Source organism: Anabas testudineus, chromosome 21 (assembly GCF_900324465.2).
Source record: "Anabas testudineus chromosome 21, fAnaTes1.2, whole genome shotgun sequence".
Lineage (NCBI taxonomy): Eukaryota > Metazoa > Chordata > Actinopteri > Anabantiformes > Anabantidae > Anabas > Anabas testudineus.
Window position 1 is genome coordinate 19461516 of NC_046629.1, and position 72089 is coordinate 19533604.

Sequence of the window (72089 nt, forward strand, 5' to 3'; positions counted from 1 at the left end):
GTTCTTTAATTGTTCATGAATGCAACATAAGCACCAATTTAGTTGTGTGGGTGGGTCTTGCTTGGAGTCTAAAGTCTTAATAACATGACTGCCCTTAAAAAAAGCAACATATCCTATTTTTGGCTGGGATTGTCTAGGGTCACTAAGCCATGACCTGGAGCTCATATTTGGGTCATTTACTCCCCTTTCCCAATAACATTTGGTCCAAATTGCCTACTGTTTTTTTTTTTTTTTCAATCAAACTCACTATAAATCATTTATGGAGTGATCTCCTTTGTTTTAAATGGATCCCTGAAGGTGCAGGAAGTAAGCATTATCAGTATCATTTTGACTGAAATGCATCCCATCAAAAAAATTGCTGTGACACACATACACCATTAAGTAACAACAATAGTGATCATCACCAGGTGGTTGAAGAGGTAGAGCAGTCATCTACTAATCATGGGATCGATGGTTCGAATCCTGGCTCCTACTGTCATATGGCAATATACTGAACCCCAACTTACCCCTGGTGAGTCAGGACAGCTGCATAGCAAGCACCTGTGTGAGTGTGTGTGCTTGTGTGTGTGATGGGTGAATGAGATGCAGTGTAAAAGCGCTTTGAGTACCAGTTAGGCAGAAAAGCGTTATGTGCAGTGCAGACCATTTACCATTTTGGTGACATTTTCAGATGGTTTCACCTGAGTTTACTCCTGCACTGCATTATTTTTCAAACACGCATTATAGAAATATCTGGAAGTTGACTCATAGCAACTGGACTTCCTTCTTGGTCAGTAGCAGACTGAAGAAGCTACTTGGATGAGTAGTGAAAATGTTCGACCCAACAGGAAGGATGTCCAGTTGAAATAACTTCCAGATAACTTCACCTTGACGACTGAGAATCTTCACTGACATTAAAGAAATATAAAAAGCTGCTCTCTCTCTCATTTGACCTTAACCCCAACCACCCAGGAGCAAAAAACAAACTCTTTCATTTACACATTCACTGCCTCTCCATCTCTGATCCGGCTTTCTTCTTCCCCACTGGAGCAGCACTGAAACTCTTCTTCTCCCTAGCTCCTTAAGACATTTTCAATTTTTCATCAAAGCGGACTTTAAGCACCTCTTCTTTCCATGACACAAATGAAAAACAACACATCTCAGACTCTTTAATGCCAATTCTTGTCTCCTTAGGCACAGAGTTCCTGGATTATTAAAATAAAACACAACCCCCAGTTACAGAAAAGCAATGCTTTGGCTTTGAGCTAAGGAATAAGAAAGAGCATGAGGAAAGGCAAACAGGGCAGAGACGTGCACTCCATTTTTGGCTTTAATTCTGAGGAAATATATTGTTCTGCTTACATTCAGTGTGACAATACAGGCTCCTGGATGTAAGCACAGTTAGCTACTGAACACAAAAGCTCTTTTCATCTGAGTATGAAAGTGACTTCTCTGACAGCCGATATCAGTTTACAACTAAATGTATCCTTGATCTAGAACTGAAGGAGCACACAGCACAATTCCATGAGGACAAATTAATTCTTTCTCCTAAAATTAGAATCAGACTGTGCAAGCTGCAGGTAATTAGATGGAATCAAATGATGAAAATAAAAATCCTCTTCAGATTGGAGGACTTTCTTTGTCATATTTGAAATGGTTGACCTTTATTTAAGTTGATGCACTGAGCTTTTGCGTTATGTGTTTTAAATATAGTAATAGCAGTTTATTTAGAGCACAGAACTCCGGGGAGAATTATCTCAATGGCCTCATTTTGCCGGACTGGGATGGCAATCTGTTCATGCACGATTGTGTCATTGTCAAGTTGTGGTTCCTTTTTTTTCTCCCTTGTTTTGTCTGTTGAGTGGTTATCTGATGTTCTTGTCGCTATATTTACAACCTCAGATAAAAGTATAAATTTAACCCCTGACAGAGCATGAAGGCAGCATTTAAAATGGACACAGGAATCGTTAAACATAGGTCAACCAAGGACAAGAACTGAAATGAGTGTGAAGCTCTGCTCTGAGAGCATCAAATGAGATAGCGTGTTCAGTTAAAACTACCACTAGTTAACAAGAAATGTGGAGAACTAGTCAATAGTGGCACAAATTACAAGTAGAAGCCCACAAATTGTAATCAACTTCGGGCACTTATAAGGCCAGAATCTACCATTTGCAAGTGCAAACTGCAGTAGTCTTGAAAAAAGTGGGGTCAACACTGTAAATACTGACTCTTTGTATAAATTTGATTTATTCACCTAGAAATATCTGTGGAACTTTTAAGATGCTTACAATGGATCTTAAATTTACAACAGAAGCATGTGGAAAAAGAAATATATGTGATGCAAAAATTTGAAGCATGTTTTCTTAGTGAACAGATAGTGAGGTTATCTTCCTGGCTACTGTGATACTATAGCACTAACAGGTTTTTCATTTGTTACACTGGGCCCCTACATAATTCCATAAGGCATTTACAAATAATCAGAAATGGTCACATTACCAACAATTTAAAGTATACTTTTGAAATGTTAAATATAGCACCTTTACATATTATTATGTTTCTTTTCTCTCTGCACTTAAATCTTAAAAAAAAAAAAAAACTTGCACCAACACCTCATGAAATGGAAACAGGTCATCCTAGAGCGCTTTAAGGTTCTTTTCGTCAGCTTAGATATTTTGTCTGTACCTTAAGTCATTTTGGACTCTCATGTGGTGAGAGTATGCAAGTATTCTAATGAGACTACAGTATGGTCATGTGTGTTTGCCAAAATACAAATACAAAAATGTATGAATTTGATATAATAGATACACCCAACAATGTTTTTAATCTTTGACATTTCTGCATGGCTAGATTTAGATTAATTCTGGTTAGTTGTGTTGTACAAGCCAGATAATGCACACTGTGTATGGAAACAAAAGGTTAATGAAAGCATATCATCATGTTTTGCTGTGAACTACGTGCAGTACTGGTCCAATATGTCGCGTTTGACCAAGCAAAGTACCATGACAGAGTAAAGTCAGCCTACGGACTGTGCCCGAAGACTGCCGGAAACTACCGAGACCCGCGATGACTGATGGGAAACTAAAAACTCGACAAACCGCCATCTTTCTTTATGGCGAGTTAGTAGGGCAAAATAACAAGTACTTTCGAATTATTATTTCTCCAAAACAGAACTACTTGGAGTAATTTCATGATATTAATTGCAAAGAACAAGAGGAGAACCTGAAAAGCAACTCCAGAAAGTGTGCACACATTAGATATAGGACAGCAGTTTAGTCAGCGCTCGACTAGTGGAGGTGGTCAACATGGGCCGCTCTCGGAGCCGCAGCTCGTCCCGGTCTAAACACTCCAAAAGTAGCAAGCACAGTAAGAAACGAAGCCGGTCTCGGTCGCGGTCCAGAGACAGGGAGAGGTCCAAGAAGCGGTCAAAGTCCCGAGAGTCGAAAAGGAACCGACGCAGAGAATCTCGTTCCCGTTCTCGGTCCACCACAGCCTCGTCCCGCAGAGAAAGAGCAGCCTCGCCGCCCGAGCGCATCGACATCTTCGGCAGGACGTTGAGCAAGAGAAATACCCTGGATGAGAAGCAGAGGAAGGAGGAGGAGGAGAGAAAGGCAGAAATGGAAAGGCAAAGGAAGATGTGAGTATAACGTAATAAACAGCTTGATGCCCCCAATAGAACTGCCACGAGCTATGTGCTAAGGTACTTGTTAGGCTAGGCTAGCTGCAGTCAGTTGAATTTGTCACATTAGCTCTTTGTGCTAGCAAGCTAATGCTATCAAGCTAGCCACCAAAGCATGCTAACATCAGCTGGTCTGTACAGGGGCCTGATTCTACATAACCTGACCCTTAAATCACACATATGTTGTTTTACAATTGAAAATAGTAATAAAAAAAAACATGTCACTCAAGAAGGGTTTAGTGGTTAGAAAATAATTTCATTAATGTTTAGCTGGTTTTATAGGTGTAAGTTGTATATTAAGAAACTGTACAGTTAGTTACAGCCCCAGAATAAGTTAGATTATTGGAAGAGAAATTTATGTACTGTAATACATATATTTCCAGGCTGCAATATACTTGCACGTGCAGTATAGTAAAAGGTATAGGTGAATGTGCAAATCATATTGGATCAGCTGCTACAGCAGTGTCATAGGTGCTCCAGGAGGTGTTAATATAACTGCAACACAGTCACCAATATGCATCTTGAAACACTTCACAGGTTGCCACAGATAATGTTCAATGGCTGTTTATTGACATTGAGGCTACTATTGGGAAGGTGTTTCTCGTAGCCATTGGCAAGCAGATACATCTAGCCTCCTTAGTGAATCTTTTTTGTTGTTGTTTTTACTGCTTAATAGCCATGGGCTCACCTAACCACTCAAACACGTAAATATCAAGAATCAGACACTTGGTAGATAGGAAAACAGTGGGGATTTGACTGGGAAATGTTCTGACTGGCTGATAGCCAGAACACAAGTTGAATTGTGTGTTTACAGTTGTGTATTTTGCTCTTTACCAGCTAGCTCAAAAGTTTTCATTTGTAAATAGAATTGGATGAGACCAACCTCCCTCATTGTGGAGACAGGAGATAATTGTATATTAGTCAGGAGTTAGCTAATTAGCTGGTTTTCAGAAGCAGGACTCTTCCACTTTGAGCATTATTAACACACGTTATAACCCATAACCAGTAACACAAATCTTTATTTGTACAGTAATGTTATTGTAATGTAACCTTATATAAAATGTGATTAAATCCACCAGCCCTCAGTTTGCAGTTGCCACATCTAAACAGAGAAGAGGAAAGTAGAAACATGTCTGCATTTAACAGATTGATCAAAAGCAAGAACACACATGCAGCAGTGAAACACCCCTGAATAGAAAAGTATGTGTTACAAAAGAACTCCTGACAGCTTAATAGTAAGCATAAAAAAGCAGTTTTCAAGCATGACCACACATTGAACCAATCAGTTTATCTTGAGGACAAATCTGGCCTGGATGCTTCTGCTACATAAGGTCTAATGGTTGGGAGTGACCACAATGACCAGCAACATTATGGCCCTGTGGTTGGCTGTGCTGCAGTGGTGCAGTGAAAATACATATGATGACGACTCTGTTTAAACAGTCTCTACTAGACTTCTAGACTTACAGAAACTGACACAAATCACAGTTTATGTGACTTGAGGATGATGTGACATAGTTTTTAGAATAGTCACTGTTAGCAGTAACTGATTTCCTACTTTATTCTTGTTCTATTTATGTGTTTCATGTGTCTTTTTTTTTTTTTTTTTGCTCCAGCCGACAGCAGGAGATCGAAGAGAAGCTGATAGAGGAGGAGACGGCGCGTCGAGTGGAGGAGCTGGTGGCCAAACGGGTAGAGGAGGAGCTGGAGAAGAGGAAGGATGAGATAGAGCGTGAGGTGCTGCGGCGCGTCGAGGAGGCCAAGCGCATCATGGAGCGGCAGCTGCTGGAGGAGCTGGAGCGGCAGCGGCAGGCTGAGTTGGCGGCGCAGAAGGCAAGAGAGGTAACGCTCGGTCGTTTGGAACGCAGCCCCTTCCTACCCTCCATAGTTCCACATTCCCTATTTCCCTGTCCCAGTCTCCTTTCCAGTCATTTCTACGGGACATATGGGGACAGTGGATGTGGAGGGACCCCCAACCCTTACTTGTGTTCTTTTCATAATGTAACCCAGCCATGGTACAAGTTTCATTGCAGGGAGGGTAAATGCAGAGCAGGAAAACAATATATTTATTGTGTTTATGTTTATGACAGCAAATACAGCCATGGTAGTGTAAGAGTTCAGACTAGGGATATACTTCCTGTAGTTGTTTATCTACCTAACTGTAAAAATTATTAAGTATCAGTATGACTGTTACATTTCATGCCATTTCACATATAACAGACGTGTTGATGTGATGTTATTTATGCACACAGTAACATCAACTGCTCATGCAATTGCCATGCCTTAACATATACATGTCTCACAACACCTATAGAGTGTTAGGTTTTATGAGGAACTACTGTAGGAACTAATGTAGGTATGTGAATGTGGCCACTGTCCATTTTGGTGTCCAAACTTGCCTGTGAGAGTTTTGCCATGGCACGGTTACACAAATGGACTGACTTTCATTCTTTTTCTTCTATGTTTCCCCCTGGTTCAGTTTGATCTTTTACTTTCATATTTGTCAGTATCTATATTAATGTCTGTAATAAAGAGCTCCTTATTTTTGTTTAGATGACACAGTTGGCTTTATAGTCACTGTCTCTCTGTCCCACACAGGCCATTTTAGAAACTTAAATTGTGCAGATGCATAAAACAGTGACAATTAACTATAGTCATAGTTTTTATACATACAGGCTTTAGTTTGAGGTCTAATAAGAATCTCAGTTCTGGATCAGCCCGTAGAAAACAGTTTTTAAAAGCAGCCCAGAGGGTGACATATGTCTGACAAGCCCTGTTCCCCCACCTTACCAGTCATAATTAAGAAAAGAGGGTTAGTTTACACTACAGCAAGAGTGTATTGTGAATGAAAGGCACATCTAAAGCCTAGTGACCCTGTGTTGCACAGGGAGCAGCCAGTGTCCTGGCACTAATAGGTTGAGAAATGTAGTGTGCCTCCTTAACATACTTCCTGGACTTATTTGGTCACTTCTCTCCTGCTTTATGTTCTGTGGCTGCCACTGCACTCTTTTTTAGTTGTAGACACTGCTATCAACAGGACCACTAGCTTTAGGAAGACTGTTCTCTAACCAGAAAGTTAAGGTTAGCGTCCAACTTACTATTAGATGCCTTTAATGTAATCAATAAGGGAGCATATGATTGGAGATCTCCTGTTACTCTGATTAAAGTTTTCTTTGCAGAACTGTTAATCACAATTTGTCCCGTACAGGTTTTTGTTTACAAGCCCTTAACTTGTCTTTATTGCTTGTTCTGAGAATCTTCGGTTAGACACCATCTGCTCTGGGATACATTTGATGGACAACTACATTTCCTGTGTCCTGTACCTCAAGGTTAACTATCTTTGGTGTCACCTTTATCTGTTATAATGTATACAATATTTTCTCCCAGGAAAAGCTAAAGCCAAATGTACTGTGTTTTGTACTCATGACTCTTTTCCTATAGGACTGCTGCTAAGATTTATATTGTTAATTGTCAATACATTTATGTTGTTTTTATTTTGGAAACACGACTCACCACCTTCCTAACTAGCATTTGACCCGAGCTGGCTTGCAGCCTTTCAGCTCACAACGCCACTCGTGTCCTGTACTGTAAGTGTACCGTGGTGCGGGTCCTCCTCAATCACACACACACACACACACACACACACACACAAACACAGCCACTTTGTGTTGTACTCTTTCTTCACTCTGTTGTGTCAGTGGGGACTGAGCCACTGTAAAGACAAGAAAAACACACACACACAAAAACCAATGTGAGCTGTGGCTGCAGGCGCAGGCTAAGCAGTACAGAGATCAGACTTATAAAGAGGAATGCCGCGGGCGCCGTATGGCCGAGTCCCCCTATACCTACCTACCCACCCACCCACCCACCCCAGGAGCGCTTCTCTGTCTCTGCAGGGGCCACACATTCCGGACGAGACAGTAAATATTCAACCGTTTAATGCCGAATGCTTTCACCAGTTGTGTAGGTACACAGGCAAGGAAAATGCGTAGGTATACATGCATTGGTGAGCCAAAACTATTCCCTACTTTATATGTATCCTTTGTTTTCCTCTTGCATATAATGATGTTAAAAACACAGCAGTTGTATTTTCTTCTAGATTGTACTGTTTGTCCTTTTTTTATCTGTCTTCTCTTTATGAGTGTGATGAATGCCCCCCCCACCTTTTTGAATCCTTGTTTAAAATATAAACGTCTCTCACAATAATGCAGTGAGTGCCTTAGGTGTGGCTTAGCTTTGAATTTTCCTAGCAGGGTGTTTACGGCAGTAGAGGGAGGGACAAAAAAAATAGCGGGTTCATATTTTCCGCCCACAGTTTCTTTATGGTTTTTGCACCTCTATGTATTTTTAAAACAATTGACTGCAAAGAATGTCACAGTGTGGTCATGAGCGAGAGGCTGAACAAACTTCTGTGGTGGAATGAGTTAGCTGTGTGCGTGTGTGCGCGCGTGAGAGCGAGCTGGTGGTGACTGAGTGTGTGACATTTAGAGGGCAAGCGTGTGTATGTATGGACATAAAGATCCTTGTGGCTGTAGCCTGCTCTAACACTGCACCGTGTCACCCCTGTAGGAGGAAGAAAAATCGAAACGGGAGGAGCTGGAAAAAATCCTGGAGGAGAATAACCGCAAGATCGCCGAAGCTCAGGCCAAGCTGGTACGCCCTGCTCTGTCAGCAGACAGGCTGCTGCTGCTCCCGCTGCCGCCATTTGCCTCTTTTAGGATCCGTTTCACCCTTTCCTGTCACATGCACAACCTTCAGTTAAAATGTTTTTGCACACTGCTTTGATCACATACTAAAACGACTTTACACTATTCTTCCGCTTTCAACACCAAACCCCTGCAATTCAGTTGTTTAACATCATAACACACAGTCTTGACCATGTGATGGTTTGTGTTCTTGATTTAATACATGATTCGTATCGTCTCCAAGAACTTTGTATTTGTTAAATATCAATGTCCTGATCATATCCAGCGATGCTTAGTATTGCTCTTGACTTATCAGAAACAGAAACAACACACATCACATTTCAGTCCTCTGTCAGTAGAGAAAACACAAGAACATTTCAGGGCCTTGGACCACAAAAATTACTAAATAATGTAATGATCTTTTGGCTACAGCAGTCTAATTTGGAAAGTGTGTTTGATTCAGACTCGTAGTAAAGAGCTTTATACACACACTAAGGAAAAAGCCATATGTGGACTCTTGGTTTGGAGATTGTCTCCTGCCCCCCTCTAACCTCACAGTTTGTGTTGTCTTATGTGACAGGCTGAAGAACAGTTGCGTATTGTGGAGGAGCAGAGAAAGATTCACGAGGAGCGCATGAAGCTGGAGCAGGACCGTCAGAAGCAGCAGAAGGAGGAGCAGAAAATTATCCTGGGCAAGGGCAAGTCCAGGCCCAAGCTCTCCTTCTCACTCAAAGCCACCGAATGAGACTGCTCCCTGCCCACGTCCATTCCCTGCCTTTATCCCTATCCAGGTCTGCCTCGTCATCAGCCCTACTCCTCCTCCTCCTCTGTGGGACACTCGCTTCATTTTGGAAGTGCTGAAGGAACGCTGAGGATAGTTGACTCACTGGCCCACCCCAAACCCTGCCTCATGAAGTCCCTCGCCCCTTCCCCACCTTGAAGAGGAGGCGGCTCTTCTCCCTCGAAGGACCTGACTGCTCCCTGCACCCTTTCTCCTTCTCCACCACACAGATGACTCTTGTTTGCTTTTTTTGTTTGTTTTGGTTTTACTTTGATTTTTAGGGAACTTGAACTTTTGATGTAGAATGCAAAAAGATGTCCCCCCACCCCCCACCTGGTAAAGTCTTAACTTTGATGAAACAGAAAGCAACTGTTTACTGTTACATGTCCTACCAGTCCCTGACGTAGAGGAGCGTGTGTGACTTTGTCTCGTTCATCTTACTGTAAAAGCCCATGTGCAGCCTGGGAGTCGGAGCATGGTCCTCATGTCTCCACCTCTTTAATATTAAGGTCAAGTGGCTGATGTACAGCTCAGTCCGTAAAAGCACAATTAACTTCCCGTCCAACTGACAGGTTTGTGTCTTCCACCACGCTTTGATCATTTCAACTGATGGCGTTTTGTTTTGTTTTTTGCTGCAGCTCTGACACATAAAGGTTTTTTTTTTTCCTCATTCCTGAGAGGAAACAAAAAGCTTGTGCTCGATTTGATGTCACTGCAGTCCAGGTGAACTCTGCATCGACTCCCAAGCTGCTCATGACTGAACAACAAACCTTTAACAGGATATGTGTCTCCTCTGTAATGGGGGGTGGTGGCGGCCTGTGGGTAACAGAGGAGAGAGAGAGAACATTTCCTGTATGATGTAATGTTATTAACCTAGCTGTGACTGTGATTCCTGCCCCCCGCCCCCAAGTTAAGATTGTGTAACGGAATTCATCAAGATTACAAAACCTAACGTTACAGTAATGGTAAATACTTGAGCTGTTTTTATTTTGTTTGTATTTTTTTTTTTTTTTTAAATCTAACTCTTGGAAAATGGTGACTTGCACGAGAACACACCATCCCTCAGCTCATGTTGTTGTAGTAAATGAACTTGGCAAACGTGCCTCGCTTGGTAAGTCTTGATTCGTAGTGGATGTGGACAAGTTCAGGTAAGATCAGGTTTTAGGTCTGTGTGAGTGTGTGTGTGTGTGTGTGTGAGCGAGTGAGTGAGCGAATGAGTGAGAGAAGGACTGAGAGCCTGACCTCAGGTGGGTATGGTTATGGAATTTTGGAATTTGTCATTTAAACCCCCCCCCCCCCCTACCAATTGTCAAGGGACTGAACACTTCAATAAATCCATTGAACATTGAACCATTAATTGCCTCCACTGTGTTTTACTGCACCACTCCACTTGTTCACTAAGGATTAAGTTTAGCAGTGGCAGAGGAGAGTTCAAAGAGCTGCTGAGTGACACGTGTTACTGGTGTTACTGGTATTTCAGGCTCAGGTTGTGGCCCTGTATGACAGGAGCAAGTACAGGTTAATAACAGCGTCCAGCTAGTTGAGGCTCCTGCAGCCGCAGCTTGGTTTCCAGCTCCGGTCCCGATCCGTTCACCGAATTAAAGCCGATGACAAACTACCTCAGCAAATGAGCTCCAGCATTTTTCAGCAGTGCGGGCCCCACAGCAGCAGCTCTCCCCCAGCTAATGAGTCCCGCTGTAACTGTTTCAGAGCGCCTCAGTGTAACGTTTGATGACTGTGCTGAAATATTCACCAGACACATTACAGCGACTCTTCGGAGTCCCGCTCCCGGGCACCGCCTTCACCGAGCTCGGTGTGGATCAGCGGCTCAGCCGCGGCCTGCGTGCTCCGCTGCCCGGGTATCCGAGCTCCGATGCTGGGTTTAAAACTGCCACCGAGTAGAGTAGGTAAAAATGTGGAGACTTGGATCAGAAACCAGGTTTAAATAGAGAGTTTGTTACAAAATAAATAGAGGTACAAGGAAAAATATAAATGTAAATTACTAAATGAAAAGGAAAAAGTTATGTTGTCACTGATGTCCTCTGTTCTTCTTCTTCTTCTTCTTCTTCTTCTTCTTCTTCTTCTTCTTCTTCTTCTTATTATTATTATTATTATTATTACATAGGTTACTATTTACGTACATTCACAGTGCACCAGGCTACTTTGAATTTTGTGCTTGAACGATCTCCATTTAATGTTACTTCTGCTTTTAGTCCACTGCATTTATCTGACAGCTTCAGTTGCTTTTTCTGCGGATATATTTCACAATGAACAATAAAATGAAGTAACACATTATATTATATATTGTATTCTCTAATGGGTGAAACAGCTGATAGTGGATAAAGTGGTTTAAAATCTGCTCCACATTTACCAGCTTCTGTTTGTTCTAGTAAAGAATAAAAAGTGTACAACAATCATCTGTGTTGCTGTGGGGCATTTTCTTTACCATAAGATCAGCATTAAATTTAATACTGTTTAAAAAACGTTGTTTTCACATTGGAGTTTGCATTTAAAATCAACATTAGAGCATATGCTGCGCATTTCAGCTTGAGTAACGAATGTTTAATGCCAGAAATCACACTTTAACTCAGACTATCCTCTGGTTAATAGTAATTATGTTAATAGAGGAGAGTCCTCTTTTCATTTTCACTTTCTCAGCTCTGTCTAAACTGCTTCCTGCTTGTGTCCAAGGCTCAAAGATTCACAGGTAAGTGTGTGTGAGTGTGTGTGTGTATTTCCCAGTTTTTCTATGAGCCGGGCTGATCATCAGGCGGAAAGCTCCGCACGGGCTGACAGAGCTGTTGGAGCCGTGCAGAAGCAGGGAGGACCAAACATTACAATAAAAAAAACTGTGCACTGTGATCCACACATTTTCACTTCGAGTTCTTCTCAAAGTTGTGGGGCTGTTTTTAAAACGGAAACATCTGCGTTTTTTTATTCTACAGATCGTGTGGAGACAAACTTTGATCCTGATCGCTCTGGAAATGTCTTCTACATGTTCCAGGTGCTTATAGAAATATTCCAAACATTTCTCTCCGGTGGAAAAACCGAAACATTTAGAGAAAGCTCGACAGGAACCCGTGTCCAGAGCCGCACATGTGGCTCTCCATAATCTGATACACTGGTTTGTCTGAACCTTGATTTAAATGAATCGTACATACGCACGGCCGCAATAAACATCTCGTGCGCGGCCACAGCCTGTGCCACCTCCATGTGTGTGTTTATTCCAGGCCGGGGAAGGAGAGAGGAGGCTCCGAGGATCTTCAATTATCTAGCCGGTGTTAAATCAGCCTGATTATCAGCAAAGCAAACAGCCGCAATCCACACAACAGCCGAGCGCCTCCAGGAGAGAAGTACCTGATCAAATTAAGTCGTTAGGGAGTGTCACAGCTTCACACGTTACAATCAGCTGTGACTTGACTCATGTGTGAGTGTGTGTGTGTGCTCGTCAAATTAGAGGCCTTCCACTAAAATATTCACCCTTTGAACATGGTGTGAATGTGTACCCTTCCTATTAGGCGTTAAAGGAACTTCAGACGTGCTTAAAAATAATGTTATATCAGCTAAGAGAACAGTCAATCAGCACAGAACCAGGACCAGGAATATCAGCTGGAATAACTGAAATAAAACCAATAAATCTTCTTTTTAAAATTTATATTACTAAACCAATATGAATAACTTAAAAACTCTACCTGTGGAAGGAAAGCGCAGATAGTATTAAATATATTCTTTGGATATTTTCAGTTTTATTATCTGTTAATTCTTAGACTCCTTTTTTTAGATTATTTATTTGAGTTCAGTTTGGTGTTAATTTAAATTGTTTTAATTATTTTTAAAACCAGTTCCACTGTGTCACTTTTCAAACCCGGCTGTCCGTGAGGCACATTTTCCGCTAGTGGGCGCTCTTGCCTTTCGAAAGAAGTGGATCTGCCCTGGCGCACTGGATAGAGACCCATGCTGCCTAGTGGCTCGGCACAGTGCTGTGGGTGAGTATCTTTCTCTTTGTTTGAAACATGCACCTGTAAACACGCGACAAGGGGACGTTGCTCTATTTATTTATTATTATTTGTTTATTTATTTTTTAAGCATCAGATAAACATGTGCATGAAGTTTGGTGTGTGTTGTGCTGTCTCACAGTAGGATGATTGTCACTGTTAATTAGGTTTAATGCACATTTATCATGATTTTATGGGTTAGGTTATAGTCTGATCCATCCACCTGTCTGTCTGTGAACACATCTCCACTGTAACTCCCCCCCGTTTTGTCCGCCACCAGTCTCCACGCTGAACCAGTTGCCCTCCTTGACTGACAGCAGAGCTCCAATCGACTTCAACGGAAGACCAATGAGCGACCGCGCGGGGCGGGGCCTGAGCAAAACCAGCTCCACCAAATATTCCTAGTCGCGCTCCTTCACAGTTACTCTCAATCCAGGTTTCGGAGCAGCGCGCTGTGGCATCATCCCTGTCCGCGGGCGTTTCGGGACGGATCTGCAGGATTGAGCCGCAGCGCTCGTTTTTCGGGGGCCTCTAGTATGAGAACTTCCATTCCCGCTCCTTTGATTTCTTTCATTTTCATGTTTGATCATTTTCTTCATTTTGACCATCCGACCTCGCTGTTTCGCCCTTCTCATTTTTCTGCTGTTGCCACCCACAGTTTGTTGCTCACCACCACCACCACCAGCTGAAAGGAGAATATCTTTCCATTCCACCACCAGCCATCACTGTCCTTTTCTCTGCTGCTGCTGCTGCTCTGGATTTCTGCATGCACTGCTGGACTATTACGCAGAGGGATTTATATTTGTATTGATCTCCACTCTCCACCCGGTCCACAGCGGACACCACCACTTTTTCTCTCTGAGGGATGTATTACAACGGGTTCAAGTGTGCGCTCTGAACAGGGGAGAATATTTAACGCACTGTCTGTTGTATGAACTACTGCCGTGCGCCTTGGGTTTTTGGAGCAGATCTTTCACCTGGAGATGCTCTGATCGGGGTTTGTGCGCTTCACCACTGGATCGGGATATAAGGTGAACGAATTGCCACGGTCAGCCATTTGTGGAGCGCTGATCCTGTTAGATTTGTCTTTTTTGTGGACATACTGTTTGGCTGTTTTGAGACGGATTCGCCCATCGAGAGGCTCACAGGCTAACAATGGGGGACTCTATGCGGAGATATTATTTTGGAGTTTTGCTTATTGCCTTCAAAGTGGACGTGTGCCGGGCGCTCATCCTGGAGTCCATCTACTGGAACACAACAAATACCAAGTAAGTGGAGCACAAGCCGCGTTGACTTACTGTCCTCCCTCCTATCCTGCACTCTCCCGTGAGGAGACGCTTTAACGCCAGACTCCGTTGACAAATCAGGCAATTTTACGTTGGCGTTCTCAGTTTTATACGCGTAAAAAGGATAGTTAATGTAAGATAGGCCAGCACTTTGCCGCACAATAAATAGAACAAAGAGTGTTATTGTCACACTGCCTTTCCACGTCAGTACGCCGCGGCTACTGCGTATGGAAAGTGCGATTTTAGTTTAAACACATACGGTCAGCGTGGTCGTGTGTATGTTGAGCCTCGGAGATAACATTAAGCTTTGGTAACGATCCAGAATCAATCACCCGCCATGTGGCTTAACTTAAACACTTTTAGAACGGAGTTTGGTTTATTACTCTGGCGTATCGGCAGTTAAACACACAAGATATCACGCCTGCACTCTATATCCACTGTGTTCACCCACAGAAAGATGATTGGGGGGAATAAATTAGTCCTTGTGCTGAACTTGTCGAGAGCTACCGACGGAGTCTCGTCACCGCTGGGGAATATTTACGCGCAACGGGCAGCGAGGGCTCGTTCGGCCGCGCGTTACGGTGCCACTCAGCAGCCACACAAAAGGAAGCAGCTCAGTACTTTGACTTATTCCTATGTTATTTTTTTTATGTGTAATGTCCTTCGTCCGGTCTAAGGTTAGATTAATTTTGAAGGTAACTTTCCGCTTCAATTCCTCTGTCAGTAATAAAGGAGGTTATTAAAATTCATCTTTTCACTGGAACAGGTCAGAGAGTGTTTAATAAAAAGCAATAGAAGCGGCGTCGCTCTCATTAGCAGGCCCGTTTATTGCCTGGCGCTGCACAGCTACATAAATGTAATGTTCTTTGTTTAAATTCCCTAAAATCAAGGTAAAGTGTGTGAGAAGAAACAACGGAGAAATGAATCCGAGATGTGCTTTTAAAAAAAAGGAATGAGACGAGGCGTAGGCTTCGTGGAGCTGATGGGACGCTGCGCCGCGCCGCGCCGGGCCTCTCGGCGCTCTGGTGCGCTCTGCCTCGGCTCTGTGCGCAAATAATGAAACGATTAGGGGAATAATGCGGCAACATTTAGAACCAATTCTGGTGGAAATGTGATCAGTGAGACGAAAACTTCTAATAGAGCGTCGTCCTTCTCCAACTCGCAGCTCTCCAGCAGTTTCACTGCGTTGACGCCAGTGGAGCTTGGTGCGTTTTGTATTTGGAATTCTAAACTGTGTCATACAGTGGTGTGTGTGTGTGTGTGTGTGCTGTTTTTGTGTTTGTTTGTTTATTGTAATAGTACATCAGCTGCCACCTTCTCTGAGGCGATCAACAAACACAGGCCTCTTACCGTTCCTGTCATCCACAGATCATCTCCACTCTCCTTTATCCTACTGAGTCTGCTGAATATTCATACAGACCCACAAACGCGGTTAAACTAGTTTCTTCACATTTTAAAAGGTGTCTTTCTTCTCCTCCTGGCCTCAGCCCGGCGGGGGGCGCCCCTCTTTGTGGCCGATTCGTCACTGCCAAACTCCCAACTCGCTCCATGATTCAGTTTTTGGCTTAGGTGCCATGCCAGAAAAAATGACTCTCAGCCAGAATTGACGTCCGCGGGAGCGCGCAGAGCCTGTTAAAGACGTAACGCCCAGGTTATCTACGATTACAGCTGCTTATTTCGGTATCAAGCCTCCCTGCTGATACCAGCCAACATGTTTTTACTGAAAGGTCTTTCAAGTCTCAGTTTATGAAAAGTAGTAAGTAAATGTGAGGCATCATTTTACTGGTTAAACTGGTCTTAGAGGAGTGGATGGTTTATAGAGCAGAGCACAGAGCAGCAACAGTCAACGACTCATTAGAAAGACTGCAAGATGTAGAAGTGTCCTCTATATATGTAGTTATATGTAAGCCACATCAGTAATGTATTGTCAAGCAGATTAAAGCACAATATAAAGAGTATTAACCTTTACAAACTGAAATATGCAACAATGCATCAGCCTGAGTTCTGGTGTCATGACCTATAGATTTAAACACAACACAGGTTCAGGGCGGCTTGGAAGCATTTTACACGTCTTTTGACTGTTATTACTGTTAATTAGAATTGAACAAACCTTGGTTTTTACAAAGGCATGCCCTCGCTATTAGCACGTGGATATATGTAGTGTATAGTTGCACTTTATGGCCGTTGGATACTGAAATAAGCAGCAATAGTCGTAGATACACTGGACGATACGTCTTTACCAGGATGTGCGCGCTCCCGCCGTTGGCAATCAGTTCCTGGGTGACAGTCACTTTTTGGCAAGACAAGAAAGCCCGAAGCGCCTCTGTGTCTCCCCCTCTAGACCGTCCTGATGTGCCCCCCTCATGTGTTTCAGTAACAGGTGTCTGTAGAAACCGGTCCCAGTTTGTGGTGGGTCTACCGGTGCGCCCTCGGGCCTGGTTTGTAGACAGGATTCTCTGCGTCGTGAGTGGAACTGAGCCTCGGCGTCTCCGCGCTGCGCCCTCGGCCCTCTAGCTCTCCTCGGCCCTTGACTGCCGCGGCCACCAGTGGACTCGCCGTGCCAACTTTGAACTAGTTTTAAGACAGAGAAACATGTCAATAGGCTGCTGGTTGATGGCCGACTGTGGCCTCCAGCACAGGATTGTAAATGTTGTTTAGTGTTGACCGCGTTGACCATTTGGCGCTAAAAAAAAAAAGAACCACAAATAGTTGGAGCAGGAGATATTTGATTGAATGTGAAGTGCAGTGCAGTGGTGGACATCACAATTGAATCATGCACAGAATACATATTTTAAAATATCCCGACATGCACACATTCTTCGGTTCTATATACCAACAGGTCATTTTGTACTTTTTAAAATAACTTAACCATATTTTTGGAGTTGCAGTTCATGCAAATTAGTCTGTCATTTCAGTTGGCGCGTCACTTCTCATTTAGAAAAGAAGAAGAACTAAACAAAGTGCTGTCCATCCGACTTCTGGACAAGTAGGCAACAGGCCTCCGGGGCTCCCACAAAGGCATCGGGCATTCCGCGGAATTAAGTGCGCCTGTGCGCATTCTTTGCCTTCTGAGTGGGTGAGGAGTGCAGGGCCGTGCTATCATTACAGTGTTCCCACACACCTTTTTCTTTTTTGGTAAATACCCCCTTTGGCAGAACAGTAGCATCTTGCAGTTTCATCAAGTATTCCTGCTAAATCGTATTGATTTGTTTTATTATTCACAGCCAGAGAGGAGGTGTTGATGGGGAGGAAGAAACAAGTGATTAGAATTTCTAAACTTCCAGACATAAAGATGGAAAATGTTGTTTTTCACATTCTGATAGATAACTTTCCTGTGAGTGTGGGCTGGAAAATAAACACCCAAACTTCTTTTTTTTTTTTTAGCTTGTTGAAAGTCATTGCATGTTTGTGCATCATTTATTCCTCCTCTGTAACAGAGTCCTCCCTCCCTTCCCCCCCAAAAGCCAGAATATCTTTATTCAGGAGGTCAGCAATATGCTCGGCAGACCAAGTTGTCCCTGCCTCTGCGTCTCTCTTTTAGTTTGTGTTTGAATGAATGTTAGAAATGTGAAGTATCGGGGGCTTAGTTTAATGCCTGTTGTGTGTGTGTGTCTTTCTCTCTCTTTCGTGTGTGTGCATCTATCCCTCCACGGGGGCCCACGGCTGTCTCGATTAAACCTCATTGTTGTTTGCGCTTTTACTACTTTACTGCCCTCATGCATGAACCTCCAAAGCGAGAGAGAGAGAGAGAGAGAGAGAACGAGAATGACCCCTCAGCTTTGTTCTCCTCATCAACAACCTCCCCAGCACATGCACACACACATGCACACACACACACACACACACACCTCCTTCTCCTAGTAATCCATTTTGTAGCTGGGAGGGAGAAACAAAAGAGAGGCCTGCTTTACATGGTTTATGTAAAAAGGAGCGCTCCCTCTCCTCCACTGCAGTTCATTAACAGATTACATAGAAGCCCCAAAGGCCCTTTGTGACCAGGCATTGATGGGTGGGGTGGTGGGGTCCTCGTGGGTCTTTTTATGAACGTGTGCGTGCATAGAGATGCAGGTCCATCACAAATGAGTGACAGGGCCTCATGCTTGAACGTGGTTAACGACACCCTCCTGCTTAGTTAAAAAAACAACAAAAAGAAGCCACTTTTCCTCTTCAGCTGCCATCTTGCCATTCTCACCCTACATGAGGCTGTAGAGGTGGCATTTTTAATAATTACTTCTAAGAGAGGGGCTGATGATTAGGATTGTATAATAAAATAATGTGGAGAGAAATGAAACAGAGAGGGAGAGAAGAAAGAGTCGGAGGGGCCCCTTGGGGCCAGGAGGGTAATTACGTCTAGGCCTGCTCAGATCCCATAGGCTTGGATTAGTGGATGAAAGGTGGGGCCGAAGGCACGGAGCACTGAGAGAGCCAGGAAGAGGACAGAGGGAGGATAGGGTGACAGTCAGCGTGCAGACCTCCGACCAGCTCGGGAGACGGAGGGCGAAAGCCGGGGCGCCGCTAAGAATCGTGGGTGGAATAACCCTCACTGTGCCCAGCTCAGCCCTCTTTGTCTGCAGCTATAATGAATCCTTGCCTTGCAGCTGAGATTCAGAGTGTAACAGTTGCTCTTGATCTGCAGTAAATATTCACCCTCCCCTTGCTTCACTTTGTTTTCTCATAACTTTAAGGCCACAGGAAGAGAATGGTAGGGAGCGAGGGGAGGAGATGACAACAGGACGGCCACTGTGGCTCTGTTCTGTCACACACACAAATCCAGCAATCCAGTGATTTTAATAAGAAGTCTGGAAAAGATAGGGATAAGGATGCAGGGGTTAAGTGGTGGGAAAAAGAGAGAAGAAGAAATAGCAGGGAGGATTAGGGTATCTCAGCTGTTTTGTTGTTGTTGTTTTTTTTTTTTTCTTTTACTGGCGACAGATGCACTAGTTATAACCCCAGGAAGAAGGTCCACACTCCTACTCCTTGTTGTTTTTTCCTTTGCTCCATTTGCCCCCGACATTTCCTTTCTCCTCCCCAAACCCCTTTTCACACACACATTAAAAAGCACACCAAACTGAAAGGTGAACAAAGGTGGTGGTTTGAATATATATAAGAAGAACAGATGTCAAATTGACTTTCACATCTCAATCAGCAGAATCAGAATCAGCAGAGTTTGTCACCTAATTTCCCTTTGACTTAGTTTGACAAGTACTGTCAATATAAAATATTAGTGTGTATTTAAAAAAAAGTGTGTGCTGCTTTGAGTGCGCTCCGTTTTTAACTTCTTTAAATTTGTGTATTATTGACTTTTACTATATTTCATTGTTGTAATTACCTATCTGCTTTTGTTTGTACCGTGACTTGAGTGTCATGAAAGGCACCCATAAATAAAATGTAATATTATCATTAATAATACTATAATTAATATCCGTACCTCTGTGCCGACACAATGAAAAGTGAGCAGGCGCGGACATCCACTGGCAGAAGCCGTTGCTGTGAAATCCCATGTGAGACAAGCTTTTTGTTAGCTTTAAAATTGCATGTCTGATTTTGCCGTTTCATTATGAAAACTTTCTTAGTATTAGAAAAGGCATTTCTTTTTTTTCCCTTTCCCGATCTAGCTGACAGGAACACAGAGATTGTGAGGAAAGAGTTCAGGCACCCGTGGCTGTTCTCACCTTCCCACCGAACGGCCTGACAGTGTGGTGGTTAGAGATGAGAGAAATGAGGCCCGGCTGATAGAGGCGACAGCTCCAGCACTTGGTGTGTGTGTGTTTGCAGGAGAAGAGGGGGCAGATAGACGGATAAACACTAAGGAGAGAAGGAGGAAGAGGAGTGCTGCCGTATTGCTGTTTGTCTACCTTGTGCTCTCGTCACCTCCTTTTGATTATACATTCAGCAGGGTGACACTTTTCAACAAGCATAGCCCTCAGCTTAGGCAGGGACAGAAGGTGTGTGACACGACATGAAACTTCGGAAAAAACCCAAATGTTACAGTCAACCAGTGCTTGCAATGACTTTAATTTCATTTTTCAGATTTTTTCATCATTGATAAATTGTTGAGTCATTAAAATACACTTTGGTACCTTTTTTGTCTAACAAAACAAGAGAAGCTAACGTTTGCTTGAAAAAAGACTTAGACTGTAGTAAAAGTATAACTAATACAGTACAACTAATATTATGTTCGGCAGCATTTTTACTCTAAATTAAAATGCAGCTGCTAACTTATTGACGTTTGTAGATTTCACTTAAAAAGCCAAAACGTTGCACATTATTTAAAATCAGCCAGATGCAGCTTTTGTTTTCACATCATCTACACACCATAACACATATTTTATTACATCATATAGTTCCACATCATTAACACACACTGATTGAGTTTTTTGTCCTTTTCATTCAGTATATTGTAAGTGTACTATGTAATGTGTGTATTACACTTTTCTCGGTGTGTAAAATGACGCTAACTAAATTAATGTAATTCAATATTTATACAGGTTAACACATTTAACAGCGTGCTATCCTGCATTTCTTTCCATTAGGCTTCACAGCTATTGTTTCCAGTGCTGTTCATCTGTTTTTAATATCTACTTTCATGAACTCGGTGTGATACAGCACTCTCAGCTCTGGAGGTCAGCAATATTTATGGTGGTGGGGCCTTAACTAAGAAAGTTTGGCGTGGGGGTTGAGAAGAGTTTACGAGGAGGGCTGGAAAAGAGAATGGGTGAAGGGCCAAGTGTGCCTTCGAGGAAGGTGAGGGGGGAGTTAAATAAATTTACAATCAGGAGATAACAGGTCAAGCTTGCATCCCTCCAACCCCCAACCCCTCCTTTGTTCCTGTCCGGGCTCCTCATCCCAGGTGTGCGGGCTACCTGGTGTTTAGTTCTGCTGTCTGCCCAGGTGTCTGCTATTTGACACACGTATCAACCCCATCGCAAAACACAGCCGGGGGGGTGGGGGGATGGGGGGGGGAGACGAGCAGGAGGGAGATGCATAACAAATGAACGAGTCCAACTTGTGAGTGTCTCTGTATTCATTGTTTCCTCTGTCCTTTTGTGTTGGAAACAATCCTCAATAGCTCAGGTTTGCCCTGAATCAGCCTTTTGGCAGCTTCACTTTCTTTAAACCCCCCTTTTTTGCATTGATTGAATTGAATTTCTTTCATTATACAACATTATACAACATTATAGACCAGTTGGCTACAATCCAAGCATGTAATAGCATGTAATAGAGGACGGTGTGTGTACGTCCCCCTGGCTGAGGCAGATCTCACTTTTATAGTAAAGACAATGGAAGAACAGGATATGCTCATTACCATAGCAAAGCTCACACACCCAGAGTGTTTGTGTTAGAGGACATATGAGCATGACATCTCCTTCAGCTCTCCCTGTGCATTACCTTCGGAGCAGAGCATGATGCTGTGGCTGAGAGCATAAAAGCTGAAGCAAACAATAATTCACCTGTTGTGTGGCTTTGTAAGGAAATGAGAAGAAAGTTTGGGCCTGTGTGTGTAAAAACCCTACATCTCTACACATTTATACTGTATATTTATTCCTCAACCTTAACCCCGTCTGAGCTGTGTAAATTTGATGCTATTATTTTAACGATATTAACGTCAGGTGAGCTCTTAGCTCTTTATTTTGGATCGTTCTAGCTCACAACATTTCTTTCTTCTTTGTGTGGTAGAGAATAAATAAATACAAAATATTAATTAGGTTGAGAAATGTTTGAAGTTTACATTTTAACTCTCAAAGCCAGCTCAATTCAGGATATGTTCAGCCCACATTAGCAGAAAAGTAGACAGCAGAGGCTAAGGGCTATTTTAGCTCTTAAATTTCGTACATTTATATTTATTGTAATGTTATGTCATCTTATGTCTCATCTTCAACTCCAAAATTGAGCAGGAAATAAACTATAATATACACGCCCATGAATGCTGATGCACATGGATCCAAGTGTGATGCACAAAGGAGTGGGCTGCTGTTCACCTCTCTGTGTTGTCATTATGGCAGCACAGCATTGAAGCCCTTCTAGGTCCTCCTCTGTAATGGCCCCCACGATCTACGCTACACACAGACCTTCACTTTACTTCACGCACTCGCATATACATTTTTTCATTTAAGCACATGCTTGTTTTTACCCTTGTATAAACACCCATGACCACTTTGATACATGCATGAGTGCGTCCAGTGTACAGCTCCACAGTATTTGTGTAGAAGTGACGCCCCCAGGGCTTTTCTAAGGACCCTGTCCTCTCTGTTGCTCTCTGTCGCTCTCCCTCTTGATCTCTGTGCTCCACTTCTCTCCCCTCATACACACACACAAATTATGCCAGATGGCGCTGCAATGCTTAGACGTACCATACCCTTCCCTTCTCTCTCTCCCTGTGTCCGTCGCTGGACACACTGTACCACCACTGAGTGTGTTACCAGAGGGCAGAAAAAAGATTTGCTCGGCCTAGTTAGCTGCTGTGTGCACGCACGTGTTTGTGTGCGTATACGAGTTGCATCTGCACACGTCAGAGACAAAGAAGGTGGTGCAGGCTGTTGAAAAGGGAATGTACCTGTACATTAGAAAGTCAGAATGTGTGTGTGTGTGTGTGTGTGATGAGAGAGAGAGGAGCTATACTGTACATGTATTTCTTCATTTCTATTTAATTTAGCAGCCTTTGTTAATCATGAATCAGCGCGGCCCTGCCATCAGTCCCCTGTGGGTAAAGCTCCTCTGCTGCCCTGCAGTGTCTGTCTTTGTAGTCAGAAAAAAAAAAAAAAAACTAAAAGAAAGAACACAACGCTAACAGTAGTGCATTGGCAGATATTAATCTTTTATTTTTTTTATAATATGTCATTAATCAAGCAAACACATCTTCACATCTCAGTATATCTAACTGATATAACACTAAATCTAATATATTTATTTGTTTAAACTCCTGGCTAATTGATTACCTGAACATGAAATTGACAGTTTAATCAACATGCAAAGAACTGTACCAGAACTAATGAATTTCTAAAATACATTTTGTATCTGGTGTTCACTGTAAGGTTGCACCTATAAATTACAATTAATCAGCCGATGTTTTTTATTTATTTAATCAGTTAATTGTTTCATTTGAGAAATGTCACATTTGAGAAATCCTCTCTATGAGAGGAACTATTTAATGTGTCTATGTGTGCTTGAAGAATTATATTGATTAATTGACTAATCAACCCACTGTTTCAGCTCTGGCCCATTAGGATAGAAATCCATCAGCACCCACTAGTCACACACAGTTTCACCAGAGAATATAATCAACACTAGATGTTTCCATTGTTTTCATTAGTAATCAGTATTTGCAGAACATTCCTGTGTGTTTGCTCATAGCAGTATTCACAGTATGCCGTAAAAAGCCTCCTGGGCGTTCATGGTTAACAGTTTAAATTCAGGCGTATTCAGGCGTGGGGCAAATTCATTTAGCAGATAAATCGGTTTCACCTCTAGCTTATTCTCTAACTGCAAATGCGTGTGTTTGGGAGTGTGTGCAATCACAGGAATGTTGCAGGGCCTCTCAGAACTTGGAAACTAAATGGCAACATTATTTTACTTTTGGGAATCATTTAGGGAAATTCAACTACACTCCCAAACCAAGCCCTCCAGGCACCCTGGCTATGTATGCGTGTGTGTGTGTGCGTGTCTGTGTTGCTGTTCATGCTGTTTGTGAATTTGCCTCGTCAACCTGGGCTTTTTTATGGGTTTTTAATTTTCTGTTTTGTATGCCAGCACTGTTCTGCCATTTCCCTCGCACTCTGCAGGCTCCTCATCTATCCAGTTAATTATTCGCTCTTTCAATCGCTGCCACAATGCTGGAGAAGGCGCTATGATTTTATCTTCAGATATTGCGATCACTTTGCACCACACACACATAGCAAATTCTGCCATTATCCTTCATCATCTAAAATTAATGGACACAATCCGTAATTACCACATTAATAATTAAGCAGACTTCTATTTTTCTGCAAGATATGGAGAGGCTCAATGGCAAACACTCCACTCCACAATGTATAATGAATGACTTATCATCAGTTTTTCTGCTGCTAACTCGTTTCCTCCTTCCCTGTTTCTACTTTCAGATTCGTGCCAGGCCAAGGCGTGGTATTATACCCCCAGATCGGGGATAAGTTGGACATTGTGTGTCCTCGTGTGGATGGTGGGGTGACTGATGGCGTGGAGTATTACAAAGTGTACATGGTGTCCAGGGAGCAGCTGGAGACCTGCACCATCACCAAGGCCGACACGCCGCTCCTCAACTGTGTCAAGCCCGACCAGGACGTTAAGTTCACCCTCAAGTTTCAGGAGTTCAGCCCCAATCTGTGGGGCCTAGAGTTCTTCAGGGGGAAAGACTACTATATCATCTGTGAGTAATTGTCCATCCCCTCCCTAAAGGGGTAATAAATTAGGTGGTGTGTAATTTATAGCCAGCATCGACGAACCAGCTGTTTGCTTGCATTTCAGAGCCTTCTTTGTTGTGTGCTTGTGTGCTCTTCATATTCTAGTCAATAATTGAGCATACAGAGCAGAGATGAACTGTTTTACTTTCACACTTCCACATACTGCAGCTACAGTGGAGTTTCTTCTAACATGCTAAAATTAGTTTGAGTGTCATTCTTTCTAAACTGTTCGTTTTCATACTTTGAAGTCAGTGTTGCTCTGTGCATACCTAACTTACAGTTCATACCCCTTCCTGAAGGTCATTGATGATGCTGTGGGAAATGTAGTAAACACAGTCCAGTGGATGAAGTTGAGGTTAATAGGTTAATAGGATATATAGTACATCACAGACTGGGAGTATCCAAAAGGTTGATCGGATGTAAGCACTTGATGAAGAGCTGAGAGAAGTGACTGAGCAACATCCAGCGCTGGTATTGTAAGACCAACCATTCAAAGTTGTAGGAAAACTTTGTGATGAAGGGTTCTGATGTTGAAAGTCAGAATGCGTTGACATAAACCTGAAGATTTTATACTAACTACTTAGTTCAAACTCTAAAGCTGCAAGACTCTTTTGCAGATTGTACTCCTCAGAATCTCTCCTTATCATTCTGAAGTGATTTACCATCCACCCCCATGGTGCACACATGTCACTCCTCTTTGCTGATTGCCTGTGATGTACTAACTCCACCATGGGAGGAAGTTCTGATGCGGTTTTAGCGACGACCCCCTAGTTTGAAACATTGGAGGTGGACCGAACCATCTGTGTGGCGCTGATGGGGGGTGCGCCATCTGTGAGGCTCTGCCACAACCATCTGTGAGCTGTCACAGTAGGGGAAGGCCATATTTTGTGAGTGACTAGATGGAAGAGGGGAAAAAAAGGAGAAAGAAGAGAAGAGAGGGAAGAAGAGCAGGAAATACTACATCATATCCGTCTTCTGTTGTGATAGAGGAAGTGGGATTTTTGCAAATCAGATTTGCAAAGTAGAAAGTCATTCTACTGGTCTGTATAGTTCCAGCTTTATGCTGCGTGTGCACATGCAGTAGCCGACTCCACAGCACTTCGACATCCTGCAGCGAGATCTGTCAAGCAGCTGTTTGAGGAAAAGCAGGTTCACCGGCAGAATATGCTTATTCAGTTCTACTTTGGTTTGTTTAAAAACAAACAGGCAGAGGTGGCTTCTCTGTCACTAACATGTCATAGCTGCAGGATATTTGCAGGGCAGGGCATGTCTCACTGTGTCAGCGTCTCACTGGTAATTGTGGGACACACAAATTCCACAAAATAGAGTAGAGTATTGTATGAGGACAATTGATTGGAGCAGATGCACACACAAATAAGGAGCAGATCATCAGGTGTGGTTTGTGTGTGTTCGTGTGCTCCAGGACTACAAAGGCTTCCTTCTGGAGAGACTCAAACTCTTAGGCTCATGTCCTCATGGCTCTCTCCTATCCAAACGCGGGAGTTAATTATTGATGAGCAGATGCTGGTGCTTGCTTAGGCCCGCTTTTCCCAGTGTTCTTAATGCTTGGTGGTGAAGTGAAGTCTGGAAGACCGAGGTTACGTTCAGGTTAATGAACAATGTGGATGAGAGAATGGAGTGCAGTCTACTAAGGGTACATGTGATAAAGACAGACAGATAGACATGTGCACATGAAGGCAAACACGCTGAATCCGCAGTACAGATCTTCTGTACAACATACAACAGCCACAGTCCTCCTCATCGTAACTATCTGTGTGCCTCTCAGTGTGGCACTCAACCACCGAGCAGATAAGAATATTCAATTCTCCCTCCGTCTTTCCAACACGTTGGATGAAAATGAGCAGTGGGAAAGTTCAATTTGGAACTTTAAAAAGAGGGGTTGGAAAATCTAATTTTGCACTTTGCAAATTCCCCTCTACCAATATCCCCGCCAAAATGCTAATACATAGCCTAAAGAGGGGAGAGAGGGAGCAGCTCCAGCATTGGAGTGTGTCATGTTTTGCTGTTAATTGCCTCCTCTTGGCCGGCTCTGGCCACACTTCTGCAACTTTCAGCAGCCCACTGCAGTTGCTCTGTGGCATTGTGTTGTTACACTTAGTTCTCTTTTTTTTCATTTTGGACCTGGCCAATTAAAGAACGTCCACGCTGAGCATAAAAGCACACCTGGAGCAAAGTAGAACAAACAGCAAAATCACTGAGGAAGGTGTGCGTAGGTGTAGACGGGTTCACTGTTGAATTTTTCTTTGTCTTTGCTTGCAGACATTAGTGCATGTGTGTCTGTGTCTTTGCTGGATATATTAGGCGGATTAATAGATACATATACTACAGCTTGACATTCCTTGTGTGTAACGGCATTTACATCTTTACACACATACACGTGTGTGTGAGTGCCCCAGCCTCTCCTCCAGCAGTGCTGTGTGTTTGATACCGTCTCAGAAAGTTCACCGCAAGGATTTCATTAGGCTTTTTGGAGTGAGCACTTGATACGTAATTAATTAACCAGCATTTAATCCTTCATTTCTTTTCACAATTGCCAAGGCCTCCACATCAATGCTACGATCTAAGTGTCAAACAATTGGATTAGCCCTGCTTTGTGTTGACTATTGTGTTGAACTAGACATGGATTAGATGGCTACTTCAAAACAACTCTTTAGGTTCAACACTGACAGGTGATCAGATCTGTTTCCTGTGCAAGTGAAATAATTCCCTCCACACCTATGTGTGTGTGTTCATCTTTGAATGTGTGGTCTCGTGCTTGCTTGCATATGCAGAAAGGGCTGCTGTGCATGTGCAAACTTCTGTCACCATGATTCCATGTGTGGAGGATTGTCTATTTGTACATGTGCACGTGTGTGTGTGTGCGTGCGCTTGCGGTCCTTCAATGTGGCCGCGCACAATGCTGCTCCAGTTGAAAGCAGATGAGGTTGATGTGATTGTTTGCGGCAGCATGGCCTGCAGCTGAGAACCTAGTGAGCTAGATGATTACATGAGCTAAAGAGGGAGAGACGGAGAGAGCAGTGAATGAAGAAGGAAAGAGGGCAGAAAGAGTGACGGTAGCAAAGAAGAGCTAACGATGAAATAGGGAGAAAGATGGAAAAAGGGAAAGAGAGAGGGAACGAGGAGGGAGGGAGCAAGGGGAGGGAGATAGGGAAGGGCATGGCAACAGACAGAACAAGAGAGATGAGCTAAAGAGGGCAAAGGAAGGACGAGGCTGAATCTACAGTCAGAGCAGACATGCACACAGAAATTTCATCAAGAGTTTTAATCACCTATACCTTCAGTCACAACAGAAAATTGTTCACAGCCCCACCCTCACCCTTTAAAGAGTGCTTTCCGGTTTAAGTCAGATTCTTTATTTCCTTCAACACAGCCAAGTTCACAGTATTAAATTGGTGGTGGCATTATTATCACATTATGCAAATGGGTAGCAGCGTTAGTCAGCAGTAGTCACTGCTAATACTGTGTCTGAGTGGAGGCTGAAAACGAGTTGAACAGTGGAACCGCAATGAAACCACCTCTCACTGCTCTAATACCAGAGTGATAATTTTAAAATTTAAAGTTAAGTGGATATATATACACTGGATTTAATATGTTTTGCAGTGGTAGCGCATTGCTGGTTGTTATTATACGAGTTTGGTATTTGGGGTGACACGGCTATGCCACTGTTTGTGTCTAGGGGTCACTGGACTCCCCAAATGAGAAGGCGCACTGTCACGAGCGATTAAGGCACGGGGCTGTGATGGGGATTAAGCACCACAGCGATGCCTTCGTGCTCCACAGCAATGACGGATGGCAATTAATGCTCTGATTTTAGATCATAGCTGCTTGTTTTTCTCCATCTATCCCCTCCCGTCTTTCTGAGAGGCTGTCATTGCCATGCCTTTTTTCCTGCTTTGTTCCACTATTTATGAGCAGCCCGGCATTGTGTTCCAGCACTGAATTGTGTATTAATTGTACCCACAGAATTTTGGCAGTGTTAGCGAAGCAGCTTTCGAACTGTAGTTTTCCAAAGCTTTTACAAGTTCACTTTTCTATCTGAATTGTGCAAAGCTTGTACATATAGTCAAATGCACAAAGTCATAGCAAAGTACGTACATTCTTCTAATTAATGTCAAATGATGCTCCAACATCAGCTTACAGCTACAGCTGAAGTTACACAGTGATGTGTTTATAACTGTTTTATTGAGAAACAAATAAGACAGAACTGCTTACAATTTACTACACTGTTCACAGTGTAGTTAATGCTCAGAACAGCCATCTTGGATTTTGAGGTGGGGGTTGGTGAGGCTTATGCCACTTTCCGAATCTCAAATCTGATTTCATGGCATGTTCCAGTTGAAATCTCAAATTGAAATGGAGCGCACCATAAAAGTGCCAAATGCTAACACAGCACTGGAGCCATTCCTTGCTATTTTCTGGTTCCATTAGCAGAAAGGAGGAAGTGGAGTTAAAGGCTCACAGTCTTTATCAAATCAGGAGAGTGGAAAATCACCCCGTGCTTAACCAGACAGTCAATAGTGAGCTGCAATTCAGATAAACAGGAGAAAATTAAGTTAAGGAGGGTGAATTAAGTTAAGGACGGGTGAGGGGGTGGGGTGTCTGCGTACCACGTTGAGGATGGGATTGTGATGGGAGAGCTGCATGCTCGTTGCTCGGCTAATTATTTTACAGGTGGCTCTAACACGAGCAGACAGTTAGTTTGAGGACACCTTTTGATGCACTTCTACCATTTGTGCCTCTTCCACTACTGGGTGTGATTGAAGTTGTGTGTGTGTATGTGTGTGTGTGTGTGTGTGTGTGTGTGCTCGTGATTGTGTGTGCTGGCACATTTTTCCAGACCCACTCAAGCTGTCGCTTTGGTCTCAAGCATTTCATTGTGACAACCAGGGAGTGACTTTTCCTGATGGACGTTCTCCCCCCAAAGCGAGGCATGTTTTTGCATTTGTTTCCTTGCTTGTTGAATTGAGCAGTTTCAACCCAAATCCCTATCTTTACCACGTTGCCAGTTTAAAGGCAGCAAGACAATAGACTCAGTAATTCACAGCGAGTAAATGGTGAAGCTAGTTCTTCTTGTCCTTTCTCTCGTTCTGTGTCGTGTCTTGCTCGTGGTTCCTCACTGCCTTCTTGCTGAAGGTCACACGTGAGCTGCAGCAGTGAATTCATCTTTCTCACAGATGTTTCTCCTTTTTCTCCTACTTCTCTCCCTCTTTCCCTCCCTGTCTGCGACTCTTATCCGGGTGCTGTAATGCCAGTGGTGTATTGTGGCTAAATCCAATCGTGAGGCTCTTGTATGAACCGGCTCTATTCCGCCCTTCTCCTCCTACTGCACTCCCCCCTACATTAAGGATTAGCTCGGCCAACTCTAGCCAAGTTAGTCTCTCAGCCAGTCGAGCCTGGACTCGTCTGGCTGGGCTGAGGAGGGCCAAGTCATTCAGCCAGCCTGAGCTGATTCGACAATTAAATTCTGTTTAAATCCAAGTCAGGCTTGCCTGGACTGCAGCATTGGCATAGAGGGAGTGTGTTTACTCTACATTTAAAGGGAACGAACAATTTAACAAGCTTCAAATGAATGAATTTATTTTAAAAGTCAGTAAAATGTTACAGCCAAGTGTTGATTGCTGATTTGTTTCTGTAGGTTTTTAAGAAGTGGCACCAGTCGATTTGAGCATGCATGCACTCCTGCACAAATGTGCCAATCTCTCAAGTAAAGCGTGTTAAGGTGGTTAATGATGTCCTGCAGGACTGTAAAGTCATGTGTATTGCGCTGACAGGTTTATGAAATAAACACATGCACACATGCAGGCACCGCAGCACAAGCCTTTAAGGAGCTTTGCCTGTAATGTGCTTTTCAGGTCTTCGCTGGAAAGCCATAGGTCAGCGAGAGAAGGAGACAGGGAAGAGAGGGGGCAAGACGGAGGAAGGGAGGGAGCCCTTGTTAACATGCTCTTTGTGTCCGCTCCCATCACCGTCTCATTGGAGCAATAGGATTGAGACCAAAAGATTGGTAGCATGGAGGGAGGAAAAGGAAGAGAGAAAGAGAAAACAAGTGACGGGGGAGGAGAAGGGGAAAGTGGAGACCTGTGCAAGACTTAATTTAAAGCTATTTCAGTTGGGATCTCGCTTAGGCACCTGCCTTTCAGTTCTCTTGCAGTTGATAGAAAAGCTTTGGGTGCAGCAGGAATGGCAAGGGGAGGAGGGTCGGGGAGGGTATGCCTTTGAGGTGAAAGGGTGGAGAGTAAAAGGGGTAAAGGAGGTAGTGGCCCTTGAGAGGAGAAAACTGGAGATGATGGGGTGCTGTACCAGGGGAGGGGAGAAAGGAGGAGAGGTTGGAGAAGAAGCAAAGAGGAAGGGAGGGTAGGAGAGGGGTGCTGGTGGTGGGGTCTTGTGAATGCGGGCCACTGAGTGCTGGCGGGAAGCCAAGCCGCTAAGTCCTGGCAGCTCGTTAGCCTCTGTGTTACTGACCTGATAGACCACAAGCCCTGCTGCCTCCCGTTTCTCCCCCTCACTCCGTCTCTCCCTCCCTCCGTGCCCATTCACTGTCCCTGTCAGCATGGTAGCTGCAGTGCTGTCCAGCAGCCTCCAGAGGCAGCACAGATAAAAGCAGAGCAGCAGCTAATGGGTTGGAGGCATCCAGCTGACCTAGGCTTGGCAGGGCGGCTTGCTCTGGCCCTTGCATGTTATCTGTGTCAAATCTGATGTTACATCTGCGGTTTACCTTTTTAAAAGGTCTTTACAGCATCTGCTTACAGAGCCTGTTTTTCCCCCCTCCTGTCAAAAGTGGGACATCTTGGATCACTCCACCAGATTACTCACCCAACATCTGCTGCTGTCCTTTAAACACAGTCTTTAGCAGTGCACTTCTGCTTTCTGGTGTGTTTAAACACCTTTTACAGATCATTTAAGCTTTTGTCATGAGCCATCAATGGCCCTCGAGTTATTTATTCCCTCCCTCTGTCTCCTTCATTTAAACCCTTCTGTTTACCTCTCCTGATTTTTTTCTCATGTTATTAGCAGGGTTGACTTTAGGATCTGAGAATTTGAGACATTTTAAAAATCCTAAAGTGTGTTCTTTAATAACTGGCTACTGCTTTCTGGTGTGTCGTTAGCACTAATGCACGATAACACCAAGACGGCCAATGTCTCTGTGGCCGGTGTTGTCTGCCTTCTCCCTCTCATCACCTTCCTTAACTGCCTCCTTCACGAGGCCCATCAGCATGGTTAGAGATATCACAGTCACAATTACTCAAGCTAATTGACTTTGGGGATGTGAAATATTCTACAGCAGAGCGGCGGAGGTGATGAACGGGTGAATTGTGATTTTATTAAAGTGGGTATGAGTCATATCCTTCCTTGGCGGAATCCTTGCAGTGATTTTGTTGTCTTTGGGGACTGGCTGTTTTTCAGAGATAGGCTTAAGGCATATATAACACAATTTCCCCAGCACATCTTTTTTTGTAGCAGATGCTCACAGTGACAGCTCATTCTAACCCTGCTTCTCTCTCTCTTGTCTGCTGTAGCTACATCTAATGGCACGATGGAGGGCATTGACAACCAGGAGGGGGGAGTGTGCAAGACCAAGTCCATGAAGATAATCATGAAAGTGGGACAAAGTAAGTATTGTATTATTAAATTATGGTTGTACGCCTGCTGGCAGCAGTAATGCAACGCTCATACAGTGTGCAAAATCGTGTGATGCTCTGTAAATGTCCTAATGAGGCAGCGCAGCACACAGCTCTATCGTCTCCATGACACCTGCGGCTGCGAGGGGCCAGGAGATGTAATCTAGCATTCACACACACTGTTATGAATGCTTGCATGCAATGAAAGACCTTCCACACATGCATATCTAATTTAGATTGCTCCTAAACACATAATCGCATACTTACGATTCATGCACCCCTGCAGGTGTGATACCCCCACAACCACTGCACAGTCACACTAAGATCGAATCCCGTTCCTAATTATAGTGATAACTATTAATAAATGAGCTGTGTGACTGTTGCCCTGAGTAGTAGTTTTTCATTAGTTGGCCTTCTTTTCAGCACCAGCTTCACTGCAGAGAATACCTGAAGGTCAGGGAATGAATCAAGGCTGCTGGCTGCACTCTGAGGGAGAAGAACATGTCCTGAACACATTTTGCCACTCAATAGTACAGAGAGCGAGCTCCAGTGTTAAAAAACGTAGCACACAAGTAGAGTTAACATTTGGAATGTACGACAGAAGAATTGCGGTTGTAGTGCAGGTGAGCTTTTCAGTCACTGAGAGCAGTGATTAGGAAAGCAGATGCTCAGTGAATTACTCCACAGTTTAGCCAAGCAAAAACAGCACATACAACCATTAATTCCCACTTGTCTGCTTTTCTTTTTCAGATCCCTCTGACCCTATTTCACCCAAAGACAACCCCACCAGAGTACCCTACTCTCCCAAGTACCCAGAAGGGAAGGACACCTACAACCCAAACGAAGTGCTGGAGAAACCAGGTGAGATGAGCTATTCTGACCTTCAATAGTGAGGGAAAGTGGTAACTGAGTGGAGGATTTATCCAAACTATTTGGCATTTGGGCGCCTAATTGTTCAGCTAGCTAAGAGCAGATAGGTGTGTGTTTTCAAGAGCCATTGAGGTAAGCGTGTGTGTGTATGTGTGTAAGTGAAGGAAAGAAAGGTCAGTGATTCATCAGCCAGTAATTGAATGTTGCCCATAAAAGTGATAGGCATCTCCGGCCTCTCAAGGACTTACCAGGTCTTTCCACACTGGCTCCATTCCAGTCTTGACCTCCACCCCCCTGCCCACTTAAGTGACATTTTCAGGAAAATGATCTGATTTCTGGCCACCATCTTTCTAACAACCAGGTCTTACTGAAGACACACTTTTTTCTGCAGTGAATTACTTGCAGACTCCTCTTATCTATGCCATTATATTGCAGTTAAAAATTGGACAAGTAATTTCTGAAGCGAGCTGTGTTAAAAGTAACAGGAAGGGGCCCAGAACATAACAACAAGCTGTACTTCAGTACTTCAGTTATTCCTACTTTGTCTTGGTTCGCTGAGGGTGTGGCCTCACCTGACACTCTGTTTTCTCTCTGCCTGATCCTTGCTACCATTGCTATCTTGGGTTTCCTGTGTTCTCTCATTGTTTTTTTTTTTTACAACTCATTCCTCCATTCTGACCGCTAACAAGAACATATGGGTGTCAAGAGCGCTGCAAGTAGAGCGGCTGAGGCAGCATAATCCCCTTGTAAAACAACGGAAGGGTCCTTGTTTTGGGCCGCCTGCCACAGCAAAAGCACTTTCAGGCCCTCGGGAGAACGAGACACTCAAGACGCAGGGAGACGCAGTAATTCTGCCTGTTCAGAGAAGATGCTCCTGTCCCTGCCGCGAGTGTTGGATGTGAACCAGAGTGTCCATCGCTGGGAGTCAGAGCACAGCTTGGCTTTCATAATTGATGTCTCATGATGACAATAAATAATTCTTTCTTATTCTCTACCCCCGTGGGGCTGTTAGTTAGAAAATGAAGTTACTTTTTATGCCTTTCAAAATGCAATTTATCTAAGTGTCATTTGCCTGTATCTCCCCAGCCATTGTATCTCCTATCAGACTCTGCTTGTCCTAGTTTCAAGGTTGCCGTCTTCACTGGCTGAATTTGAATAGCCTCTGATCGAATGTGACCTTTATACAAAAGCCTTCTACAATGCATGCTTCGCTCTCAGTCACTGTGCTGCTGGTCCAGTCGCTACACATTAGTCATTAAGTCAATGTGTACATTAACAGAAGAATTAAAGGGAAATGCAGGAAAAGCTACTAAACACACAGTTTTTCTTTAAAGTCTATTTTTCTAAAAGACCAAAGTCTTTTTGGATCCTCAAACATCATCTGAAACCCATTTACCTACCAACACAACTGGTTGGTAGGCGCTGGTTCTGGACTGCTGCTAGTGCTGGTACAGATTGGTTCAACTTTCAAATTGGTTTGATTTTGCACGGACTAGAGAGCTACCATAGACCCACATCATGTCTGTCTGTCTGTCTATGTCTAGATTTCTAGATAAAAAATGATCTTTCTGTCACGTTAGTAAGTTTTTCTTCTGTATTTCTTCCAGATGTAGCTCCTAGAGAAAGCAACGAAAACGAAAACAGTGGAAAGTCCAGCATGATCAGCACCAACGTGGCCATCTTCGTTAGCATCGCCTCGGGCAGCGTCATTTTCATCATCATCATCATCATGCTGGTCCTGCTGCTACTCAAGTACCGGCGGCGGCATCGCAAACACTCGCCACAGCATGCAACCACACTGTCTCTGAGCACCCTGGCCACGCCTAAGCGGAGTGGCGGCGGTGGGAACAATAACGGCTCAGAGCCCAGTGACATCATCATCCCGCTCAGGACTGCTGACAGCGTCTTCTGCCCGCACTACGAGAAGGTCAGTGGCGATTACGGCCACCCGGTCTACATAGTCCAAGAGATGCCGCCTCAAAGCCCGGCCAACATTTATTACAAAGTCTGAGGTGGAGCTTTTAGAAGAGACTAACTGGAACAATCCCCTGGCAGAGCGGGTTTTTGGATTTGCCTGGCACCAGCGTTGCACCCTCCAACTCTCGCTCTTTCTCTCTCTTTGTCTCTCTCTCACTCTGTCGACTCCTCCTCTCCTCTGCTGTTTTGTTTATTTCTTCCCCTCTTCTCCCTTAAACCTTTGCTGATACCTTGTTATCTGGGTTTGGTCATGTCGGTGCGGAAGGGATCAGGGTTGGGGTGGCAGAAGAGAAGGCTGCTGCCGCCACTGCTGCTGCTTTCTGGGGCTTTGGGGAAGTTGAGAGGACATTCTCTTTTTTCTCCAGCATTGCTTCCAGTTTTGTTTTCTGCACTGCGGCCAGTGTTTTGTGGGAACTGTCTGTTTGTGGAATCAGAAAGTTAGACTTATGCACGACATGTTCTTTTTTCCTTTTGGGATGGACAAATGGATGCATAGATGTGACATTTACATGGAACGAGAGGAGGCAAATGGAGTTTTTGACCTCACCTTAAGAGAGACTACTGTTTGAAAAAGAGAGGGGCAAAACAACAACAAACAGAAGAGTGAGGAGGACAGGTGAACAAGAACATGGGCTGACCACGAACTCACAAAATGGCTGCCCAGTCTCGAAGCTCACTAGCCAGAGAGACTTCTCTCGTCGATGTGGGGCTTTCCGGACTGACTCACGGAGATCACCCATTCATCCTGCCACCCACATACTCACCATCACATACACACACATTCACCCGCTTACACAGACGCACTGTCTCACCAGTCAATGTGAACTGTTTGGGTTTAAGTGTGGATTGCATTGTTTTCTTGTCCCCAGATATGTTTTCAGCAAATGGCTTCTTCCAGATGTTACTTGAAGTTAAAAAAACAGACCCCCCTCCTTTTTTATCCACTTTTCTTGTTTTTGGTTGTTTTCTGGGTTTTTATACCCTGGTGTAGTTCAAGCAGATAGAGGCTTTCTTTTCCTTTAGTGACATGTTGTACGCGACGATCAAATGCAAGTGACCCAACAGTGGCAAGAGCGTGAACAGTGGTTTTCCTCAGTTTTGCACCCTGTCCCCTAAGGGGGGAGCAGAGATGTCAGGATATGCCCAGGTGGCGCCTGAAAGAGTGGAAGACTTTCATATACATAGTATAGCACTTTTACACATCCCCCCCTTCCACTCTTCACAGTAGTCCACAGAGAGAGTCAAAGTGACATGTGGAGATGGGAGAGCAGTTGTATCTCGTCAGATTTAGTAGCAAGCGCTCACGTCAGCTTTTCTGGAACCTTTTCACACAGGAAAGTGTTAGGGGCAATAAGAAATCCAGTTCGCCTTACTGCCGTTGTTTTTTCATCGTTGTTTCACATCAGATGAAGAAGCCCATCTAGTTGAGGTTAGGTAGCTGGTTGAAGCAGCTCCAGGTACTGTAATGTTTACCCCAATGGGGCAAAGAGGCCGCCCTAAGGGCCCTGAAATCAGCGCGACTGGTGCTCTCCTATTCTCATTCAAAAGAAGCACAGGGACATCCGCATACAGTGTCACTACTTCTCCATTAGCATTTCTGTGTTGTGAGGTTTTGATTTACTTGCTTTTTTGTTGCAGAATAGATGTACATTTTAAAAAAAAGGACATTACAATGATGAAAACTTAAAAAATATGAAATAAAAAGCAGAATTTATTTATGATAGACACTTAGAGCACAGGTGTTGTCAGGCAGTATGGAGAGTAAAAAGAAGAAGAAGTAATGTTAATATATTATGGTGAAAGTGCACATTATGCAATCTAGGTTTTTGATTATTTGATATCTCGTGACCCAGCAAGTCCCACATTTTCATGAGCTCTCATGGACAGATACGGGGCTCGGTCCCCTGAGAGCAGAATTATATGACCCAAAATAGCTCACATTGGTGTATACAAGGGCAGAGTAGCTGTATCTCCCACACTCACTCAATGAAGCATCTCCCAAAGGATAACTCCCATGAGCGCCCAACCCCCCCCTCCACTGATTCACCTCATAAATCATGTCCTCATGTGCATGTGTGTGCGCGCAAGTTGAGCAAGTCTATATCCAAGTGACTTCACATCCATGAATATGTTTCGCTTAAGACCACAGTGGTGACTTACCCCCACCCCCCCACACACATATATCAGCCCATCATCACCATCGTCATCCGTTCACGAAGAACATGAAGTTTCACCGAAAAGCCAAGCCTCACATGATCTGAGGTTTGTGCCTCTAAGAGGCCACAAAATCTGCAAATATGCAATTCCTATTTATTTTTTTAATCAATTCTGAGAAAAAAAAAACACCTATGGAAAGTGTTCTTAACCATTAAAAGATGTAACAACAAACAAATGACACACAACTGGCAAAGGAAGTCACACAAGCCTGCTGTTACTTTTTCTTATTTCCTGCATTTTTTGTAGTATTTTTTCAGTTTGAAATATGTGCCGTAGTACAAAGGTAAACTGTGAAAAATGAAACCATTCAAAAAAAAAAAAAAAAAGCTTATATACAGTATCACACTTGGACAGAAATCTGAGAAAAGGTGAATAAAGACACACTTACACAACAAAGAAATGGCTGTTTTTAGTTGCTGTCTGTCTGCGGCAAAATATGACAATCTTTATTAGTTTCTTTGAATCTGACGCCCTTTTCTTAGCTGCCACTCGACTAACGCTCTCCCAACATTGATCAGGATCAGTTCCGCCTGTTTTGAAAATGTGGTTAGCGATGCTGTGAGAGTCTTAGCACACGGGCTAGGAGAAGCACCTCAGGCTACTGTAAAATGCCTTGCTCGTATGGTCAGCCCTTGGTCACTTGACTCAGTAATTTTGCACCGTACTTCTGTAGGTAAGAAACTGTAAATACATTAATGTTTGTATTGTATATGGATCCTGGGTTGTTACAATAGCCTTATCCACCTTTTTAGGAAAGTAAATGGGAAAAAAAAAACATACAGAAAAAATGGAATACACATTAAAACAGAGCATACTACTTTTTTGGTAAATAGCTTATGTAAATATTGACCAGAACCCAATAAAACATTTTTATAAACTCTTAAAGTAAGATGTTTTGTATAAAATTTGAATTTTTTGCTATGTATTTTAGCTAGCGCTCAATGGGAAGCCCACGTCCGTGTCCCCACCCCCTCCCCTTCTGCACTGTTTCCATGGTAATTTGGTTACAAAAATGAGAGAAAAGTTGCCAAACCGACTGCTGCATATTTGTGCCATAAGTGTGTACCATAAATATTTATTGAATTAATTTCTTTTTTTTTTTTCCTTTGTTTTTTTGGTTTCTGATTTAATTTGAGTCCAGTTTGTAAGTAACACAGTATTATATTTGCATTGTTTGTTCGTCTGCCCCTGACTGGGTGACTGTAGCCCCTCCTCTCCCCTTTTCCTTGCAGTATGAGATGGCCAGACTGTAAGAAGTGGTTTTAACATTCAGAAATGTCAGACAGTTGAGGATAAATGACACACATTCCACCAGTCTGTTACAAACTGAAAATGTTTTTCAATAAAATGTTTTTCCTATGGACGCGCTGCCTCTCTGTCTCTCTCTCTGTCTGTCTGTCTCTGCTGGTCATCTGACGAAATATAACTGTTTTATTTGTTTTTTAAAAGAGCTGTAAAGTAAGCACATTTATTCAAGTACTGTACTTGACTACAATTTTGAAGCAAAGCTTATAAACTTTGTTTGTTTTAATGAATTGAACATCTTACAAACATGTCTGTCATTTTGTGTCCAATTACATATTAAGTAACAGTAAGGCATGGGAGTTAGGAGGCAGTAACCCTGTATACCAGCCCTTAGTATGTCCATTTTTATGTTACTTACACTACAATCAGTACCTACAGTAAAATTATTAAGTGTACAGTACAGTGTACTTGGGGTGAAGGGGGGTGTTAAAGATGCAGGTGTTAAAGTATTTTCATACAGGGCTGACAAAGTAGAACTACATGATAAGAAGAATACGCAGTAAATCATATAGAAGAAAAATAAAAAGAACTTAGTGCAGTACTTTCACTTTCACCTATTGAGTGTGTGCACTTCTGCCACTTCTGTTTATTTTAGATGTTACTGATCTTTGCAGAGACTCACTCTAGGTGAAAATCTGATATTCAGGAGGAAGATCATGCCTGAGCATGACTATAGATCTTGCAAAAGTATCTGAAATTTGTAAGTGACAATCATCTGTGAAACAAGACGCTGGCACCATTTGAAACATCCGTCTAAGTTTACAAATTGTTTTGTGAAACAGAGGTTCTTATGGGTTAAATCTTAAGTTCTGTTTGGGTTTGGAGTTAGCTATTTTGTCTTTCTTGCTCAGGAAATGCTGGTGGTTTGTGTTTTTAGGAGTCACAAACCTAATGCCCAGAGGCAAACATTCAGTTATGGATTGTTGATGAAAGTAAGTCAAACTAAGATTTGGCAGCACCAGTCAGGGTCTTTGAAACACAAGTGTTGGGATGCGTTCCGATAGACGGTTCCATTTTGGATCCAGTTCTAAGTTGTTAATCTCCAAACAAATCATCCATCTTTTCTTTCACATTATCTGATTTAAAGTCTCTTGAAGACTGAAGACAAAGAACAATTTACATGTCAGTGCTGTAATCAAACTTGGATCATCAGCTTAAATGTTCCAAAGTCGACAAAACAACAGTTAAATGTGTTAAAAGATGAAACATACGTAAATATATTTAGATATTTAAGATTTATTATATCTGAAAGGTTTTTAAAGTTGATAAACGTCACATAGCAGTGATAGAAAGCTCTACAACCCTTCAGCTCAGCACAATAGCCATGCTTTAGTTTGAGAGTATTGGAGTTTTTGGTTTTCTGTCTTTGCTTCTCTGCTGACTGTAGTTACCAACAGAATTTTGCTGTTTTCATTGCAATTCAAGGATCAAAGAGAAGACTAGAAAGAAGCTAAATTCTTAAATATTAAATTAGACACAAACTACTGACTAATTATATTTAGAACCAGATTTAGGGATTTGAAACTGAATTTAGATTCACAAACTAACCACTAACCCTGACAGACTAGGCGTGCTCACTATGAACCACATGTATCTTTTGACCACTTTCGTAATATGCAAGCTAGGACTTGTGACACAGTATCATTTCCTCTGCACTGATTTTCACACATTTATTTAATCTAAAGAACGAACTCACTGAAATGATATCTATCTACATAGAAATGAAGACGATGAGTCTGTCTATCATTTTTAAATTTAAATCTAGTACCATTTTACTTTAGTTAAAGCGGTGCCTGGCTCCAGGCAGCTGGGGCCTGTCAAGTCATAAAAACCCCCAAGGTTCAAGTTTCAGGTTTAGGTCTAAGAACTCTAGTATGTAAGATAACCCTGATGACATAAAAAATTAAAACACCACTATGAAAACAGCAGCTTTAGACCCAACAATGACTAACAACCTTAGACCACAGTGGATATTGGTCGTGGCCATGTGTTGTGCAACACAGAAGATAAATGTAGTCGAACACAATGGAGGTGTGTCTACTGTGTGTAGGGTGGCCAACTCTTTACTGATATAATACAGACACAACAATTACAAAATTTAATTACCTATCACTGGGATGATGGTTGCTTTCTGAATCAGAACCAGTAATGTGCCAAATTGTCACTAAGCCGGTGAGTCAGTGGTGTTGTTTAGTCGGCTAATATATCCAGGCAACTAGCCTGTATAACCAGCTGGGCTGCCAGCAAACCAGGACGAGAACCTGCCGAAATACAGCCAGGCAAGGAGAGAGCCACAGCAAGCCAGACATCCCTTTCACTAAAGCTGAGCCAGACACCACATCAGCTCATATAGCCCATCAACTCTGTCTGCTCAGCCAAGAAGCCTGCAGGCCAGGGTATCGAGCAACACGCAAGATTATAGCTGTTACAGCCAAGCATCCAGTTATCCGTACCTCAAGGCCAAGACTAGATTATGGCGGTCAGATTCTCAGCTTTATTTTAGCATCAACACTAGGTCACCGGGGTCTGTATTTGCTTTCTGGAAAAGACTGAACCACTGAATTTGAGATTATAACCTTCCAACACTGTTGAAGATGTAAAGCTATCAACAGAATTTTCTTATATTGCTACTCTAAAGTGTTTTTGTTTCTTTTTTAATAAGTATTCTTTGCTTTTAAACTCGGCCATCAGGGCATGCCACTCTCCCAGCTGCGGCTCACGGCTGTAATCAGCTGTGGTTGATTAGGATGGGAGAACTGTAATTTCCATGATTTTATGGATGAATAAACTAAACCTTGAGCCAAGTGGCAACAAAATAACAGAAACAGTAAAGCCTGCACTGAGTACAACCTGTGTACAGTGGTCACTATGGTTCAAACTAAATGTCTGTTGGTTTGCCAAACAGTCTGAAACCACTTCTATCCACATTTCTGATGCAAATGGCTGTTTCAAGCATATTCTGGCCATTGTCTATTCATTTGGCATTTTGGGAAATGTGCCTTTTTGAAAGTTAGATGAGCAGATTGATCATGTCTGAGTGATAAATGTGAAGCTATAGTCAGCAGTGTAATTAGCATCAAGACCAGAAATAGAAGGAAACACAGGTCACAGGTAAAATTATTGTCTGTTTATTAAGACTACTTCTCTTTTTGTTCACAGCGAATGAAGGCTAAATATCTTTTGTCCCAAGTTAAACTACCTCACATCTTGATGTGGCTTCATATTTAGTATATGAAACATGTTCTGCATACAATTTCTAATCTGTTTTTCAGCTAGTGCAGATTTAGAAATCACCTGGCTCTGGCTAAGTACTTATGAAACTGTGGCAACAGGGGAAGCAGAAAGGGTTAAGTGCTGGAGCTCAGAGTCCTCCACAGTTTAGCGATGTGTAGCGATGCACAGCTCGAATGAGATCATCAAGTTCGCTGATGACACGACTGTGGTGGGTCTCATCAGCAAGAACGATGAGTCAGCGTACAGAGAGGAGGTACATCAGCTCTTAGCCTGGTGCAAGGCCAATAACCTGTCTCTGAATGTTGGGAAAACTAAAGAGATGGTTGTTGACTTTAGAAGAGCACAGAGTGGCCACTCTCCACTGACCATCGATGGAGGGTTAGTAGAGACCGTCAAGAGCACCAAATTTCTTGGTGTTCATCTGGAGCAGAACCTCACCTGGTCACTCAACACCCGCTCCATCAGCAAAAAGGCCCAGCAGCGTCTCTAAGTCCTGAGGAAGCTGAGGAAAGCCCAACTGCCGCCCCCTATCCTGACTACATTTTACAGGGGGACCATTGAGAGCATGTAGAGGTTCAGGAGCATTCCGGCCCTCACAACCAGACTGTTGAACAGTTTCATCCCTCAAGCCATCAGGCTCCTCAACACACACACACAACAAACAGAACCGAGCACACACACTCACTGGATTTGATGCTGCCTGTTTACAAACTGTTTCATAATTTTTACATGTCTTTTTTGCACAAATAATTTGAACTTGCTGTTCTTTCACATCATTTCCACCATCGTTTTTACAGTACATCAGATGTACATTGTATATTTCAGCTACTGGTCGTTGCTGTTTTTTTGTTTTGTGTTCTGTTTTGCACTGTCTTCAGATGTCTGTGTGCACTTTCTCTTTGTGTTTGCACTAGGTTGCACAGGATGCACTTTATGTGGCTAGGACAACTTAGCAGTCCTCAGCTCCATGTTCTGTCTTGTTACTGTCTTATGTAGCACCATGGTTCTGGAGAAACGTTGTCTCATTACACTATGTACTGCTTCAGCTATATGTGGTTGGAATGACAATAAAGCTTGACTTGAGTTTGTAACTATGACCTTGGGTTTACTGCTCTGGCTGCTATTGGACTCTCGTGTCTTAAAGAAGAACTGGGAACTGTTGGTGTTTGGTCCAGAGTTGGTCATGCACTGAATACTGGGGCAGCTGTGAAGTTCTTATCAGCAAGTTTATGGCGTAGATGGACTTTCCATGGTTCCATCGTAGTTGGTAAAGTCAGCATCCCGGCACATGAATTCAGGAATAAAGTCCTTGTAGCCTAAGCCTTTCTTGCCAGTGCAGAGGCTGTGGAGGTTTTGAGCAGCCAGTAGTGTTTTATTGTAGAGGACTGGATTATTTTTGAGTCCAGTCTATTTGGATTCTGGAAATGCCTTCACAATATGGAGGAGTGGTGTAAAAAACAACAGTTTAATTAAAAAGAGGCAGCTAGATGTTGATTTTCAGGGTCAGCTGTGATTTACTCCTATGATTCTAACACTAGCCCTTAGTGTTGACTAGACACTTTCATTAGAATTGCTTCTATTATTTTGGAGATGAGTATGTAACAATAGGTGCCTAAAAACTATGATGCTATTACTGTATAAAGCTGCCTCATTAGTCCTAAGAAAAGTGTTATGACTAAAACCTGCTGTGAAAAAATCCTAATGGAGCACAAAACCTCGGAGTTGAAAAGCACTCACCATCTTTTTTTCTTCCTTCTCATCATTATCCAATACTCTGTTCTATTCTCTGCCACATCCGAGGCGAGTATTAAAGATATTAAAGCCACTGGCTATATATTCATCATTTCTAACCACATTGTCTTTCACAGCTCTCTGTTTATGAGGCAGCAGCTGAAAATGAAAATATCTTCACACCACTGGAGCTCGGCTCTTCTGTTTATCAGGGAAAGAAAAAGCCTGAGAAGGCAAGAGGGGGGAAAAAAATCAGAAAGCAAAAACAGAAAACAAATTGTGAGCCTCCCGTCACTTGCTCTCCCTTAGTGGTCTGTCATCTCCTCGCATCTCGCTCACACACTTTGATGAGGAAGAGGAGGGAAAAGAAGGAAGGAGGGGGAGCGCAGAAAACTTTCTGATGTTTTTCCTATTTAACGTTTCCATTTTATCTCCCTCGCTTTCATTCCTTGGACTGTGGAGAGAGGCGGCGAGGCGTTGCGGGTATTTAATGGGTTTTTCATTTTTGAGGACGCTGAAGAGTTTATCAATGGGAAGTAGTCCATTTTCTGGGTCCTTAACCTCTCTCCACATGTCTGTAATTTAACATTGTTCAGAACCAGAGGACCACTGTGTTAAATGCCCATTGGGAACCTGTGTCAAGGGTGATTATGTTGTTGGTAGGAAGACAACCACTGGGACTTTGCTTGCAATAGTATGAGTTGGATGAAATCTCTGTGGATGCTGCTTTCAAGGTGAACCTGCGTGTGTTGGTTTCCTGCACATATCTTTGAAAAAAATATATCAGTATCTCAGTATCAATATACTATGTATTCATGGACCATTGTTAGTGCTGAACAGTGAGAACTGGTTCTCTTCTTGTTTCTGAACCAGTTCTTTTGCAGAATGATAGAACCAAACATCCTGAAGTGAAACAACACACTACAAAACTATTGATTTCCCACCCGGCAAGGTGCAGAATAACGACAAACCTAGAAGAGTAGACTGTTCAGACAACCAGGCAACAGACTCCTATCTGCATTCTTCTTCTTTTGATGTTTATTGGCAGTTGGCAGCTTTTAGGTACATCATTGCACATTCATGATGCAGATTTCATCATACCTCTCATTTGGATTCATCTGGCATATGGTACCCACTGAGAACCAATGGAATTCTAGGTTTTAAACCAAGTATTTTGGGTCAACTTGCTCAGAATGGCTTTGTCATTGTTTGCACAACTTACACATTATGACTGCATATGTGCCTCAATGAACAAGACCAGCAGAAAGTGGCAGGATGGTGGATTTTAGTTCTAGCTGAAACGGAAATGCTTAAAGCTTCTGCAAAAATTCAGCAAATGACCATGTTCACACACATCTTCTCCAGAGGCAACATGAGCCAAAAACTGGACTCATCTTCACAGATAAGCTCAATTGAGAAGGTTTATAACTCAATCATGTATATAGTGTCATACATGTGTCACGATTGCAGAATGTCATCCTAAATTCTGATATGTGGACAGACTAAACAAGTAAGTCATCAGGGTGCATCAGCGTGTCACAATAAGAAGATAATCCGCACAGAAACTCCTGATTCCTGCAGAATGACTCACCTCAGTCAGTCTCTGTACATGTTAGTTTCACTGTCCTCTTCAAAGGGTTGAATAGGAGAAATGTAACTATTAAAACAGTTAACCTACAAAAGAGGGAGAAACAATTACAAGTGTTATTCAGAGAATACTGTTTATCCTCAGAAAAAGTGTGCTGCTCTGAATAAGCCTTTCTTTATCTCTAGAGAAGTAAATCTTCCCTGTTCTTAATTTGAGCTTAATGAAATCTGATCTTTTTCTCCTAAATCTGCATTAGGAGAAAGATGGAGCAGCAGATAAAACCAGTTTAAGACATGTTAAATAACTGAGGGAGATCTTGTGTGTACATGTTTCTTCTGAATTAGATAAAAAGATGACAAAAATGTTGGAAGTTGTTTTGTAACTGTTGACCTGTGACCTGACCTTCAACATATGGTCAAGAGCAGCTGGAAATCAAACCACCAACCCTGTGATCAGTGGGCAACCTTCTCTGCCACCTGTATTGTAGCACCAAAAATATGCACATATTTAAAATGAGACATTAAGTTTAACATTTTATTTGTAATTGTCCCATATGGTGAATATAAGTATATTTTGGTAAATGTAAAACCTATTTTGTGATATGTGATAGAGAATTGCTAAACATTTAGTGCAGTGTGAGGAGCTTTACTAGTTGTAATACAACTTTCTGATTTCTGATAGAACTGTTTTAGTCAAGTTCAACTGTCCCTCTTGAAGTTGACACCTCACAATGATACCTTTCAGTAATACAGAGGTTATGAAACTCCTTTTTAGAACTCAGAAAAAGTTTGATTGAGTGTGTTAATAGTATCTCAACAACAAAATAATTTCAGACAAGTGTGAGGGAAAAATCTGGCAGATTTCTAGCAAAGTTGGGACCTAAGAAACAAACAGCTGGAAGGACGTCCAACATTAGCATTGATGTGGAGAGGTTTTGCAGGCCGTCTGATAAAAATAAATCCAATAGTTTCCTTTTAGCACTGCTTTTGGCTATTTAGCAGCCAAAAGCTCCTACTGCATATGTTCAGAAGCTAAGGTAGGGTTACTTATCCATGCTTTGTCATAAAAAACGGCTTCATTAGGAATAAGGTTAGGTGTGTGAGAAAACGTGAAATTATAATATTAAAGTCAAACTTTTGAGAATAAATTTACCACCTCAAAATTGGTTTTAGCAACAAGGAAAAATTAAGATTTTGTGCCAAAAACTGCATCTGTTCAGAAAGAGAAACCATAATTAGTTGGAAGAGGTGGCCTCATTTATACAAAGTGAAATAACTGGTAATGGACCGATACAAGGATTCCACCTGCAAGGACATGTTATATTAGTGGATTAATGTGTGTGATCCTGTAAATGACTGCTAGGATCAGCTTCAACCCCCATTTTTGACCCTTAACTAGAAGCATAGGTGATAAATGAATGGATTTGATTTAAAGCATTAGTCACACAAGCTTTGGCTTGATTTTTCAACTAGTTTCTTGCTCCTCCAAGTACTTGGCTAGTGTTGGTACTTGACAACGGTTCTTCGCTTGATTGATTTCAGTAACTGTAAATGACTCAAACCATAGGCTGTTTGAGAGCTTGTGATACCGGCTCCTTTATGAGAAAATAAAACCACTTCCTGACCTTCAGCTGTAGTCTGCGCCACAGTCAAGTGGTGTGACACCACATCAGGGCAGCTGACTGTATGTGGGACTGAACAGTCATAGTAATGTGATGGTGGTGACTGTATGTGTCTGTGTTTTGTTTCTGAACAATAATGGAGCTTTATGGCACAGAGGAAGTATTTTTATCAGACAGTTTCGGTTTAAGCAACATTGTGCTAGACCATAACAAACCACACTCCTTACTCATGAACTTTTGGGTGGTGACCTTGTTGACGTGCCACAGAGGTATGTAAACACAGCCAACACCTTCTGCTAATCAGACAGCAGCCCAACCGCATATGCACACGCACACACACAAACACACACACACACACACACACACACACACACACACACACACACACACACACACACACACACACACACACACACACACACACACACACACACAAACGTGTTTCCATTCCTTGTGTGGCGAGGCTCCCTCACCTGTTACTCTGTGCTGGTACTGCACAGACAACCCAGACACCCAGCTCCACCCCTCTCCTTTGTGTGGATGAATGAAAGGTTTAAAGGAACAAAAGAAAAAGCTTTAAGATCTCTTAATCCCTTCACCGTTCCTCTGGAACTGGCTTTACCTCCTCTCTCTAGCTGGTATTTTAATTTTCTCACAACCTCAAATCATCATCATCATCATCATCCCTCTTTCATCTACTTTCCAGCAATTAGTCACACAATGGAAATGCCACCTGTGTCTAACATAGTGAAACTCAAAGGGAACAGGGAACACTCCTAGATTTTCCAAATGGTTGCAAAATGCTGTTAGTGTTTGCCTTTGGTGATAACTTTGTTTGTTACCTAGTTGTTAAGTGTGATCTGGTGTTACTAAAGCTGATAACTAAGTATTGTGTAATGACTCATATTAGTTTTGGATCTGGACTCACTAAAGCACAATAAAGCAGTTATCATTAAATATTTGTCTGTGTGTACCGTAGGAGTTCAGTGTGTGATTACTGATCTTGATGTAAATTATGAATCAAGATCGGTTCAGTTATCACTAAGTAATAAAAAAAAACAAATCACTTGATATTTTTGCAGAACTAGAATGAGGCACAGCACTGTATATGTACTGTATCCGTGATTCACATCTTAAGGGTGATGGGTCCTCGAAATGAATATCTTATTTGGGCAGAAAATCAGTATCATACCTTGCCTCTTTAAAGCAGCCCATTTTGCTGTGCAACCCTGAACTGCAAATCCAGTTATATTTACATTTTGTAGGGAATGTTATGCACTGCATAGGTTATCCAGTGCCAATGCTACCGTGCATGGATGTGGTTAGGGAGGATGGCAAATGTACAAAATACAGGACTGTTACAGCACACACCTTAGTTTGCACACATGTGGTTAAGGCTAGTAAGATTATGGCTTTGTTTAAAGCTTAATAAACGTAATGTTATTGTGTTAAGTGACTGTTATGTGACATTTTTTTCTAATAGACCAGAACACAATCTTTCTCTAATATTAGCTGTGCATGTTCAGTGCTTAAACATAACCATAAAAACGTTTAATAACACTATAGTCACACAAACTGGATGTTTTGCAAAACATTTTGGCAGCAGAAAATATGCATATTGCTGCAAGTGAGTGACCATTGGAGTGAACTGAAAACACACCAGAGCAGCTTGACTAAGCATCAGTATTTGACACACTGGGAATAAGAACGGGCTATTTGGGTGGTGATCTGGCCTTGGCTAGATTCAAACAGGAAAAACAAATTGGTTAAAGTTTGGAAAACCTAAATGAATAATCCATCATGTACTGCTTATGACTGCCCGTTGCTCTATACACTACAGTACACTACACTGTACAATTGGCTCACTTACACTACACTACATTTGGTCCCTGTTTTTTAAAAAACATATGTTCACAGCTGAGCTAACATTATTGCACAAGAGTTTTGTAGTAATCAGTTAGCCCTTTGAATTGATAAGCTTGCATTAGAAAGCACGATATGCCATTGGAGAGTGAGAGTAATGTTTGGTGATGATAAGCCTCTGTATGTCTATGTAGATAGTCAGTTTAAAAAAAAAAAACTTTTTCAATCTATTATTTGCAGTATGAACAATGTCTAGGCTGTATTTCTGATAAACCTACTGTTAGAAAATCAGTTTTTCTTTCAAAGAAAAGACATTTCTGAGTGACGTTCATGTTTAGTGTATGTTGTATTATTGAATATATTCAATTCAATTCAATTTAGTTTTATTTGTAGAGCGCTTTTTACAAATGACATTGTCACAAAGCAGCTTTACACAACCAAAGAACAGTACATGAACAGTGAATGAGTATACAGAATAAAAAGACTTATACTTTCTTTATAATACAATTAACTCTCTTTAGCTTGTGTTTTAGCATTCTACTGTCTTTGTTTCTACCAGCTGAGACTGATGGTGTTAATATGAGCAGGGCTGAAGCCATCACATGTCAGTCAAGCTCAATGACACCAAATCAAGGGGTGCATCAATGCAGGAATCCCTCCCTCCTGCTGCCCATGATGACCTGGGAGCTGTCAGTCATCCTGTTGTCATGGGACTACCCTTCCCTTGAACTGCTCAGCTACCTTTGTAGCCAGTCACACCAGCATCATTAGAAGCTTGTCAGTCCCACCATAATGGACCCCCAAGGAGCCACTGCACTGTTTGAAGTTCACTATGCTCTGTTGCTGCCGCAGTGGTGAGATGCATTCCCAAAACACACACACACACACACACACACACACACACACACACACACACACACACACACACACACACACACACACACACACACACACACACACACTGATGTTGCTGTTTCTGATATTTGAACATTTTAGGATTTTGAAATCATTTTGAAGCTCAATGCACCAGCTCAAAATGCTGCATCATCAAGCAGAAAACAGTGTCCCACCTCTAGAAATGTGACATTTTAAGCACAAATAAGATCTGTTTTTTTGGCCCTTCAACCTGAACCAAATACAAAAAATGTTTTGTTCACAAGCTTCAGTTTTTACAGTTTTTACTGGAGTACTTGGCTGTGAAGGAGAACAATGCTGTTCAGTAACACCTGGACTTGTTTTAAGATCTTGAAGATGTTTCTCCTGCCATCCAGAGAGATGGACTTTCTTACATGGTCATCCAACCTTGGCAACAACAATGTACAATATGAAATGAGCATTTACTGTGGTAGTTGAACTATTTCAAGATTTTAACACTGGCCCAATATAGAAAAACTGTGTTTGCCTGAAAAGTAGGAAGCAGTCTGCATTAATGCGTTAATAAGCTAAAACACATGGTTTTAAACTAGAATGTTTAAGGTCATTAATGGAACATGTGGCAATTTTATCTGACAGAAGGAATAGTAGTGTATTATTTTTATGGCATTATTTAAAGACTTTTTGTCAGCTGCTGAGTGAGCAGAAGTGTTTTTGAAATTGACAGTGATCACTGCATTGCAGTTTTGCGATTTAAAAAAAATGGGACTGCAGCATAAAGTATCTGAAATACATCCCCACCCTTTCACTATTCCACACTAATCTCCATCACCTCTGAGAGGAGCAGAGAGGATCATGTCACAGCATGGAATGGGAAGGAATGATATTCGAGCTGTGGCCTGACTACTCAGCTTTTCTTTTTCCTGCTTCTCTGAGCGTCATCTCCCTCTCATTTCCAAAAGTGGATTGACCTTCTTCCTCCAGTTCAGTCACTCGTCTCTCATCTAAGGCTGAAAACTCATCTCTTCAAGAAGTGCCTCATGCTACCCTTACCACACAAAATCATCTCCACTCACCTACAATCTTCTCTCCTAGTACCTATAATGTGATCATGACAAAAGAGAACTGCCCTCCCTCCCCACTTTTTTCTCTTTTTACCTCCTGCTTTTTCCAATTCTTGTCTCCTCACCTGTTCCTGGAATCATCAGGTGAAGTTGACAATTTGCCATTACTGTGAAACCTTTTTAAACTTAATTTTCCCCTCTCTGCGGTGTAAAAGGTAAAATGGAAATGAATGTTTCCTGAAATTCATACTATTAAAAACAGCACACTGAATATGTGCTGGGCATTTGATGACTTTTGGCTTGTTTTTTTGTTTTTTTTGTGGTTGGAGCAAAACAGATTCAACAAATTGGATAAGTAGTAAAACGTGAAACTTTTCAAACATTTCAGCTTAAGAAGAAGGAAGTCCAGTTACCATGACTCAACTTCCAGTTAACTTCACTTGGATGACTGAGAATCTTCACTGACTTCAGATTAAATTGCTTAAAATCTAGTACAAATGTTTCTATTCTACACGTCATCCAGGTCATAGTTATCCAAATATCCATTAGTTTGCCACTGGTACTGTCTTTGTAGTTGAACTCAGTAACAGACTTTGCATAATTCTCTTATTGACTGCTTCACATTAACACTAGGCTTGTCTTATGACTGCAAACAATTTCGATAAAAGGTTGTGGGTAGGGTTAACCCTAACCGAAGGCTGCACATATTAAACCAAAGACACTTCTACACTGCGTGAAAATGCTCAAGTGAGGACTGAATTTAAAATCATTATGAATCTAATTCATATAAATAGAGTCTACAGGAAAGGGTAAGAGACTGCAGGGACAACCAAATTTTCTAGTGTGTTTAAAATAGTATACAGTCTATTATTAACTAGTAAACACAGCAATGGTCAGCAACTGTTAAGAGGGTGAATTTGTGTAAATGCTCCAAGGCAAAAAGCGCAGTAAGGTTGTTGAATAAACTCATTAAGGTCAATCATAGCTCTTGAGTAAACACAATGGGTTATTAATTAACTCAGATTAAACAACATACAGTTAGTTGGAGGCAATAACTTGTAATAGTATGACTATTTAACATATTTTGTTCAGCTTCAAATACAAGTTGTCATTTTTAGAATGGAAGGTTTATGTTACAGTTTGTACATTGTGGCATTTAAAGGGAGAGGAGATGTGCAGTGACCCACAGTGGTAAAAAAATTTGATCTGGAATATGGTTCATTACTTGAGTAGCCAAAAAACTAACATAGAAATTGTTTTTACTGTATCATGGATGACTATACTGCAAATGGCATAAAAGTAACTGGTTTGTCTATTACCCATTTACAACCAATGCAAATTAGGTGCTGGGCTGGTGCTGGTGCCTGTTACCAACAATTTGCTTTTCAACAGGCTAGAGAGCCACCACCGAGCCACGTCATTACATTACTGTATGTGTCAGCATATGTCTCCACTTTCACAGTGACGCTACTGCCTGGCTCCTAACCAAACTGGCTCTTAAAACTGACTTAGCGAAAAGGGGTTAAATGTAAATACAGAGCATTTATGCCATTACAGTTTATCTGGTGCTGATACAGGTTTCTTTCGAGTCGTGAAAAGGTTCAGTGCCACCTCAATCCTTTTTTCTTTCAGCCCACCTACCTCTAGCTCTACTAGTCATTTCCCTGTCTCTGATGCTGAGATCATGGGTGTCTTTCGTCACTTTTATCAGTGTTTTTGTTATTTCCTAATATTCAGTGGTGCATGACTAAAGCACAAAGGTTCACAGCCACATCCATGTGAGGCTTTTGGGGATGATGAAAGAGAGACAAATTAACAAAGCGACTCAATTTCATTTGCATTGTTTTAATGGCAGAGTGGAAGGGGTTTTGCATACATACATATAAATGGATGAATTAGCTCTTTTGGCTCAAAGAGCGAAAGCCTCAATAACAGGTTTGGTCCATTGTGGTGGAGACAGAGAAATGACAAAAAACAATAGCTTGCTTTTCTTTGCTTGCGTTACAGCCGGATCATCTCCACTGATCCGTATGATTGGCTGATGATAAGGTATCTCCTGCGTGTGCACACACATCCACGATGAGATGGGATGCAGTGCTAATCACAAGCAGAATGACAGACGATTGGATTGTGTATTGTGGTGAAATAATGAGAGGGACACATGGCGGACGATGGAGAGGGAAGATGAGGCTCATTTGAGATGGAGGACAGATATCGTATTAAAAAATCCCTACAAAGAACAACTCGACCAGTTCTGGAGACTTGGTTGAAGCCTTTTTCTTGTTGAAACCTTGTTCCAATCTCCCCTTTGTGTATGCACCCCATCTAGTGAAGGAATCAGAACAAAGAGGTTCCAGTGGACTAGTTGCATTGTTGTGGGTTAACTCAGCTGATTCAACAGAGCACATCTGTCCATCTTTTCATATAAACACACATAGAAAAAACTAACGAAATCTACAATAGGGGAGTAAATGAGCTGCTGTTTGCTGACTTTCCTCAGCCAGAAGTCTGGGCAGCCAGCATCACCATGTTGAAGACAGAAGGAAATGAGTATAAAAGTTAAAGGTACCTGTAAAGTGTAAACACATTAATCAAGTTATTATGCTATTATATACCGACCACTGATCTGTAAAAAGAGACCATATATACTGTGTTTTTGAAATAGAGGGCCAATCTCATTACTACCCTTTTGCCCTACCCCAGAGTTTTACAGATTCACGTGAGGGGTAGCAGTATCCCGATTCCCCTTTGGATGAAGGGGTACGGCTTAGGAAGAAGGCTACATTTAGGATCACCCTTCAAACGAAGGTGTATGAGGAATTTCACAGAATACATGGTTACACAGCTATTGTACCAAAGTACCACTTTAGGTCTATCAAATACATGCACATTTGTCTTCCTTCATTTGTCAGTAAAGAGGTGTGTGTGTCTCTGTGTGTGTATACTGGAACCTTAACAGAGTATATATAACAAGAATTTGGTGATTAGACCTTGTTAATGAGTGTAGATTCAGAACACATTGGTTGGTGAAGGAGACTGGAGGAAATTGCAAGGGCCTAGTGGTGGAGTAAGCTGGAACAGGGAAGATGGAACTCTAGAGCTGACAAGCCTAAGTGACTGGGTGGTGATGGGGAGGAAGTGGCTTGCACATGGTTGTGTGTCTGAAAGGGCCGATGACAGAAACCGAGTGATATTTAAAGAACAGTCTCAGCAAACTCACTCAAAAGAACATGGGGAGAGTCACATGGTCACATGTGGTGACATCATATTATTAGGAAGGTTTCGAGCGTGGGAAAGAGGAAGGGACAGGGTGGCTTTAGCAGGAATTCCCAACAGAGAATGAGAAGAAAATGCAATTTCTTACTGAACGTTTGCCAAATCTCTCAACACAAAGATTAAAGTTTTTTAGTCAAGAGAACACACAGTGACCACGTCCTATCACAGGTTGTTCAACTCAGGAACTCATTTCAGCTGATTGTTTTTGTTTATGAGTACTGCACAATAAAGGCTCATGAACAGTTTGTTCATTGGGTAATAATGCAGGACCCACCATAATTACAGCCATTCCCTAAGAAATGTGCTAATCATCCAATTCTGCACAAGCTCTATTTACTGTGGTGTTTTGTCAAACCTGTGTTTTTTTTTTCATCTCGGTTGGTGGCCTTCAAAAAATGGGAAAGAGAGAGAAAGGAAAGCCTCCACAGGACAAAGGAGGTGAGGAAGTGGAGGAGGAAGAAGTAGGGGGCATGGATTCGAGTCTTTCATTGCATTCATTATGTATGAAGTCTCCACAGTGCTGGAGGCTCCATCTTCTCCAAGAAAAAGGTGGAAACTGCTGCAGTCATGACATTATATGGTGATACGCTGTAGATACAGCTCATAATAAATAGCATGGTTTAAGTGAATGTAATCCTATATAGTTGTGTGCTATGGCCTTTGCCTGGAAGTTCACTTCCCTCTGTGCTACATTGAAGTGAAAGGAACTGGGTTTGCACACATCAACATTATAAAGTCTTATGATATAAATATACAAACATTGAACCCAAAGTTCATTCCTGTTGTCGTCCAATGAGATGAAACATGGAGCTGCTCCACTGAGGACAATCTGGAGACAGCTGACAACTGCACACAAAGAGCTTTTAGTTATCCTCTAGGAAAACTGAGAGAGTTTTGTCAAAGTCAATGAGCAAAATAACGCCACACAAGTAAGGGCTGGTGGATAAAAGGAGACAGCTGATGGTGGGATGACAGGTTACCAGACGTCTCTCTAGCAAACAAACTGGGTGACTCATCTAAATTGTGTTTATAAGCTGTGGTTCTCGAATCTGGGAACTTTTCAACTGTGAAGCCCACAAAATTGGAAAAAAAAGAGTTGTTTACCCTAAATTAAGCAGAATGTTTTATTTAATGACTCTAGTCATTAAATGTTGTTGCACTGCCCATAAAAACATCTCTTGTTAATCTAGACACAAAGTCTCACTGACTGTTAGTGGAGCACATTGAGGTTTTGACAGCAGCCACCAGAACCACCACACTTTATTGCAGCTGGAGTTCACTCAGTAACGTCTATAAGTTCTGTCAGCATTATGCTCAGCAGAGCTGCCACAAGAACACAAGTTATTCCATCAAAGCTGCAACGTTTTTTAAGCCATTCAGACACATCACCGTTTCCAACTGTCCATAAACATGCATCATAACATACAACACATAGACTGTCAACATGATGGAGGACCGACCTCACAAAGCATAGCCATCAGTTGGGGAAAGGCTAGGTGCAGCCAGCACATGCTGTGTTGATGATGTATTTTTCTGTAATGTCCTCGTTAAAGTTAGAGTTGCATTTCCAATGCAAAAGATAATCTATGTGGTCAAGTGGTTGAAATCATCAGATCAAAATCTGTCTTACTGGGTTTCTTTACTAATATTGCGTGCATTTAACACTGTCCACCACAATGCATCAAATCTAAACATGATTACATAACTTTCTGAAATTTCACTTAATGAAATAATTGCAGCTAATTTGTGAACATGTAACCACAAATCTGGAGTGGAGGAGGCTATACATATATCCAACAATGGTATCCTGGATTTGAACTAGGGAGCCTACTAGCTGTGAGTCATCCCTTCCAACTTGCTGCCCATTGCAATCCAGATAAGAGAAATGTGGCATTGATTTGGAGGCATGTTTCTGAGATCTGATAAATATATATCTAGGGTTCCCTCCTGTTAGCTCTGTTTTTAGTCTTGTTGTCATTTCTCTCTCCCGTACTTGTGTTTCCGCCTCTCTGTTCTCGGCCTTGGAGCTATGTATCTCCACTAGCCCAATTGACCTGCCCAGTGCCTTTGCTGCTTGTTGTCGTTGGCTTTGTTGCCTGCTGTTTTTTTCTCTTACCCCAACCGGTCGAGGCAGATGGCCGCCACTCAGAGCCTGGTTGTGCTGGAGGTTTCTTCCTCTAAGGGAGTTTTTTACTCTTCACTGTCGCCTAGAGCTACTCAAGTGGGGTTGTTGGGTTTTCTATATAATTCTGTATACAGTTATATTTTGTGAGGCCTTAAACCTTAAACACTGTAAAGTGCCTTGAGATGGCTTCTGTTGTGTTTTGGTGGTATACATAATAAAAGTGACTGGAAAATACTAACTTTGTGTTAGACAAAAACGTTTGTGTGGTCCCTTAGCTGTGTAATATCTTACAGCATCTTACTATATAATATAACTGGAATATTAATGACTTTGTGATCACGTGCCATTATGTCTGATTGTTTTTATTGATTTATCTGTCCCTGTCTGTCACGTATAAACAGTTACTTCTATTACTGTTATTCAGTGGCAGCAGCATAGCCTTGTGTGGATTTTTAGGGTACATGTGTGCAGTATTAAAAATGACATTATACACACCATCCACTCTACATGTACTTCTTTCACTGTGCACTTAACATTTGTTTCCACAGACTGTGGTTCTTTGCCCACCTGAGCTCCTGCTGTGAGTTGTGCATCTGTTCACTGTTACTGTTGCAGGGCAAACACCCAGCTTATCTCTTTAAGCTGGTCCTTACAGCCACGCCGCATCTGAGTTTATACCAATTGTTAGTTTGTATGCACTGTGAAGAACTATCAGTGCAAATCAGTGCATGCCAACAAAATAAGCATAAAAATACACACACACACACACACACACACACACACACACACACACACACACACACACACACACACACACACACACACACACACACACACACTCAGAAGGGAAGAAAAACATTACAAACTAGATCAGGTGAGATAAAATTACCCCAGAGAATAATGAAGGCACTTCCAAAGAAAAACAAGCTGTGCAGCATATTAAGAACAAACATAAGAATTAAAATGACAAAATAGACATAAGACAGCCCCTTTTTTAAGGAATGTTTTCTTATTGCAGGTAGAACTCCAGTTCTCAAGTTAAAATGAATACCTGACAGAAGGTTTTGTCAAAGTGGACTCTGAAAAAGACCATGAACTTTAGGTATTTGTGTGTGTGTGTGTGTGTGTGTATGTAGCATTAGCAGTAGTAGTAGAATGTTCCCCACTTTCTGATACACCAATCTATCCATCCAGTGTCTGACAGGTCGCTGTCTGACAGCCTGTGGTCACGGCTGACTGGGCTCCACCACTGATCCTCTCTCGACTCCTGACCATCCCCGGCACATTGTAATCTATGCTAGACACATACTGCACACACACACCTTTCAACTAAGACAACGTACTGCAATGGACAAATAATGGGTGTGTGTAAATGTATTTTCTGTGTGTGAGAGAGAGAAAGACAGGAAGCTGGAGAGCGAGCTGTCTGTCTGGGTTCACAGACAGACCCACTGGACTGACCTCCACAGCCTTACTGTGATGCAAGGCATACTGTCTGATCTTCAGTTATGATCACATTACTCTACATGCCTGCGAATATTTGCTTCTTCTCCCATTCACATGAAGTGAAGCCCACTCAGTCTGAGCGAGTGAGACTGATCACTTGACCCAGTTGTATGGTACTCTTTTTACATGCATCACTTGTAATGTTCTGAAGATGGAGGATGACACAAGTATGCATGTGTTTCTGTTAGTTTTGCATATTTATAACATGAGTCAACCAAAGTTATGTGTATGTGTCAAGTACAACATGACACGTGAGGGTGATAGGGTCCTGGAGGAGAGACAGGGAGACTACATCAGGCAGCTTAAGGTTGGAGTCAGGTTAAGTGTAGCTGACCACCTTCTTCAAATGTCTTTATACTGGTCCTAGTTTCTCCTCCAGTGTTGCTTTACGTCAGATCCCTCAAATGACACTGGGAGCAGCATGTCCACTTTTACAGAGACACTTAGGTAGAAAACTTCCTCTACCTTTTATTGTGACAAAACTTGTTGTTTTTGTATTTAGCATGATCTCCTTGACAACTCTAATATTGCATCTTGTGTTGACCAGTGATTTTCACTTTGCACATTCCACTAGCATTTCAACTTTATCAAAAAAAACAAAAACAGTGATTATATTTCTTGTCAACTTTTTATCCCGGATTTTGCCTCTCAGATACCACATGAAGAAACCATGTAATTTCATCACAATCCCTTGATTTCTCCAGTCTAGGTTCTTGCAAAGGAACAATGATTACATTGGTTACAGACTCTGGAGTCTTCCAATAAAAATACTTTTCTTTTCAGTACAGGTGGAACCAAAGTATAAAGTATATGTATGACAGTGATCCTGAAAAGTAGGAACATTAACAAGACTAACCTTTTTCCTATTTCCTCCAGTTTTCTTATGTGTCTCCAGTATTCTGGTATGTCTCATCTCACTTATGCCAGTCTGTGCAGTGATATGTAGACACTAGCTTGCTAAAGGGCACACAGAGGTCACAGAAAATGGGACTCCTAGATTTTCACAGTCCAGATTTTATCTATTCACTGACAATAAAATACCTGACACAGAATACATCCAGTGTTACAGAACAAATTATGAAATGAGATCAAAGAAAGGTTAAACAATTTATATTGTTACAGAGCGTGTATAAAAGTGTTCATTTGCTGATCTTGGCATTTAATGCTCCCATTCCCATATTGCTCTAGTGGGTAGAATATAGATCATTTTATGAGCTGTAATGCACTCCAGCATTAACATCTGCATTGTGTTAATGCTTAAGTAGAATGAGAACATTCCCGCACTAATTTTGATCTACACACGAGCATAACAAGCTGGCGAAAACAGAGACATGCAAATCCCAGAACAAAGTGTTCTTGTTTTTTCTTTTTTCTTTTAATAGATGCGTGTGAGGAGATCATAAGTAAGATAATTTCTCACGGTGACACTGTTCGCAGAAATTAGCCCAGTATAACCCAGTTTGAATATGAATTTGAATAGGCTCTCTGGGAGAGCAGTGTGACCCGGTTGCGTACGCTCATACATATAGATAATATGCATCAAAGGGGAGGTGGGAATGAGAGGTAGAGGTAAAAATACAGAGATACTGCAATACTGCAAGCTCATACTTCAAACTTCAATAGCCCCTTATAGGCTAACACCACCTTCTCGAAGGTGATGTATGCAGGATGTGAAAGGGAGCACATACTGAGGTCTAATCCTTTGGGATATTATGAAAAAAACAGGTCCCTGGGCTCAGAAGGGGAAAAAACGCCAACCATCCTAAAAGGAAACTCCAACTGAAAGAGACAAAATGACTAGAAATCAAATTGCCACATGATTTGTGTCATTTTCTGTATGTTTTGATTGTCATGTGTCATTGATTTGTCATGTGTCATTCTTCCTCCTTGTGGTTGATTTTTATTTCTAAATTTCTAAATGACTATAAAGGTACCTAAGTACTAAACTGTTCATTAAGTTACTGCGTGCTGGAGCCATACCGTAATGTATTATGTTAGGAAGTGTTTCTAATGTTTTGGCCACACTATTAAAAACGAATGAAGGAGCCCAACAGCTATTAATATGAGAGCATGACTGCACCGCCCACTATGAACTCAATATCAAACACATATTAGAACTAATTTATATATATTCTGTTGCACTGGATACAACCTAAAGCATTTGAAGCACAAATGTGCACAATGGAATAAACTGTGACGGGTTGAAAAATAAAAGAATTGATGTCAACAAAAGTCAACATTTTGAAATTAGATGTTTTGAATCAAATCAAAATGAAGTTGGAAAGAGAACATATTGTCCAGAAATAAGAGGCTTATTGCAGATTCACGCAACCACGCCTGGTTATCTGCAGGTAGGCTGAAGTTGATATAGAAGATTTTTAAATGTGTCTAGTATAACTTTGTTTTACCAGAACTTTGATAACCACAACTCGTTGCCTAGCTGTACACATATAGGAAATCTTTGATACGAATGGTTTGCAGTCAGATGCCACCGCAGTGCTGAGCAGTGCATGATGGTAACTACAGCAGAGCTAGAGGCGATGAAGCAGTTCCTCCTAGCAAACAGTGATTTTGTTTTGCAAGTCTCCACTTCCTTGTATGTAATTCCCTTGTTTTCTTGTATATCATTTCTCTATCTTTGTCTCTCTTTATCCACTGAGACACAATCATCTGTGGTTTTCCATGCTTTTCATGCTTCCTCTTTAATCTTTCATTGCTCTGTACTGAAGTTATTTTTTTCTATTCACTCAGGATGTGTGCACATCATTCAGGTTTGGAGCAGTTTACTTGAACTCTGGAGTGTTTACTTCTTTAGTGCAGTTTGTTTGGCCCAATGAGACAATTACATTTGAATCTGAGTGGCTCCAAATAACTGAGGAGTCTCTTGTAAAGAAGCTGGGGTATGGTTTATGAGAAGTGACGCTGTAGATAGAGGACAAAAGTTCAAGTGAGGTTTCCCACTGTGGCCCTCAGATCAATTTCCTTGACTTCTCCATAACTTTTCATAACTAACTAAGTGCTTGGTAAAGTATTCTACTCCTCTCCTCTTTCAAAAAATATCTTTTGGTAAATCCCCTTTATATTCTCAGACTTATCCTGAGAATATCTGAAAAGTGCCGTCTTCATTTACACCTCTCATTATCACATGTTTCCTAAATTTCACGGGCAATGGGAAACCTGGCAAGGAAGCGCAGCGAAAGCAGAAAAGTGGGGAGGGGAAAGAAAACAAAGGCGGGCCTGTGCAGCTCACAGTGATAGCATCACTGCTCCACTCAAAGACCTGGTCTGTCTCCACCGACTCTCTGAAGCCCAGCCAGAGACAGAGAGAGAGAGGGAGAGAGAGAGAGTGACAGAGCAGAGAGAGGAGGATGAAACAAAACACAGAGCACAAAGAGATGAGACAAGGCATGATGGCGATGACATGTAGACCTCAATAATTATCATTTTATTTAATTGTGAGTTCAGCTGTTTGGCTCCACATCAGCTCCCAAGCAGATTTTTGTTGGTTGGCACATGGTAAAGTCTTCAAAGTCCAAATTCAAATGTTTTCATTTTATAATTTAGACTTTTGTTCTGGCAGAAATGAGCTTCCAGGCTTTTCTGTGCTGCCACTGAGGAATTAAACTCTTTGCACACAAGTCTGTTCTTCCCTCACTGAACACTGATGTTTAGTTTAGTACTTATGACATACTATATGGCAATTTACTATTTAACTCAATGCTAGCACATAATGAGATTAAGGATTAATTTTAAGTTTAGCGAAGCTAATGACCACAGGTTTTCCAGGGTGAGGGGCTCCCCTTGACCATTTAGACTTGGAGAACCTTTAATTTTAGAACCTTGAACCTTTACGTTTTTTGATAAGCAGCAACATTTTATCACCTTATAAAGTTCTGACGACTCACTCTTATAGCATGCATTTGGAATTGTGTCTGCCTGATGTGTACAAGCTCTTTTTTTTTAGCTCTCCACCAATTCCAGAAAAAAAATGTTGTTGTCAAATGCACCTGTTTCACCAACAGCATCTGGAGTCTCTCACTCTTAGCTAATTTTATTTTATTTTATTTTACTGTTTTTTTTTTTTATTGACATATGCAACAAAAATGTGTTGCTGGCATTTATCTTATTCTAAGAGTTCATAAATCACTACAGCAGTTTTACTAGGAATTAAAATATTTTAACTGAGACAATTATTTTTGAGTTTTGACAAAAGTCAAAGTGAGACGCTGTAACATGTTTGGAAATTATGTTTGTTAAAGTCCATTAATTAAAGCTTGATTGGTTTTACTTTATGGAATAAGTAAATAGATTTATTCCCAAGGTTTTTACATAGCCTGTAAATAATTAGTGGGAAAGAAAGTGAAAAAGATATATTTCTAAGAAGAATCACAGATTCTTGGTTCACGGAGTTGTGTGGTCAGATAGAAAAGAAGTGGACTAGATCAACTCAATCTATATTTCCCCTGTGGTGGATTTGTATGTATCTGATGTGTGAGATTGAAAAAAAAAGAGAAATCATGTTCTGTTCAGATAACCAGAAGCTGAATTTAGTCCACAACAGAACATCCACACCTCTTCCCTCATCTGCAGAGTAAGGTGGTGTGTTTGTGAGGGGTGGGGCTTGTAAAAGGATCCATGGAAACAATGAAGTCTTCTCACCAAATTCCCAGGGAAATTCTGAAAGTGTTCACGCTCCTCCTGCAGACAAACCAATCATTTTTGAGGTAGGATTTAACCGGCAGTATCCTAATTGTTTAGCCTGCTGCTGAACATTTGACCATCTCTGCTCTGACATCTTTGATATTGGCAGACAAAGGAATCTGTTCATCCCTGCAAAAATGTATGCTCTGTGCAAAACCAATTTAATGCCAATTTACTCCATTGCACCAACAATGTAGATCCACACAAACACAAAAGTATGCATGCACAAATTGGTTTAATACTCTATAGCAGATGATGGTCATTTCCTCTCCACAGTCACACTGGGAAAGCATTTAATAATTTCTGCTTACAAGAGCAATCCCATCTCATACACATACCATATGCTCCCATTCACTGTCAAGGGCCTGGAGTTGAACATTTACTACCACTTCAACAACACTTGGTCTCAAACTGGAGTTACTAATGTCCTTCACATTCTGGCAACCAGGCCTTGAGAGCCCAGTTTTTGCTTACTTGCAGTTGGTGGAATCTAACAAGCAAGAATTATTGGCAAGACAAGACACAGTCTGATCCCTGTTGGCCACAGTGTTAGGACTGATATGCTGTCTGCGCTCTCACCTGACTCCACAGAGCTCAAAAGGACAATGAGGAGAAGAATAATCCTTGTAATTAACTTTAAGCCAAGAGGTCTCCACGTCTTCGTGCTCTGTCAATCCATCAGTCTCACACACTCACAAGTAGAGGCTGCGTTTATTTTCCAACATGTAAATAAAATAGACTGTAAAAACTATAACACTCACACACACACACACACACACACACACACACACACACACACACACACACACATATATATCAAGAATCTGAAACGTGTCCGAGGTCGCTCCTAATGATGACCTCACAGAGTATCACCACCTGTGTGCAGCAGCTCCCCTCGGCTTTACAGAGCTTTATGGTAAGCTTCAGCTTGTTTTACAGTTTTGGCTTGTTCTGGCTGCTCTCACAGTGGTTTTGGCTGCTGTGTTTCCCTTATAACCCTTCTTAGTGACTGAGATAGGGCATATCTCCATTCATCTGACTTCCTAAAAGGTGATTTCTTGGCCTTGTATATGCATAACCTTCTAATCTTTTCACAAAGATTTCAGGTGGGGAAGTAACTGTGGCACAGCATTAAGGCAGCAGTACACATTACAATACATTGTCATATTGATTTTTTTTTTTTTTTAATTAAAACAAATTGCTTTCATTGATGTTTTTGATGTCTAAACACACTTAGATTCAAAGCTGCAGGAAGTGTAGTGCCTGTTATCACTAATAATAAATCAGTTGTGGCTCTGATAGAGTGCTGAGGGTTGGGAAGAAATTGAATTAATTTACTGAAGATTGTACAGTACCCAGGAGAGGAGCAGACTCTAAATCTTGCAAACATAAAAGCAGACACAGACTCCACCCATGGAGTCTGTGTCATTATTGTGTCATATCAATAAGTAATGAAAAGAATCAAAACTCCATTTGTTCATATGAAAACAGTGCAGCTGGGTAATTTAACTGCCAGCAAATCAATAGACGTTCTTCAGGTTGTGTTAGTGCAAAGCAGAGTTGAACAAATCAGCAAAGCAAATAAAAATAATGCATTCAAAACCGTCAGTATAGATGTTAATTGCTTAGAGATGAATTGCATGTATGTGTAAAGGTAAGGTTGTGTGGGTGTATGGAAATGTGTACTGGCCGAGAAGGTATTGTTTACACAGTATGACCATATGCTTTCCCACTTTAAATGTTTTTCTCTCTGAGGAGCTTCAGCAGCTTATTCATATATCTGTTCTACGAAGTGCACCTTATGTTTGTATCGAGACACACCCGAAGAGCCCTGTGTGTGGGTGTCTTGGTACTTGAGTCTTATCGTCTGAGTATGTGCACCATCTGTATACATTGCCCATGTTATGTGTGTGTGTGTGAAGTCGAAGTGTAAAGTGGGGGGTTTATATGAGTGGTTCTGTGCTGTAGGAGTAAGTTGATGCTGGTGGACAGATAAGGGTCTCTTCAGACAAAGCCACCCTTTGTGAGCCAGAACTGCTCTCAGCCACCGCAAGACGATCTGCCGCAGCCCCACGGAGCATGAAAAGCTTGCCGTGTTCCAAACCGAGCGGAACAAAGTGGCTCCAGACCTGCTAACAAGAGCCAGGAGCCACTTCCGTAGACTGGGGACAGGGCTGGGCAAAGAGGAGAAGATGGGTGGAAGTACTGGTTCTTTAGACGATAACAAGACAAAAGATAAAGAAAGGTTGGGACTTTGTAGGTAGACTAACAGACAGGACCTATATATGTGGCTGTGTTGGTTCATCCACCACTTAAAGATCTTAAAACCTGTAGTGCAGGTAGTGACCATGCAATCAATTATGGTCACGAGAGAATGAATTCTTATGATGATCCCATACATTTCCTTATTGCACATAAGCAGATCGGTTTTGTAATTTATAACTACTGAAATAAACTGATTAGCATACATTTTTGATTATTGGTGTTCATTAATGATGATGTTTTTTTGAAGATCACAAATTCTGCAATTTTGAGATCTAAATCTGCAAAAAATATGTGTCCAGCACTATTCATTTCAATTCAGTTTATTTATATAGTGCCGAATCACAACAAAAGTCCTTTCAAACCTCAAACTAATGACCAAATAAAGGCTAAACTGACCTCTCCCATAGCTGTATTTTGGTGCTAAGTAGCAAATATTAATATGCTAACATGCTAGTCTAGAAAGATGAGTAGTGTATAAGTAAAAAATCTGCATTTTAACACCATCAGTGTAAGCATAAATATACTGCACAAACTACTGTACAGTGCAAAGCAAAGATAATACAAAGATTCAAATCCCAGATGAGGTTGATTATGCCTGAAAAAAACAAAACAAAGCAAAACAAAAACAAAAAAACATTGAGATTGAGGGTGGGACTATTCTGAGAAAAGCTATGGTGCAGCAAAGACCAGCCAAATGGTTTAGGTTTACAGTAAAGACTGAAACTTTCTGCACAAGTGAGATGAAAAGAGATCTGAGGGTAAACCAGAGGAATCTGGAGTGGATTTGGAGTGGGCGTGAGAGTACAATTAAAAGTTCTCTTGTGAAAATGAGCTAAGTTTTACAGGCCAAGTAGATGACTTACACACAGGGTAATGAACTGAATAAACATGAATTGTTGCTCCTTTTTATGTGTTTTTAGAGCACACATCATCTGTAGTGCTTTACTATTTAACTCTTTTGCGTGCTAACGTGTCGAGAGCAAATCAAAAGTGTTACTGAAGTCATACAAATGTAAAAAGAACACAAGTCTCTTTTTTTCTCCTCTTTCCATTCACCCTAACCGGCCGAGGCAGATGGCCGCCCACCATAAGCCTAGTTCTGCTGGAGGTTTCTTCCTTTGAGGGAGATTTTCCTCTCCATTGTTGTCTTAAGCTTGCTCAAATGTGATTGTTGGGTTTTCTATATAATTTTTTATACAATTATATTCTGTAAGGCCTTAGACCTGCACTGTAAAGTGCCTTGAGGTGACTTCTGTTGTGATTTGGCGCTGTACATATTGGTGTTTATATGTCAACCTGTGCCCCTGATAAACTATTGGATGTATTGCAGATGGTAATCAGAATTTTGAAGTTGAAATCCCAAAAAAAACAAAAAACAAAAAAAAAAAAACATTTATTCATCAATTGATCATTGAAGTGGAGCCAATCACCCACAGGATGAGCTATTTCTAGATGTTCTGCTAAGAAAACAGCCTGTGTTTGGAACACGGATGAAGAATAAGGAAAAAGCAGGACTCGAGGAGGAGGGGAGGGGATAAGGTGGTAGCCAGTATCACGTAGGAGTGTGGGCGGGAGGGCATGTCTCTTTATCTCTTTATTTAAATGCAGTTTTAACAGCTGAACTTGGAAAAACCAAGTGTCCTATATGTTCCAAAGTGAAATAAACTAAGCGTGACAGATGGATTTAGGCCATAGAATGAACCTTTCTGTCCAAGCTACTTTGTTTCAGGGAAAGTCCAAAATCTGTCAGTAGAGGCTTTTACACGAGCTGTATATTCCACACTTGAACCAAATGCAATTAATGAAATTAAATGTCAGATGTGTTCGTGTTGTGTTGTCACCAAAAATAACTACTTATTGTTACAGTGGCAAGAAAGTGAAGTATCTAGAAAGTGCTGCATTCATTTTTAATTTGTGTTAACATGTTCTCAGCACTTCATTAACAAATACAATCAATTAGAGATAATAGTAAGTACATCATTGCATTGTTCTTATCCACACTGAATATTCCAGTCAAATAATCACAGTCTGGATTGGAAAAACTATGTGAACCACTCATTTGATTACATCAACAAAAACTAACTGATTTAGAGTTTCTTTGATTTATTACAAACATATTTTGCAATTCTCATGGCTGCAGTGAGTGTAAATTATGTATTTATATATGATGGCACCCAATGAGACACTTGGGCAATCCTGCTTGGTTTTAAACAGCTGGTCCAGGTGAGCAGGTATTGAATATGTGTTGTGCCTCTAAATACAGCACACTGTGCACAGCTTATTTAATGCTGCATGCTGCTGCATTTCATGGCATATTGTCTGGCAAACAGAAACATAAATGACAAATATGAGCACCACAAAAGCAATCTGTTCCTTCTTCTATAGTTTACTGGAGCCAACTACCCAACTAACTGATGTTTACACATCTAAACGAAATGTTGTAAATTGAATACCATCACAGCTGGAAAGTCCAAGAAGAATGCTCTCTGAGCCTCTGCCATGTCTAATTTTCATCAGATTAAATCTAGACAAATGGATTGAAATCTGGACTTTTTATTTTTGTCACAAAGCCTGAAAAGACATTCCAGCATGTAAAGTGTACTGGCACAGCCACCTGTTTCTACTGAATTGTCTTTGGTCTCATACAGTGAAAGAACTTATTTAAGCCTGGACATGTGGAGATCTGTTAAGTTTTGCATAAACACAGTCACATACACACTAAAACACACATCGCTCATATGGTTATATGGTAGTGTATTATAATGAGACACACACACACACACACACACACACACACACACACATGGAAACACAATCTCCCACACACACTTCGAATGCATACACCATATGTGTGGAGCAATAGTAGTCTATTGGTCTACTGCAGAGCAACATACACACACACACACACACACACACACACACACACAGGAAAGAGGACACAGAGGAAATACACACTTGGATATGCATACATATGTATTGTCTAAAGGCTATGCTGAAACAAATAAATAGGCAGTGTCCATGTGAGAGTGGTAAAGGGTCAAGTTCAAAGTCTCATGGAGCATGGACTCCATGGTTGAGGAAAGCTATAGTGCTTAGGGGCTGTTCTGCTACCGCCTACTGCCCTGATCTCTCTTTGAACTTTGCCATTGAGCAGCCCTTGAGCAAAACACAAGTGTGACTTTGTTGTGGAGATAAAGTAAGACAAAGAAAAAAGGGAGAAAAAGAAGGACAGGAAGGAAGGATGTTCTCATGCTGGTGACTCACTGGTCTCACTGACATATGTTGCCATGTGTTTTATAGCATTTTGCCATTGTGAGTGTGTATTAATTAGTAAAAAAGCAATGATTCCTTAGATTATAGCTAATGCTATTACAGCTTCTAAAGAATATTTCAGTAAATGCATTCATTTAGTACTAGAGTACTACTTTTTATTTGTCCTTGTGTAACCATAAAATAATTCTAATACACTATTTTAACTAATATAGTCATTGTAGGGACGAGATGTTCATTTAATTCACATACTACATCAGTGCTGTAGGAGTCGAATATTGATGCATCTGGGGTATTATTGTGGTTGATTGGCATCCCTGGGTTTCTTGCTAGAAAGTGAAAAATCAAATCAAAACCACAAGACTGAAACACAACACTTTAATTCAGCAAAGATTTATTGTGATAACATTTTCTACCCATTCTCACTGTACAAACAAAGGAGGTTAGATCCAACTGTACACTTAACAGTTAGTGTGCATCATTTCCAAGTAATGAAGGGTGTTTACTGCTACAATGACAACCAGTGTTAAATGTCTACGATTTAACATGTTAACAGTATTTTGGCGAATATCTTTCATTTTTTGTGTCAGTTGTCTTTATATATGTAAGTTGCCCATTCAATACATATACCCATTCAATATGGCCCTTGTTTCTAAACTCTGTTTTATACATATAGCCACCCCCCAAAACCAAGTTTTAGCAGGCTGTTCTTGGTTCTAGACAAAGAAAGAGAGGCAGGTGGATTGTGTGTATGGTTCTGGGTGTTGGTCATAAAGAAGAGAACAGTGGGAGAGGAAAAGAGTAAGAGAGGGTTGATGTCTTGTGGTGAACTAAAAGACAGAACTGACAGAAGATGAAAGACTAGCATCTGCAGAGAGGGAAGACAACTAAAAAAAGGCCAGGGCGCTGGATTGGAACCAGTGTGGGATATCATTGAGAGGCAGCCCCTCCACCACTGAAAAAAGACACGCTTCCTTTTTGTGTGGAAACAGAAAGGAGCATATCAGAGTTGAGAGATTATAGTGGACAATAACCTTTGGAGGGAAAGGGTAGCTTATTTATCATGTGTGATATTTATGCAGGTTACAGAAGCAGTTTAACTTTTCCAAGAATGAAATAAGAAACTGGATATGTCTCATACTGTATCTGTGAATTACAGAGCTGAGGTCAGGATGTGGTTAACCGAACTTCACATAAAGGATAGAAGAAGGGGAGGAAAACTAGCCTGGCTGTTCAAAAATACACCTACTGACACACAAAATGTGTCTGCAGCCATACTGCCAGCTCGGTGAAGCTCCACAGTGCTGCTGACTTAAATCAGCTTATATACTTATAAAGATAATGCCAAAATGTTGATGTGTGGCAGATATAATGTTTATTATATGTTACTATGTTTGTTAGTAGGTGTGGCTAAATGTTGAGGCTCTAATTATGTTGTATATATGTTGTATGTTATTACTAATTCTCTGATGCAATAAATGCATATACCAAATCCAATGATAATACAATAATCCAACTGTGGACCAAAGTGGTGGACCCACAGACAGGCTGACGTTGCTGTCCATAAAGCCATTCAGAGGAATTACATGTTGGAGCTATTTGTTTTTTACATCCACCCAGATTACAGCTTTTGGTTCTTGTCTCAGTACAGGTGCAGTGGCACTAAACCTGGCAATCTCACTGGGAAGAAAAGACTTCAGACTGGCTGTTAGTCAAGAAACAGTTAACTATGCCTTCTCCTAAAACCACAAATTGTTGTTTTCACAGCTCTGTTCTTGTACAATATGTTAATTAGTCAACAAGCTGTTGGTGTGATTAGCTGTTTCCACTCTTTATGCTAAGCTAGGCTAACCACGTCCTGATCCAGCTCTGTGATTAACACACAGACATGAGATTGACATAATCTTTAGGGTTTTCTGGGGCTGAGATCTAATGGATGTTTGTTGGCTCTTTCAGTGTACAAGTGTGTGTTCGTCTTAATATGCTTACAGCAGTGTAAGGCAGGGCTTCGCAGGCAGACACAACGGCAGAAAGGCGTCTATGTTGCCTTGTAAACGTGTGAAACAGAGAGAATATGTGTGTTTGAGGGAATGTTGGGATTGTCATATCTGGTTGTGCTGGTGCCATAACTGAAATGTTTCTTTCCTGCTTCCCTGTCATCTTATTGGTGTGTACAGAAAAAGGAACTCAGTGAAAATAAGTTATTGCCTGGACTGTGTGTGTTTGTCCTTGAAGGTTGTACATCAGGAGTTTCAACCCCAGCACCGTCTATTTGCTATTTTAACTTTTAGCTCAATCGAATTTAATCTAATTTAATCTAATCTAACCTAATTTACATGGCCACTATCTCTGTCCTGTGTCTGTCTCTCAGTGTGCATCAATCAAGGTCATTCAAGGCTCTGAACTCTCCATGTGCCTCCATCTTTTCCTTTCTCTGTCTTTATTGCTGTCTTTTTTAACTTTGTTGCTCCCACTTAAAAGTACAAACCATGACGTGTTCATGAGTCATCATGTTTCTGTATCTGACAAGTGCTTTAAACAGGTCACATACCAGTGAAAATAAAGACAAATTCTTTTAAGAAGCATGTTTTAATGCTTCTGAATTGTTCCTAAGTACCTTAGAGGCTCCTTTTGTCATTTTATTTCATGGAGTGGTGCATATACTATGCTGTGTCCTGTGTATGGATGGGCTTAGACAATAAAACCATGTGATTAAGGTTAGAGAAAGACTGGAATTTTTTTTAAGTAATTATGCTCACTGTGTCATAAGTCACTGCAACATAGTTTCATATCAACTTATGCCTCAAGGTTGTCCTAACCCCAACCAAGTGTTGTGAGAGTTTAAGGGCTAATTCATGCGTCCCTTAGAACAGAGGTGTCAAACTCTGGACCGCGGTGTAATTATATTAGGCACGCAAGATCATGTCAAATGTGTATTACGGCTCCTCAGTCGAGAACGCCAAGCGCCTCCTCCTTTTCTGTTGACAATCATTAGCATCCATGCAACCAGTCACATCGGACAAACTTAATCCACCCCTCCCCAAAAATGGACGTGGAAAGCGCATCAACCAACCAGTTTCCACGTTTCCTCCCCGACACACTGCCCCAACTCCGTGCCCAAGATGCTCAAATGCTCTCTGTGTTCGGCAGCACATATCTTTCTTTCCTTATCTTTTTCCTACTCCAAGGCATGAACTGTTAATAGTTGAAAGATTGCATTTTCATTGAAGTACATTTTTTTGTTGTTGGCCTGTGAAAAAAGATTTTCATTTAAAAGGAATTGGAAAGACATGATAATTTATTTTATTCATTTAAACAAGAAACAAATACCACTGATGTGTTTTATTTCAAATTTAATTTCTCATTTGTTTATAATATTAAGTTTCACTTGCTCCAGATTCAATGTTTATTTAATTCAATTCAATTCAGTTTTATTTGTATAGTGCCAATTCACAACAGAAGTTATCTCAAGGCACTTTACAGTGCAAGGTTTAAGACCTTACAGAGAATAATTATACAAAACTATTTATGCAAAACTAAAGTTTGTTTACATATGAAAAACTTCAACATTACATATCTGGAGAAATGGAAAAACATGCACAATTGCAGTTAATTTTTCAATGTATACTAAGATTGGCCCGCAACATCATTCCATCATTTCCATTGCGAGTTTGAGTTTGACATCCCTGCCTTGGAAGGTGGCGCAAAACCCGGCATGCACTAGCACCTTCTCCCTTGCTGCTGACTGCCTCACAGGTCGGATCCATTGGATTTGCACCTTCCAACATGCACAATAATTAGATGGCTAACACATTTAAAAAAAAAAAACAAAGTATATAAGTTAAATAAGTTATATACTTATTTATAAGTTATATAAGTTAAAGTATAATTGAGCAAACATGCTTTACATTTTGAAACTGTACAGCTTTAACACAGAATCATAATGTTTGGTTTCGTCTTTTTTCTTCTTCTACAGTACCTTATTTTTTAGTTCTTATTTGGTTCCTCTATACACTGGTCTGCAGCGTCCACTACAGTGTCGAAGATTAACAACTTTAATAAGAGTGAGCGTGTGTGAATATGAACAAATTGATCGTTGCAGATAGTGTGCACTCGCCCCCAGATGAGGTTGTACATGGTTCTCCATAG

At 41.6% G+C, this 72089-nt stretch overlaps 2 protein-coding genes across 3 annotated transcripts; both read left to right on the forward strand.

Moving 5' to 3' along the window:
* Nucleotides 1-3039: 3039 nt before the first annotated feature.
* Nucleotides 3040-10468, forward strand: arglu1a (arginine and glutamate rich 1a). 2 transcript variants are annotated; one of them, XM_026376283.1, is made up of 4 exons: nt 3043-3613; nt 5269-5494; nt 8222-8305; nt 8918-10468. In XM_026376283.1, exons 1-4 carry the CDS (start codon nt 3282-3284, stop codon nt 9080-9082), a joined length of 807 nt encoding a protein of 268 aa, XP_026232068.1. In that variant the 5' UTR covers nt 3043-3281; the 3' UTR covers nt 9083-10468. The 2 variants fall into 2 exon arrangements, with proteins under 2 accessions (XP_026232067.1, XP_026232068.1); XM_026376282.1 differs by lacking the exons at nt 8222-8305; nt 8918-10468 and having other exon boundaries at nt 3040-3613; nt 5269-8114.
* Nucleotides 10469-13517: 3049 nt separating this feature from the next.
* On the forward strand, nt 13518-38882 carry efnb2a (ephrin-B2a). Its single transcript, XM_026376394.1, has 5 exons — nt 13518-14381; nt 24497-24780; nt 32353-32445; nt 33205-33315; nt 34932-38882. Exons 1-5 carry the CDS (start codon nt 14269-14271, stop codon nt 35333-35335), a joined length of 1005 nt encoding a protein of 334 aa, XP_026232179.1. The 5' UTR covers nt 13518-14268; the 3' UTR covers nt 35336-38882.
* The last annotated feature ends 33207 nt before the right edge of the window (nt 38883-72089 follow it).

Bases quoted from the DNA above. Each gene is read 5' to 3' on its own strand.
- arglu1a (XM_026376282.1), top strand. From the start codon at position 3,282: ATGGGCCGCTCTCGGAGCCGCAGCTCGTCCCGGTCTAAACACTCCAAA. The intron at 3,614-5,268 runs GTGAGTATAACG...TTTTTGCTCCAG, and splicing joins ATGGAAAGGCAAAGGAAGAT to CCGACAGCAGGAGATCGAAG.
- efnb2a (XM_026376394.1), top strand. From the start codon at position 14,269: ATGGGGGACTCTATGCGGAGATATTATTTTGGAGTTTTGCTTATTGCC. The intron at 24,781-32,352 runs GTGAGTAATTGT...TGTCTGCTGTAG, and splicing joins GAAAGACTACTATATCATCT to CTACATCTAATGGCACGATG. The intron at 32,446-33,204 runs GTAAGTATTGTA...TTTCTTTTTCAG, and splicing joins AATCATGAAAGTGGGACAAA to ATCCCTCTGACCCTATTTCA.